General features: G+C 48.3%; 2 protein-coding genes across 4 annotated transcripts; both read left to right on the top strand.

The window, feature by feature from the left end:
- Nucleotides 1–7594: 7594 nt before the first annotated feature.
- On the top strand, nt 7595–39447 carry LOC120849924 (BTB/POZ domain-containing protein 6-like). Of its 2 annotated transcripts, XM_040222222.3 has the most exons (4): nt 7595–7707; nt 28404–28582; nt 32630–32877; nt 37806–39446. In XM_040222222.3, the coding sequence occupies exons 3-4, from the start codon at nt 32630–32632 to the stop codon at nt 38566–38568; spliced, it is 1011 nt and encodes a 336-aa protein (XP_040078156.1). In that variant the 5' UTR covers nt 7595–7707; nt 28404–28582; the 3' UTR covers nt 38569–39446. The 2 variants fall into 2 exon arrangements, with proteins under 2 accessions (XP_040078156.1, XP_040078155.1); XM_040222221.3 differs by lacking the exons at nt 7595–7707; nt 28404–28582 and having other exon boundaries at nt 32618–32877; nt 37806–39447.
- On the top strand, nt 7707–20115 carry LOC115332245 (BTB/POZ domain-containing protein 6-like). Of its 2 annotated transcripts, XM_042286157.1 has the most exons (3): nt 7707–7886; nt 11940–12187; nt 18938–20115. In XM_042286157.1, exons 2-3 carry the CDS (start codon nt 11940–11942, stop codon nt 19698–19700), a joined length of 1011 nt encoding a protein of 336 aa, XP_042142091.1. In that variant the 5' UTR covers nt 7707–7886; the 3' UTR covers nt 19701–20115. The 2 variants fall into 2 exon arrangements, with proteins under 2 accessions (XP_042142091.1, XP_042142090.1); XM_042286156.1 differs by lacking the exon at nt 7707–7886 and having other exon boundaries at nt 11928–12187.
- Nucleotides 39448–60125: the final 20678 nt, after the last annotated feature.

The raw sequence follows: 60125 nt of genomic DNA, 5'->3' as shown, positions 1-60125 counted from the left end.
TGAAGAGGATCTAAGCCGCTTCCACTTAATGCAAGAAGAAATGTTAGGGGGAGGAAAGAGGAACTTGCCTTTAAGAGCATGATCAAAAGAACTGTGTTAAAAAGCTGTACACATTTTTTTTTTAAACACAAGTACTAAAGAGAAGTAAATAGGTTATTTTCTATAGCGCTGTCGTAGAGAGGAGGAGTGCGCTTGGACTAGCTTTTGTAGGTACTAAAAAAAAAAGTACAGGAGGACACTCTAGACTCCTTACGTGCAGGAAGGCGAAAACCTTTCAACAGGTACACGTCCCGCGGGAGAAAGGCTTTCGAGTAAGGTTTCTACACGTATTCAAGTTTCGGACGTCGTCGAGAACGACGTCCTAGAGATACATGCCAAGTACGGCGTCTAGGGCACCAAGGACGACGTCGAGGACGACCTAAAGGGCGATGTCGAGAGCGAAGCCTAGGGAAGGACATTTAAAGAGGCTGCGGCGTATGTGCGTGGGCGGCCACATTTGCCTACGGAAGCCGCCGTAGATGTAGACGCTGCTGCCGACGTCGAGGCCGTAGATATAGGCGCAGTCGCCTCACAGTCCATCGTACGAAGCACACAACGAGCACACATGAATTACGAAATGCACCTTTTGCACACGGCGCTCAGGCAGTGACATCGCGCTAATGACGTATGATGACGTCACACTGATGACGCCTCAGGTGTTTTATGGCCATCTGCCGGGCACAACAACAATGCCGCTTGTTTTCGACGTAATGTGACAAGTGAGGTCGTCCTAGACGCCTAGGAAGACTGCAAGAACGACGCCAAGGTAATGGGACAAAGAGGGCCGCCCACTGAGCGGCGCGTGCCGCTCGATCATACTTTTATCGACTTCTTCCCTCAATGGGACAAGTAAGGATTTCGCCTTAATAATGCACTATAGGGCAAGCATGTGTTCCCAAATCCGTCTTTTGCGTCGAGAAATTCAAGAAGGGGCATGTCAATTAAAGGGCAACGCAGGGAACACAGGGGGTATCTAGACGTTGTAGAGGGAAATGAGGGGGGAGTGGGGAGGAGGCAGTCAAGGGCGCGCCGACATTGGATTAGGTATGAGTAGACAAGAGCTGTGCAACGAACAGACGAACTTGCAAGGCGTAAACGTCCTCACCTAAACCCTCTTGATAAAATGTACGCTTCGCTTACTACCCTCATACGCTTGCGGTCGTCTCGCAAGTGCGCCAGTACCTCGTACGGCCCTTGCAAGCAAATGGCAACTCGGCACTGAAGTGGGCGGCCATTGGACGTGAATGGCTATAGTATGGTAGCTATAGACGCTTTACACACGCGCCAAATTACAGCCGCCATTGCTGACCTTCTCTTGCCTTACCGAGATGCCGAGCAACTGAAACGGTACTTGACGATCCTCTACAAAGGCCGATGCTTTGGAAAAGGACACCGTTGAGTCTAATATGGCAATAACCTGGCCTGCTATGGTAATGATGAATTAAAATAAACGAAATAAGAGGAAACAAAACTGAAGGTCAGTTATGGCGGCGTTTATGCACAGCTGCTGCGAAGCATCTATAGCCTCCTTTATACTAACAAAGCCTGGCAGATCGCTACGAGACGCGGTCGCCGAAAATGAAAAGGTAGAGTGGCACACAAGGGCCTAAAGCCCCTCGATGTGTCTGCGCTTGTCTTGCAAGTAGCGTCAAATGCGCGAGTGCACGAGGCCCATGTCTCGAGCGGCCCTTGGAAGCAAATGGCGGCGCAGCACTGAAATGAGCGGGCCTTGGAAGCAAATGGCGGCGGAGCACCCGCTCATGGCACGTGTCTCGCGCGCTTCCACAACAATGGTTGGCGGTACTTGTAAAAAAACGCTTTTATCAGGGGGCTTTACAAGGGCCTAGAGTGCCTTCATACACACGCGCTTTTGCTTGAGTGGTGACATCTCAGCCATTTTTCCGCTTAATTGTATTTTTCATGCCTTTTGAAGTGCGCGCAATCCGGTGTCACTCAGCTCGAGCGCGTAGCTTTGGCTAATGCATAGACGCCATTTTACCGCCCAAGACATGCACCGAGTGCGCGAGAGCGTCACGGGCTGGCACATTCAGTGCAACAATGGATGTCTTCACCCTGAGACAGACAGACATGCAGGCACCCTACAAGGGCCATGTATCGGGCGCCCCGCTGCGATGAGATGCCGAAACATAATTGTCCCGAGCGATGCAATGTCCGCTCGTGCTTCTCGCATTCCTCGGGCTACCGCTTCATTTCTCGTCGGGTTTGAAAACCATGTTTCGGGTCCTCGCCGCTGCAAAAGTTGTGCGCCGACAACAGGCTCCCCGAAAAATGCTCTGTACTACCAGATCCTCGCGCTCTAAATCTGCGGCCGGGCACTCTATGGCTCTGTCACCAGGCTTGTGGCGTCCCAGCACATGCTCGTGACGCGTGGCTCCCGCGTTTGCACAACAATGGCTGCCGGTAACTGTAAGAAACGTGAATCGTAAGCTTTATCAAGGGCAAATTTATTGAATTCGTCGAACCTTTGTTCTTTAAGATATGTAACACTAAAGTGGCCGAGGAGGAAACTCCTGCTTCTCGGGGATCGCAAATTTTGACTTCGTTTCCGTCCCTCCAAATGGAGTTCGTGCAATCTGATTTTTTTAGACACTCTCTAACTGGAAAGTCGTGTCTAAATCCTGTGCGACGGGCTAATCTTCTAGGGGGAGAATGGCGACGTCCGGGTACACGAACGAGGGTCCGAGCAAGAGGAGAGTTTCTCCCTTCCTTCCTCTTGAACTGTTTGGTAACGTTGCGAAACTTCTGAGTTGAGGAGGAAAGCTAAAAAAAAATGTTGATAAATCGGTTCATAGCCCCTTTAATATTATCCAAACTGCCAAAACACCCCCCCCCCCCCCCCCCCCCTCCGAAATACGACGAAAACCTACACTTGTGCAAGTGGCACTGCTCCTTCGCGGCGTTGGATCCAGAGTGAAGTCAAAGTTCGCTGTTCTCCCGACAGACAGCTGCACGAGACCAACCTTGACTACCACAGACACCCAAAACTTTTTTTCTTGGCGCGGATTTTTCTTTTTTTTTGGAGGGGGGGGGGGGGGGGCAAACATGTTTTAGGTTTATTTTTTGAATGCATATTGACACAGTTATTACTAAATAAGGTAATACTCTACAAGATAACTGTATCGGTGCCCTTTTTGTGTGTTTACTGGCAATTTACAGCGACTTTCTTGCAGAGGTGGTGCGACAACGACGTTGGGTAGTAGTGGCCACCGCCATGATGCGTGAGTTTCGGTTTTGAGACCTCATCAGCGCAAGGCTGCAAGTGTGTACACCCGTGAGCGGTATGAAGGTGAACAGCCCTCTTCTTGTTTTTGACGCTCCTGCAAGTTCTGGAACAAGCTCTGTTCCAGAAGACGGCTAGAACGCAAAGTGTAGACCCCCAAGCCACGTACTGTTTGAGACGTTGAGAGTTAATAGGGGTGTATTTTTCCGAACATATGTCTTGGGACGTTCACGTCGACCACATCACATCAAAACTAAGTCACGTGGTAGGTTTAATGTATCGGCATTCTTATATTCTTCCATTCAGTGTTACCCTACTTCTGTACCAGTCATTATTTTGTTCCCATTTAAACTATTGTCATTTGATTTGGGGGACGACCACAGGGACTGAACCTTCAAAAAATGCATCTCTTGCAAAAAAAAAAGCTGTAAAAATAATTTGCGATGTCGGCTATGACTTTCACACAGAACCCCTTTTTCGCAATCTGAATGTCATGAAAATCTTCACACTCTACAACTTTAAGTTATGCATGAAATATACAATAGAATGCAGTAATGCAGTCACCGTTTCGTGTGCGAAAATGAATGGAACGGCTGCTGGAGCCTCCACCAGAAGAGAGAACAATGTTATTGTAAATATGCATGTTTTCCTATTTGAGTCGCTTCAGCTTTGCATGAAAGTGCCTGTCCCATATTCGCAGTCTTTTTTTTTTTTTTTTTTACTTTTTTAAAATGCCGGGTTTTGACATTAGGACACACGCAGACGTTTAGGAAGATGCGAAGAGTAAAGCACGAAACACGTGTACGACGAAACCGTCCGATCCGACGTCCGACCGCGCAATACGACGGTCGGAGGCGAGGGTTTTCAACGCTCTCCGATGCTACGAAAACCCTCGCCTCCGACCGTCGTATTGCGCGGACGGACGTCGGATCGGACGGTTTCGTCGTACATGTGTTTCGCGCTTTAGGCATGTCGGATGTGGAACATCGAGCATGAACGTTCTGTGTTTGGTTTTGTGCTGATATATAAAAATCGCAAAATAATGCAAATCAAAACGCAATATTATTTTCCTTTGGAACAAACTACTTGTGAGCCGGAAACACGATTGCTATAATAGCGAGCAGTGCTTTAGATACTTGACCCACGTCATCCAAGATATACCGTATCATTTGTCATATGCGCAGTCGACTGCATCAATTCTTGGTCAATCTTCAGTTCTTGAGGCAGAAAATATTAGACAACGACACTCACAAAGGCTGACACACACACACATTTACCATGACGCCTACTCAGCACCTTGCCGTAACCGCTGGTTGTACTACACTGTACAATGGTAACCGCACGACGTCCATTTGCAATCCATGGCCCCGTCGCGTTCTCGCGCGTGCGCAGACGTTTGCCGAATCTTTGCTGAACTTTCCTTTAAAAGTTCAATATGTGTCGGACATTGCCGCATCTAGTTTCCTCGATCCTTCGGTTCCATTGGCTGGCGCGCGTCGACGGGGCTCCCATTGGCCGCCGTGCTCGTCAGTTTCCACGACCGCTCACCCCATGCCGCTACGTGTCCATTAGCGCTAGAGTTCCTGTATGTAGCTCCCTATGGTAGATGCTCCCCCTTCGCGGGAGCATATCGAGGAACTCTAATCAGCGCGCCGTTAACACGGAGCGTTCAACACGCTGTTATCGAGGAACTCTAATCAGCGTGCTGATTCAAGGTCAGCACGCGCGCTGACCGGCGACAAAAAGTACGCGGCAGACGTCAAAGGGAGCGGACGAGCGTCTTACATGCTTTCGCATTCACAACTCATAAGAAGGGCTAAAATGTACCTCGAGTTGTTTTTTTTACTTTTGTATTTTCAGTCAGAGCTTACAGAATAGGAAATGCCTGAATTGGTTTCATCTAGTGAGCATGCATCCTCTGAAAATAAACACCAAGACTGGCAAGCTATATGGTGCAACTTCAACTGCTTACATTATTGATGAACAATCCCACTAAGAAACTTGTTTTCTCGCACATGTCACACAGGTCACTCATTCTTCTTCGACTTCTATCTTTTCTCTGCACCAGTTTTAGTTTTCCCATAAAAAAGAAATGCAATTGCGTGACTCAGTAGAATTTTTTCTTAGAATCGGACCATCCCATTCTCCAAACAGAGAGGCGTTGCTGGGCGTTTAAAGCGAGGAGTGTTTCTCTTTGCATGCACGTTGTATCCGATGCTGCATGCACCCCGGCACAAAACACCACCGCTCTGTCGTTTTCTTCCCAGTATTTGATATCGTTGCGATATCAAACAACAGCTGTGCCTTCGACACACACTGCACTGATATATTGCAACAGCCAAGAGTTCAGCTGGAGGCGGACTTGAGCAGCTGATCGGCACTCGAAAGAAAGATACGGTGGACTAAGGTTGCTGGACATCAAGTACTTGAATGTACTTTTGAGCTGCTTCGTCAAACGAGTAAACGACAAACCTGCCAAAGTCGCTGGGAATTAAAAGAAATGCGAAAGCCAAAAAGGTCACAGAGTGCCAGCAGGTAGTGAATTGCAGCGTGCGCATCTTCGTTACCGGGCAGTGTGAGAGCTGGACTACGTTATTCTTTTCCCTGTTTTCTTTTTAGTTCCTACCAACGCCGCGAAAGCAAACAAACGTACGTGTAACAAGCAGCTAAAAGAAGAAAAAAGTGAAGCTCTTTTCTTTAATGATTAGTTTCGTCGTGTTGCTTCCACTTTGTTTGCAGTGGACTCAACACCGACGGCGATCATTACCTGCTCATTTTCAATGCTCCTATATAGAAATTCCCGAGCTTCAGCTGCTTTCCATTTTTCTTTGCATAAGCACCACAACGACCGTCGTCGTTGAAGGAGTTCTTTGCTGGCTGACTTGTGTCTTTGTGTCGTCTGCTAACTTTGTTTTATTCACCGTTGTTCACGACTGTTCCCCATTTTTTTTATGTTTTATTTTCGCCTGGGATGGGGAATTCATATTTCCTGCAAAGTTCGGAAAGTATTTGCACGGTCATTTTTCTCGTTACTTTTTCATTTTGTTATGCTCCAATGGCTGGTGCGCTTGCTCTCGTATTTTCGCACGTTTTAATGATCACCTATTCAGGTAAAAAATTGTGACAACGCAGTTTGTAACGGATCAACAGTAACCTCTCACAACGTAATTTGAGTAGCTAGACGCTTTTTTTTTTTTTTTTTTTTTTCCCCGCTTCCCATATGCGCTTTAAACGCGTATTATCCTCCGAGTGGCGTTTGAGAGTTCTAAATAAACTGCTTTATCTTTGTTTCTGCGCGCGTTTTTGTTTGATTGTCGTTGCAGTTGCGATCAGGGCATTCTGCTCTGCAAGCGGACTGACCGTAATGAACTGTTTCAGCTGCTGGGGTGACGAAACGGGGCTCGCAAAGCTCATTGCGTCGTCTGCTTCCGTAGACTCCGAGTCCGCTAGAGGCGCCACTGTGACGTTCGACTCAGGTTCGACTTAAAGGAGCTGTGCAACAATTTCAGGGCTTTGCTTAAATAATTGTGGAAGTTGATGCCTGACACTTCTGCAGTGAACTACAGAAAACAGATTTTGCCTGGATACCCTAGTTTTTACTTAAAAAAATGAAAAAGATCCAGGTTTTCGCCGCCTCTCAACTCGTGCATCGTCTTCCGGGTCACGTGCACAGTGACGTCACTAGAGTAGGCGCGGAGTTCCGGAAAAGTTCTCTCTTTAGAGCCATCAGCGAGCAGCGAGAACTCATCCGCTGCCGACCGCGTGACCACCCGTCCTTGCCCGTCCGGCGCTGTCCCCCTCCCCCTCCGGCTTCTGGCGGCTGTTCGCGGTTTTGTGGACCTAGGATAGATGGCGCCACTAAAACTCCGTATAATAAAAGTTTTGTGGATGATACCAGGGTGTTGACGCATTTATATATATGTTGGAACGACAAGATTTGTAAAAAGAGTTACCTTTTATCGAGCAGGTATTCGCACAACTTGCTATCTTTCTTACAACGACCCAAGTGACGTCACGCCGCTTGTTTCTCATGGCCGCCGCTCGTGGCTGCAGGTCGGGAAATATTCCAAGTTTTGCCTCGCTATTACGCGGCGGAATCGCAACATTGCGATGAAAGGAGGTGTGTTTTCTGCCATTTGTGACACAGTGAACAATATCAAAAGCAGAAAATGCCAATTCTTTCAACGTTAAAATCGTTGCACAGCTCCTTTAAAGTCCCTTGATGTTTTTTCACGTTAGTTCGACTTCGCCTTCGCCGCCGCTCCCATCGGTTCTCCGAGAAGTTTCCAGCATTTCCAGTCCTTTCTAGTGTTGGCAAAGCTATATCGCTCTATGGCTATATCGCATTTGGCTGCTCTGTTCAGTGCCGCTGATAGGGCCGTATCCATCTCGCCATCCTTCGGACATCCAAAGTGGCACTAAACCAGGCGCGGGAGGGAAAGCAGGTGAGAGAGGGGTTTTCGCTTATCTGACATTACGCAAGCGGCGACGGGCCCGTCGCGAACACCTGAGAGGGCAGGCTACACATAGTTTCGGATTCCACGGGCGTGCGGCTGCGACATCGTGGCAACTGAATTCATCGGAACCACGGGTTCGCGGATGTCGGGTGAGTGCGGTGCGAAACTGTTCCTTTCATTTGACACGGAATTCAATCTGTTACCTTTGCGAGTGGCGTTTGAGAAGGGGAGGTGCGGTGACCTCGACGATGTATAGTTTCGTCGAACGGCGTTTTAGTCTAGGGCCCTTTCTCGATATATAAGTGCTGAACACCTCTACTGCGGGCACCGACCAAAATAGACAGATGCTCGATTGCTCGCAGGCAACATAGTTCGCGGGGAAGTACCTCAGTGAAACTTTGGTTGGGGCGCAGTTGGTACATATCCATTCAAAAATTAAAAGGTGTGAACTTAAACACGACAAAAAATCATGAGCCATTCCACTAAAGGTGGATGACCAGTGAAGCTGTTTAGCACACTACACAGACGTGACACAGAATTCTAAACAAATTTGGTACGAACATAATTATTGTCTTGATCGGTGGTCATTGTGACGAAAAGTACGCAGACTTCGTAGACGCGCTCCCCATTACGACGAGAGAAGTGAACTTGAAAATGGAGAATGACAACTTGTCTTTCTCTTTTTCATATACATTCGCGTGGACGACTGTCGCCACACCGAGGAACCGGCGGAAAGTAGACACGCGCAACGGGACCGCCACTCCGGGAAAGCGGAAGAAACTAGGCACGCAAGCGTTTTGAATGACAAAGAGAGAACGGTGCGAGTTTTTGTTGACGCACATGAGCAATCCACGGAACCCTAGCCATAAACAGCTTCGCTATAAAAAGACATGTAGGTACGACACGGACAAGCGCCATGTCGTACGTGTGCCTGTTTTCGTCCTGTTTCAGTTCGCGCCTTTTAACCTTTCAATGGAAGCACCTCATCTTTGATGTTACCTCAACTCAATTTTTATTTAACACTCAGACAATCCGCTTACCTCACACTGATTCCGCTTAATCTAATCATTGGAGTCGCCCACTATCATGCCCAAATGTGATTTCTGCGCTGACACATATGGGTATGCCGTTCGCTAAAAAAGTTAATCGACGAAAAGAGGTGGGCGGAACTTCGTTCGACGTACAGTGCTAATCACGCTTGTCTATAACGCGCGTGCGGCTTTCTCCGGGGAGCGCTAGACTGGTGGCATTCGCGGAAACTAAGCTAGTCACGTGGCGCAACGTATTCCCATATCACATTTTTAGCAAATTGAATGGTCCCACCTGAAACACTGTTAGCTTTGGAAGTAAACCAATTCACAATACCACCAGTGGCATACATCGTGCCAAGCATTAGTGCCGCATGTGGCACAAAAATGTCCTAACTAGGGAAGCAAACTTAATCAATCGTGTTGATTAAAGCACTTAAGTACGGGAGAAATTATCAATCAAAGAAAGTCACTCGAAAGGGAACTTTTCTCGCTGAACAAATATGACTTTTTATTGGGCGTTCCGCAATGTAAGGCCGAAGACATTCACTCCGTGATCGGTACAGAAGCATTTGCTTAACAGTCGGTCGTGCGTGCTAAAAACAACAACAAAAACAAAGGCGGATTAGAAACGCAATAGATTCGCCTTTGCACGGGGTACTTACACTCAAAATCGTGTCAACATAAAGCGACTATGGCCCACCTTGCTAGCAGCAATCTTAAAATTTATCCGTGTAGTCGTCACACCCGTGCACCAACCGAAAGCGTTGCTGCAAGCCCCTCCGCCGTCAACTTTGAGTCGCTGTTGAGTCTGAAGAACTGCTCTATGAGGTCCATATTCAGCCACTGAGCACATACACAAGCACAGAAAATAATACTCGGTTCCAAGTACAAACGAAGAACCCAGGGCGGAAAGCCCTGAATGCCAAACGATCATCGTCGGGCGACGGCGATTGACTGCGTAATACACAGGTCACAGGTTGCGCTCCTTCGATGCCTGCATCGCTGCGGCGGGTGGTCGTAGCTAGTCGTAGCAGATCGTGGCACCTCTGTTGCTCATACCGGAACATTAGAGCTACGTAATATTCTTGCTGCCGAAGTTTATAAGCCTACGTTCGCGGCCAACACATTTACACGAAGCCAACGCCCAGCGAACCTATCCCCCTCCTTCTCTTTTGGCCACCGGCCGCCAGGGCGGTGACACCGTCGCTGAAACTAGTGCCATGTCGTACGTGTGTCTGTTTTCATCCCGTTTCAGTTTGCGCCTTTTAACCTTCCAATGGAAGCACCTCATCTTTGATGTTATTATCTCAATTCAATTTCAATTTTTTGTTAACACTCAGACAATCCGCTTACCTCACACTGATTCTGCTTAATCTAATCTTTGGAGCCGCGCCATACTATCGGGTTCGAATGAAATGCGAACAGCGGATCTCGTGACCATCGTAAATTAGGCCGTCAATACATATGCTGCGCCTCCTGGATGCCTTTTGAAACTGATAAAACTGCGTGTTGGAGGAGAGTAGGGTGCTGCGAGGGTGTGCATCCTACTCCGATGTGTTTCACCCCCGCCATGCACAACCCAAGCTCCGACGCTACGCCGGTGGTGCGCTGGAAGTTCTATCACAACCACTTTCATTGGCTCAGCATGAGCTATGCGAGGAAGCTCGCTGCTCGCAGCAGGAGCAAGCTGCTTCTGCGCGCACCTTCGTGGAGCATTCTTGCAGCGTCATGCTCCCTTCTAACCTTTGCAGTTCTTTTGTTGCTTAACGCCCTGCAACAACTTCTCGACTTGTTTTCAATTTGCACCGAACCTGAGCGCACTGAACGTAGTAACTTAATGAAACTTCTCTTTTCTCGAATTTCGCTTTATTTTCAAAGGTATAGGCAAATTAAACTTACAAAAACAAACATAAAATAGCCTCCTTCATGACGTCCTAGGTCTTTGCTTGAGTGGCAGTGAACTAAAGGAGGGGTAGTGAGCTCATTGAGCTCTCACGGCAGCCGCACTCCCTGTCGACGGCTCGAGAGGGCACCACTAAAGCATTGGGTAGGTTGAATGAAGCGGGTGGCCAGGGCGGCTCGCATTGCATTTGCTGCGCAATTAAAGACTAATTCGGCATAACACTTCATTGGCCTCAAATGACCGCAAACACAGGGAAGGATCAGTTCAGAACGGGAGCCCCTTCGCGCTGCCATACCGCCAAATGGCAAAATCGGCAGCCACATCTGCGCCGAAGGCCTTCGGAAGGCTCGGAACCGGTCAGATCCTCGAGCCGGTATACGACCGCAGCGCCACCGCATACATCCGGGGCCTTTCTATGCTTGTTGCTCGTGCGTGCCTCATCCCAGTATCCCTTTCTAGTATGCGCTGTTTTTTCCGCCGCTTGGTGGCGGGTATGTCGACGAGTCGTTTCTCGTTTCCGTACTTTAAAAACTGCATTTGTTTCTTTTCTGATCTAAAATACTGAACAAAAACTACTTTCATAGATAATTGAAACGGTTTGCGACAATTATATTTTGTATTTCGACTAAAAAAAAGCTTTTAGCGGCTCTGACCAGTAGTAACGACAGGACCAAAGGCGTCACATATCGCGCGCTTACGGCACTGCGGGTCGACCCCGTAGGTGGAGGAGGTTTCCGCGTCGTCCGGTTAAAATATGACAAACCGATATTTAGTTGCTCTCTCTCTGTGCCCACTGGCTTGCCGGAACCCCAAGAGACGTGGAAATGGCAAAAAAGTTACACCCTTAGATATGATTGCAGGGACCTTTAACCGCACCTCTCTAGTAAATCTTAGCTCCATAGCTTGAGAAACAGATTTTTGCTAGAGAAGGTTAGAGTTACTTTAGCACCTCTAGCCCGCTGTATCCGTGGCGTGTTACGTGACATGTATACGCCTGTGGAAGAAAAAACGCGGCGCTGCCCAGGACCTGCGAGGGAGGATCACTCGATTGCCTCGCCTGCTCAGATTAAGATGTGCTTTGTCCGCGTTTGGCCTGTCTTGTCCTTGCGGGTGAGCAGTATACGCACCGGTTCCCACTCACGTCAGCGAAACGTGCGCCTCGGTAGCCAATTAATTGCTCATTGCAAAGGAACACTGGCTGGTGGAGGATGTGGAATGGGCTGCAGGCGCATTTGTAACTCGTACGTGGCTGCACAATGTCGTTTCAGATGGCGAAGCCAGTCAATGTCGCAGCACCAAGGAGAGACGACATTTGTTTCTTCACGGAGGGCAGGCACGCCGACGTTGAGTTCCTGGTGGAGCATGGCTCCGACCCACCCAAGAGCTTCAAGGCCCACAAGATGGTTCTTGCCATGCGCAACGAGGTCTTCGAAACCATGTTCTACGGAAGTCTGCCCGAGAAGAACCAAGTTCGCGTCACCGACTTGCATCCGGATGGATTTTCTGCTTTCCTCAAGTAAACGACAATACTCTTAATGCTAACAATCATAATAGCTTAATCCTCACACATATGTATCTACATGCATGTATCATTTCTTCACGTATATACTCGTGTGCCAGGTCATATGGGCTAGCCACAGATCTGTTTACCGTTAGTGCCTCTTCACGTATATACTCGTGTGCCAGGTCATATGGGCTAGCCACAGATCTGTTTACCGTTAGTGCCTCTCTAGCGCCTTTCGCCGCTTTTAGGATAAAATTCCCCGGTCTTTGCTCACTTCTACTTACTGCCCTTGCTGAGCCGTGAGGATTGCATTGGTCATCATGATAAACTGTTTGTCCTGTCAATTTATAGAATCTTTATTTTTACGATATTGGAATGGCCGGTAACTTTTGAGACTTGTCAGCATTTCTATTTATATTGAAGGATGTCTAGTGAGGGAACTGTTGTTTGCAAGTTTCAAAGACACTGGAAGTACAGATATTTTCTGTTTTGTTTGAATGTGGGGAAATTGGGGATGGAGCAAAATGAAGCTCCGAATTTCGGAAAACTTATAATTTAAACGAAAGAAATTCAGATAAACATTAATGTTTCACTGCAGTAAAAACTAAAAAAAAAAAAAAAAAAAAGAAACCCTCCTAGTTTTGGAAGAAATAAACTCCGAAAACAGGAATCCTATGCACCGAGAAACTGAGGGAAGGAGGTGATGAGAGCTTGCAGAGGCATCGAAACGCCGAGCTCTGGTGGGAGTGATTAGTGGGTAGCCCTAAAGCTAGCGCCTTTATCTCCACTGCACCGATTGAACACATTAGAACGCAGGCGTCCGCGGTGTTTGGCTTTCGCGTTCTAACGCGTTCGACGAGTGCAGGGCAGATAAGGGCTTCTGACTTTAGGTCTACGAAAACTCTGCGTTCCGAGGTCCCCGTGCGCTCGTGTCTCCACTCCCTCAGCTTCTCCGCGCATAGGCCGTTGGACAAGCTCTTCCACAACGCCCTCGTCCACTCTTTCCACAACGCTGGAGGGGATGAGAGTTCCTCTTCGTCCCTTCTTTCCAGCGTTTGCTCTGCTAGAGTGCAAAAAGTGGAGAGCTTTGCGGGAGCGCGATGAGCTAGTCCCGATTTCATGACCCACAGCGTGTAAACTAACGCTTTTAAGGCACTTTAAGCAGCCCGCGAAAATCGGTTTCTCAATGTATCGTGCTGCGATTTACTACACAGGTGCAAGCTGCCGGTGGAAGTTTACATTGAAAAAATCGAGGAATGAACTTACTTCGTTCAAAAGAACAATAAACAAACTTGTTCTGGGTAATCTAAGTCTCCACTTCGCAGAAGATGCGCGCGTAGAGAGAAGTGTTGCCGACAGATGGCGTACGCCGCGTCAAGAGAGCGTTGACCGATTTGGGTTCTTTTCCGATGGGAGAAGGTGGAAGATCCTCCCACCCTTTTCCACTTTAGCAGAGCGAACGCTGCGAAGGAGGGAAGGAGGGAGGGAGGAGAGGGGGGGAGGGAGGGAGGAGAGGAAGGGTGCTGTTGCGCGTTACCTTTTCTCCAGAACTGGAGATTGAAGCTAACGAAAGCACGCTGGGATTCCATTTCCCAAGTATTCTGTCAATAAAGGCAACGTGGGCGTTATTGAAGATAAAGTAAGTAGGCAGGCGAGCTGGTTGATGTTACACATTTTCGAAAACCGGACACGACGGACGAAGACGGGGACAACGCACAAGACGTCTCAATCGTTGAGACGTTTTGTGTGTTGTCCCCTTCTTCGTCCGTCGTCTCCGGTTTTCGAAAACGTGGGCATTATTTTGTTTACCTGTCACTACTATACTCTGTTTCACCTTGTGTTGTACCGCAGCAAAGGCTACAAGCGCGAGCTCCTTGCTCTAGGGCACATCTCGGTGGCAAAAGCTCTCGTGCACTAAGGGCATCTGCCAACGCTGTGAGCTCGCGCTTCTAGCCTTCGCTGCGGTACAACATAAGGTGAAACGGAGTATAGAAGATCGTTACATGGCACGTAAACATCGTCTCGGTAAGGATATCGGACCGGGCCGGGGGGGGGGGGGGGGGCACGAGCCCCGATGACCCCCCAAAGTCTACGCCTATACACCAACTCATGTTTACAAACAAACCGGAGCGACCCTAGCGGACGCCACCGGCGCCGCGCATGCGCGGTGGATGGTGGGCAAGAAGCCCGCCGTCGCCCATAAACAAACCATTGAATTGCGTTGTTGTCGGCGTCGGTGGGAGTCCTTGTGCTCTTTTTCGCGTTGGAATTGTTGATTCTACGTCCTCCCAACAATGTCCGACTACTTGAGCGGCTTCAGAAAAACTAACGAGGCAAAACGTTGCGTGAATAATGTGACGTGCGGCGATTCATTTCACGTGGACGCCGCAGAATGGGCGCTAAAGCCCGACTCCCACGATGAGATTCTGCTCGCTATTTTCAGTCGCGACGTCGCTCGGACTGCAAAAGCGTGGACCGTAGCTGCGATGGTGGACGTCGATACTGAAAACAGCAAGTAGAATTGGGCATTACAAGTCGGTGATGGCCACTGGTAACGATCAACACCTTCCTGTATCTGTTTACACTTAGCCTACTCACCCCAACCAACCTTCAAAAGTGTTTTGAGGCCTGCACTTAGTTCTTACCTGGTCAACGTTTGGTTTACGGGCCGCTGTCGTTTAACGAGCTGACGACAAAAAGCAGCCAAGTTTGAAAGAGCTAGCAGACGACAGTTCGAACGGATACGCAATAGAGTGCGGGCAAGAAGCACCGCGTCCCGCGTCAACAAACCATTCGAATGTCACGTTCTCGGCGTCTGTGTAAGTCTGCATACTCTTTTTCGCGTTGGAATTGTTGATTTTACGTCCTCATCGAAACGTCTTACCACTTGAATCGCCTGAGCGAAATTACCAAGGCTCGTTATGCCGCTAAACTTTCCGTAAATAATTTGATGTGCGGCGATTCATTCGCATGAACCCCGCAGAATGGACGCCAAAACCATGAGATTCTTCTAGCTATTTTCGGTCGGGACGTCGCTCGTGCTGCAAAAGTTTAGAAGGTAACGGCGATGATCGACGTCGATACTGAAAATCGGAAGCGGGAACAGACCAAGCCTAACAAGTCGGTGATGGCCACCGGTACCAATGATCAACATCTTGTATCTACTGTTTACATTGAGCCTACTTAAGTCTTTTGAGGCCTGCAATTACTTCTTATTGCAATCACCGGGTCAAAGTTTGGTCGACGGGCCGCTTTTGTTTGAACGAGCAGACGACAAAATGCAGACAAGTTTGAAAGAGCAGACGAAAGTTCGAACGATCAGGCGGCCGTGTGAACTTGAAGACGCACTGAACCCGTGGGTGGTCCGGACAACTTGGCGGTTTTCTCTCGTTTATGTTGGAACAAAGCAAATACATCTGGCGACCACAAAGTGTTGTCCGCACACGCAATCGTAGTTCGACAGCGTCTGGTTTGCCCTTTTCACGGCTACTATCCACATTCTCGGACGAACGGAGGGGGAGAAACACATGAAAACTGATCTTCAAACCTTTCCAGAGTTTCTTGGTACAGCCCCCGTCGCAGCATTTTGACGATAAGGCAGGTTTTTTGTCTCGTATCTTCCAAGGAACACAGGAATGCATGTCTGGCACGGCGACTTCTGCCCACCGCCCCAGACCGGAAGTGCGTCCGGCGCGCCACCACCGCGGCGTGACGTAGGAGAGTTGAGTTGGTGTATAGTCGGGTTAAAATATAACGTACTGATATTTAGTTACCCTCTCCGTGCCCGCTGGCTTGCCCGAACCCCAAGAGACGTGGAAACCGCAAAAAAGGTGGACGCTTAAATATGATTGCAGGGCCCCTTTAAGACTGCTTACGTGTACGAATGCAAAAGCAGTCCTACACGCAGCGCAGTATTCCTACAAGCTGCGCGTCCCACTGTCTTCCGCAAAGGCCGGCCGGGCAGCGCGACATGGCTGAAAAGAGAGAGTAGAACACCTGACACAGTAGTGCACAGAGAAAGGGAGCGGCAATTTCCTGCTCCTCCTCCGGCCTCCAGCAACACCTCCTAGAGAAGAAGGCCGTAGCGCTCTTCTCGTGACGTCGCAAAGGAAGGCCATCAAGGGCGCGCGTCGAAGCGAAGGCAATGCGCGTGGATCGACCGTCGTAACGCACTTTCTGTCACATACGCGTGTCTTGTTAGCTAAAATGAAAGCTGCACATTGCAACGAATCATAGGAACATTTTATTACACGGGCAAAACATTACACCGCTAAATAATCGATACGAAATGGCACGTGGTATGCATAGAAGACGTCTATAGAAATATGTGATTGTTTTAAGTAGAAAATATTGAGTCACGCAATTATTGCTGTAGGAATGCATGCATATTTTATACAGAAATATTCCGACAAAATGGTGAGACACGCAGTGATTGGACACAGCAATACAGATCAGTTAAAAATCAAACAGACGTAGCCAACGCGGACACGGCTCGACAGTGTCACTTACGATCATGTAAGCGATGTTATCGCGTGCAGTCACTGAATCAAAATTAATGTAATTTCGATCGAATGACAATATGGGATCGGCAAATCAGCTTGCGACGCTCGTATAATCAGTCAAAACAGCGAGCTGATTAAATCCCGTATTATTTAATCAAAATATATTAACTTTTTGTGTGGCAGGGGTACTAAACTTATTATTTACGGTCAACTAATTTACTTCTCCCTATGGGCTCGAGCTGCCTAAGAACAAAATATAACCTATTTTGTATACAATAATACTATTACCTTAATACAGTTAAGATTCTAGTATAAACGCAGTAAAGGCAACAAAATAACATTAGTATAAATAAACACACAAGCAGAAACAACGCACTTTCAATAATTACACAAACTTGTTTTTTACCTTCCAGTAAAAACTAAAATATTACCACGCATATTTACAAATGTAGACGCAATTGAAAACGGATAACGACGAAGAACAAGATTCTATTCTATCACGAGATTAAAAAAAACTCGACTGCAGCACTTTACTGGCGTTTTACATGACCAAGAAAGCCCGTAAATAAGTTGTTTCTCACCTTTCGATCGCATCCATACGTCCCACAAGATCCATCACGAAAACATTTGAACACGAACTTCAAGAAGTCTCTCTCGGTCGAGAGAGAGGTCATCGGCCAGTGTCATCGTTGACTAGTTGCCACACACGTCACTCAAACCGTAGCAGGACTTGTTTCACGAATCCACGTAAATGCCGTAATATCAAGCAAACACAAAAAAAAAAAAAAAAAAAAATACCCGAGACTGCGGTGACGATAAAAAAAATGATGGGTAGGAGGATCAAAAGAATCACACACACGCACAAGCACACGAGAGCAGCAGCAGCAGTGTGGGACGAGAGGCTTAACATTGTCGACCGATATCTTGCTCGTGTGCGCTCCCTCCCTGCGGCGATAACTGGATTTTTTTTTTTCGGTTCCTTTCCCTTCTGAAATGTCTCAGCGTTACTTTGCAGACAGTCAGCAGCTCACACACAACGTAAATTTACCAGAATTGGAGCCCGTACGAGGGAAGAAGATTTCGCATCGAAAATTCGGAGCCGGTTCATTCGAAAAGTGTGGGGAGCTGCGGGACTGTGCGTAGTCCCGCGATTACGGGGATAATCATAAATATGAATTTGGTACTTACGTATACTTCGGTGTATATTACGTTTATATTATATATATCATAGATAGTACAAGACTGCGCTTTTAAAACGTGTATTAATGTCGGATAAACGCCCACGAACAATACGGCGCCGCTCGAGAAAAAACTTTTTTTTTTCACGTCGATATGCGCCGATAGCAGAAATTTTCTCGCGTAGTTGCGCCATGGCCTTCCTTCCTTTGACATTGTGACGTAACCACTCGGAGCGATCAGGCCTTATTTGTAGGAGGTGTTGCCTCCAGCCACGCCTGACACATGACCCGAGAAAGACAAGAGAGCGGCGGCCGCTTCCGTGCCACCCTTTCTCTTTTATTGGCGCGCGGGCCGCAGCGCCAGGAGAGGGCCTTCTCTGTAGGGAGGCGTTCCTTGGAAATATAACGCGTCGCAGCCAATAGAACTTTACAGTATGCCATTTCGCTCAGCCAATGGGAAAATGGGAATTTATTTGCCGTTTTTCGCACTTACAGTCGCCGCTGGCTCCGCGCCATGGGACAGTTAATGCTCTCGCATTAAAAATCTTGGCGAGCATAAATACCCTTTAGTGTCCCTTTAAGGGCAGCTGTCAGTGCTACAAGCTCGTGCTTCTAGCACTTCCTGCTGTACCAGGGGAAACGGAGGAAGGACAGATTTAAATCGAGATATTTGGCATGTGGCCTTTTTAGGCACTACTAAAGAGAATTGGATTGTTTTCTTAACATGTAAAATAAACCGCAGTTGCCCTTGTAAAATCGTTAGTTTACACGCTGCACAGCGAACACGGCACCCTGACGTCGCATCACTGCGGTGGCGCTGCAGTCGGCGCATGCACAGACTCTTCCCTTTACACCAATGTGGGTTCTGCGCAAGCGCAACGCCCACACGTTGCGGGCAAACGCGGGCTTGTTTGTAAACGTGATGGTCTATAGGTATGCATCAACATTTCTTATCTCCATCAAGATCTGCGCTTGCCCGCCAGCAGTTCTGGAAACCTCCCAAATGCAATATGGCAAGATCATTATAAAGTTCATCACCTTCGTTTCTTCTTATCACGTCCTTTGATTCGCTTTTGTTCTAGGTACCTCTACAGCAAGGAAGCCACATTTGTCAACGTCAAGCAAGCATTGCACACACGAGCAGCCGCCCAGAAGTACATGGAGTCGGAGCTCGTGGAAGCCTGCCACAAGTTCATCAGAAATTCGATGCAGTCAACCGACGTTTGCGACGTCTTAGAATATGTCGTAAAGAACGGCAACCTCGCAAACTTCGACGACCTTATCAACAAGTTTCTGAATATGAGCGGTTTTCAAGTCCTGGAGTCGAAGGCGTTCATCGCCGCGTCAAAGGAAACTGTCCTCAGGATACTTAAGGACCCGCAGCTGAACGTCAAGGAATACAATGTTATCAAGAGTGTCTACGCATGGGCGATTGCACGTTGTGGAACAGAAACTGGCATAGCTTCCCCCACAGCGATTCAATCAACCATGAGGCCGTTCCTGCCAGAGCTTAGGTTCCTGACGTTGTCTCCTCTGGAGTTCGTCGAAGGTCCAATTACGTGGAACATCCTGACGGAGTCAGAGGCGCTGGCTGTCCTCAGTAACATCGTAAAACACGGCTCGAAGGAGTGGCCAGTGGGGTTTTCCACTAACAGGCAAGCCAGGACAGAGGTAACCTTAGGCAGTGGTCAAACAGCGGGGGGGTACTGGATGCACCCTAGCAATATGGCAGTGCCTGTAGCCAGTGCCACAAAGCAGTCGACCACCAATGTTGCTCGCAGTGTTGGTGTCACCCCGGGTTTTGGGCACTCAAAAGCACCCAGTTCAGTTTATCCTTTTGGTTAGGTTACGTTACCTTAGGTTAGGTTCACCTGAGCCCTACAATTTTTTTCCTTCAATGCGATCCTCAAACTTCGTTGGGAGATGGAACTCGTCATAAACCGACGCCCGCGGGTAAACGAATCTTTGGTCCTATTTTGAAATATTTCATTCACCGATTTTCAGTTTTAGCAATTTATTAATTGTATTAGTTCCAATACCTCAAGCAAAAGGCAAAAATATAAATGAAAAAAAAAAACGTTTGTGCGTGTGTTCTCCCGGCAGTGTTGCCAGATGGAAAACATCAGTCAGTAGATTGACCTCCTACATATCAGTAGGTCACCCAACAGTCAATAAATTCTAAAAAAAAAAAAACTTTTTGCATTCCTGACCGCCCTTAAGAGATAATAAACATAATAAATAATATACTAAGACATGAAAATTTGTTGTTTTTTTGCTTGCTGCATGTTTTTCCTTCTAATTCGAATTTTCCAGCGGCCAAGTGCACATCACATCCTTTGCAGAAAGCAAAATGATTACCTTTAGCACTTTCCCACGCTGTATTATACTTTCGTATATAATTTTTCTTTCTTGAGGGGGCCGGAGGGGTGCGACTGCCGCTATCTGAAGACTCGCCGCTCATAATCGTACGTGGACGAAACCAGGCAAGACCAGTCGGTTTTGTAAGTGCGCGCATACAGGGCTGCGTTGGCTCTTACGGCTTTGGGTGGATAGCTGAATAAATCGAGGAAAACGTATAGATATAGTCTCGTTTTGAATAATTCTACATGCGGTTGCTGGCTAATATTGGAGCGCTATATAGTTCCTTGAAAGCAGAGTAGCGCAGGGCCGTTTATGGCGAGAGTTTGGCCAGTGGGTGTGGCAACAAAGCGACGAAGGCGCCGGAGAGGAGAAAAGTGAAGGTAAGGGAGGGAGAGTGCCGAAGGAGCGAGAGAGAAAGAGAGGAGCAAAAAGGAGACTGTTGTTATTTTGACGCAACGCTGTCGGCGCCGTGCACTGTTGAGGCTACGCGTCGTCCGCTACGGGCTTGTTTCTTTTTCGCCTGAATAAAGGTTTGGGTTCAAACGTGGAGAAACTTAAAAAAATAACTTAAATAACACTATACCATTTTCTGGCCGGAGCCTGCCAAATAAAAGGAAAGAACCGAAATTTGGATGTCGATCCCATGAATTCCGCCGGGCGAATGGATGAAAATGGTGGCCCTCCCCGCTCAGCTGGGAGCAGACGAGAGTTCACGCGCATGCACTCACGCCTCTCACTCTGCGCCGCGGGCTGATTGGCTCACTCGGAAGGGGGGGCGTTACGGCGGCGAGATCATAAACTGGCCAAACTCTGGCTCTGGAGTAGCGCAATCTAGAACGCCATCTCTCCACGAACGCCAGGAGGTTCCAACTCCGGTCACAAATGCATGGAGAACGCGCGAAAATCGTGGTATCTTAAATATTTTTGGGATGTACGGAACCACAACACTTTTTGACGTAATCGAGGAACATTTTACAATAATTTGCGTTAAGCTTTGTGCCACGTAAGAATTGGTTGTACGGCGTATTGCAGCAGACGACACGGCGCAGTGGAGGGCGATTGCTCGGTAGCTAAGCTGGCAAAGTTACGTGCATAGACGGTCTCGCGCTGTTCGGAAAACGCGCGAAAAAAAACGTCCCACCATTCACGTGACCCGCTCCGGCCAACCCCAAAAGATCCATCTCTGCTGCGTGAAAAAGTCGTCTGTTTCAAATGCGATTGCCTTGGAAATCCACGATTTGCAGAAAAAGCTGCTGCGCATGCCCGAGCACAACGTGTTGCTAGCGCCCCCTGTTTGGTTGGAAAACAAATGGGCGTGCCGGTTATTCCTAGGCTGCGACTGAGGAAGGGAAGTAAGGACGAAGAGAGCTCGCGAGCCACTTTGTTTGTCGCCATGCTGGCGTATGGTTGTGCAATTTACCTTTACGATAAAGAGAACGCCAAGTTTTGTTGTTTTTTTAGATTTCCGTCGGCCAGGCATCACCCTGCGATGAGAGAGGCTTGGATAGCTGCCGTGAAGAGAAGGAACACGGATGGCTCACCAGGGCAGCCGAACGAGCACTGCCGGATCTGCAGCGCGCATTTTGTCACGGGTGCGTCGATTTTGTACGCTCCTGGGGAATTTCCCACACTATTCAATCTGGGTGTAGGGGCAACGCTTGGGACAGACCGCATGCACCTGCTTTATGCCCTACATGCATCAGACCAAACCATGCATCGCGGAGCCTAGTTGTATTCCAACCAATTTCCAGCGTCGCACCCAAAATGTCGAAGTTTCCGGCGTTGCGCGATAGGCGGCGCCCACTATTTTACAAATCGTGGATTGACTTCTCAAAATGTTCACACCTATCCAATGTTATGAAATCTTTTATAAAGTGTTTAGTGTTTTACCAACTGCACCACCGACGAGCTTCTAAAAGTGTGAACTGGGCGTTTATTTTTTAACCTGCCGCGTTGCGTCGATCTCTGTGTGTTCTCACATAGGGCTGGCCGCCTCCTGGAACCCTGAGTACTACGTGACTCACGGTGAGCTGCTTTGTCGGCCATGTTATCAGAAAAACAGGCGGATCAAAGGATTGCATTACTCTACTCCGTAGGAGCTATATAGTGCTCTAGCTAGTATGAGAGCCAGCGCTTCAAACTGCGTATTGTTATGCCCTTAAAAAATTTTTTTCTACCTATAAAAATCAGATTTTCTTTTTTTATCAAAGAATCAGCAGACAGCCTGCAAAATCGGTAGAGCTACTGAAAAATCAGTAGACCTGGCAACACTGTCTACCTGTGTCATTTGTTCAAACCAGTGGTTCAAACCGTTCAAACCACTGATCAGTGTTCAAACCACTGATCTCGATGTCATTGAGATCTGTGGTTCAACCTATGGTGCCTGGAAAAGGTTGTGTTTACATTTGTGTTTACCGCGTCCAAAAACGTGGTCCCTCGATTTCAGCCTGATGACATCATAGAAGTGTCGCCGGTCGCAATCCTGGCGGCGTCCCAGCAGCTGTGGTGGATGTGGCAGATGCCTGTTCTGCTGCAGGTCGCTCTCCATTGTGACAGTCCACAAAAGCTGCGACAGCAGGAAGTTGAGACGCCGTGACGACAGCGACACTCGCGTTCCCTCGTGCTTTTTGCTAGCATTTCTACGGCCAACCGCCAGGATCGCGACATCCGACAGCATGACACTCTGGCTTCTGTGACGTCATTTGTTGCCACTTGGGGACCACTTCTGATGTATGGGCAGCATAGGACGCTAAACACACCAGTCGGAGACGCGCTGCAGGCACCGAAATTCAAATGACCAGTTTCTTCAAACAGCCTACAATATTATCTCTGACAAAAAAAAAAAGCCTAGTTATTGCTTTTTTTTTTTTTTTTCTAAGTGTGTTGGTGATTATTGCCCCTGAAGAGGAGGTAAGCCGCTTCCGTTATGAAGCCTCCGACACCCCCCCCCCCCCCCCCCCCCCACCCTCCCCCGGCCAGAAAAAAAAATGTTCATGCTAGGCGTTAAAATGGTGTACTAGGATATCACCAAAGGATGGTTTCACATTAGAGTCGCGTAGCTTCTTTTTTTATAAAAATAGAAATACGAAGCCAATTCAAAGTGCCCGCAAATGCACTGTGACGTAACAATGTACCGGAAGAGGTCGGGACGGTCAGAAGGGAGGCATCACCGGAAGTCATGTGAGTTGTATCTCTCCTCGTGCTTACCGCGATTGCGTGTAATATATTTTTTTTTATATTTTTGTTATTCTCCGCCCTTACGCGAGCAATACAAGCATACAAGGTTTCCTTTATTTGTTTTTCATCGCCTAATGTTGCTGTAACGGTAGAAGAGGAGTCAGTGAACCTAGCAAACAAGTTCTGCCAACGTTGAGTTCTGCTCATGTTGTAGAAAAACACATACTTTATGCTCGACGTTTACTTGTACTTGGTATACTCACCAGTTCGTATTCTTTAGACGGCAAACATCTTGAGCCTGGAAAGTATCCGATGATTCGACGACCTCGGTGTCTGAACCTTTAGCAATGCGATCGGGCGTGTCGTATGCTACACGTCCTAATTTCTGCGAGCGTACTAATTTTTTTTTCTTTTTCAAAACTTGATAGCTTGTTTTCTTACCAGTATGGTTTTGTACTATCGGACTGATGGCATGCACTCGTACATTGTCTCGTACTCTCAGCGCTTTCATCATTGACCTCTATCACGTCGATCCATAGAGTTATTATAATGTACGCTAGAGGTTCAAGAGGCGCTAGTGTCTATGCGACTTTCGTGTCGCAAATTGAAGCAGACAGCAACCAGTCTCCTTCTGCGGTGCCCCTGTGCATTCCTATGGGAAAACGCGCGTGCATTTTGTCTCTTCGCCGGAAAATAACACGGAACACTTTGGTTATTTGGGTCGTACCGAATAGCATGTACCTTGACTAACACTGTAAAAGTGTAATTGCTTTTGTTGGCGCATTTTTCTGCGTCAACTTCGAAACAAATATAGAATGTGTTCAATATGCCAGTCCTGTCACTATATGAAAATGATCCCGTCGTGCATGAGCGGATAAAAACCTTCAGAACGTAGAGAATATAGTTCGTGGGCTATGAAAGGTGTCTCTTCGTATTGTTTTCTCTGCCGGGCAGCTTTTATCGCGCACTTGTTCTCTAAGATATCGATTGCGCGGGTGATATTTTGAACATAGAACAAGCAGCTTCGCTCAGGGCAGAAAGAATAAAGCGGTATTTACTTATTTAAAATCGGAATAGATTACCTGGTCTTCAATTTATTTTGATCGTACATGCACTGCCAGGTGCTGATCCAGTGTTAAAGTTCTTGCCGCCGCTCTTGATTTTGCAGATGTCCTTCGTTCTTTTGGCACGGTTATCCCCCATGCTGGAATGGCCGACGCCGCGTTCGCTCTAAAGCCTAGTTCACCTGCAGCGGTTTTGGCCCTAGAGCGGCGCGATTTCTGCCGTCGCGGCGCTCTAGCCAGCACCAGCAATTCAGCGGCACGAGCGCCGCGACGGCAGAAATCGCGCCGCTTTAGGGCCAAAATCGTTGCATGTGAAACCCGCTTAACAGTGTCCGACAGTGCACATAAATACACGTATGAAGCCGTTTTAGCACCGTTTCAATGCGATGAATTAGAAAGAAAAACGCCGTAACTGACCAATTCTTTCGTCGGCCTGACTGAGAAATGTTCCAAGCTACCTAGTAGTTGCGACAAAGTCCTTTTGCGATTCCTGACCGCGACTGGTCTCTTCGAGAAACTTTAATGTAAAATAAGTTTATGTTGCTTTTCTTTTTTGCTATTTTTGTGTGTGCCATTAACTTTCTTCACATCTTTTTACCTCTCTTCCCCACCCTTACCAGAGTAGCCAGTCAGGAGATACCTCCCGGCGAATTTCTCTGGTTTCTCTTTTACCCCATCAATAAAAAAAAAATAAAAAAACCTTTTTCTTGTGTCCGCTTGGGGGCGCGTCAGTAGAAGGGAGGAAGACGCTCCGTTGTTACCTTTGAGCGCCTGTGTTTTGCCCATCTACTTTTTCCTTTTTTTGTCTTAATGATAGGTTGATCTCTAATGTTAAAAACCTGCGTAGAGAAAAAAAAATGCCGGTCTGTATTTGAATAAACGGTAGTAAAGGATCCCGTGGAGGTGTCAGAACGGCAAACCTTAACTTCACTCTTTTTCTAACGCCGCCAAGGAACAGTGCCACTTGCACAGGTTTATTTTCATAATATTTTGGGGCGCAGTTGTTTTGGCAGATCATAATGTTTAAGGGGCCATGAAACGATTTGTCAACTTCTTTCTTACCTTTCCTCCTCAACTCACAAATCTCACAGCGTTACCAAACAGTTCAAAAGGAGGGAAGACAAAAACTCTCCTCTTGCTCGGATCCTCGTCGCTTAGAATTTAGACAATACTTCCTAGTTCGAGAGTGTCTAAAAAAAATCAGATTGCAGCAGCTTCATTCGGAAGGAACGGAAAGAAGTTACAATTTTCGATCCCCGACAGGCTCACAACTGTATTGGGAAAGGAAGATGAAAGTACATATATATATATGTATACCTGATACACTTATCGTCACCCAGGCTACTCATGCGCGAGATACAAGAGCATAAAGGGCACAAACTACTTGTGAGCCGAAAACAAGATTGCTATAATAGCGAGCAGTGCTTTAAATACTTGACCCACGTTATCCAAAATATACCGTATCATTTGTCATATGCGCAGTTGACTGCATCAATTCTTGGTCAATCTTCAGTTCTTGAGGCAGAAAATATTAGACAACGACACTCGCAAAGGCTGACACACACACATTTACCATGACGCGTACTCAGCACCTTGCCGTAACCGCTGGTTGTACTACACTGTACAATGGTAACCGCACGACGTCCATTTGCAATCCATGGCCCCGCCGCGTTCTCGCGCGTGCGCAGACGTTTGCCGAATCATTGCTGAACTTTCCTTTAAAAGTTCAACATGCGTCGGACATTGCCGCATCTAGTTTCCTCGATCCTTCGGTTCCATTGGCTGGCGCGCGTCGACGGGGCTCCCATTCGCCGCCGTGCTCGTCGGTTTCCACGACCGCTCACCCCATGCCGCTACGTGTCCATCAGCGCTAGAGTTCCTGTATGTAGCTCCCTACGGTAGATGCTCCCCCTTCGCGGGAGCATATCGAGGAACTCTAATCAGCGCGCCGTTAACACGGAGCGTTCAACACGCTGTTATCGAGGAACTCTAATCAGCGTGCTGATTCAAGGTCAGCACGCGCGCTGACCGGCGACAAAAAGTACGCGGCAGACGTCAAAGGGAGCGGACGAGCGTCTTACATGCTTTCGCATTCACAACTCATAAGAAGGGCTAAAATGGACCTCGAGTTTTTTTTTTTTACTTTTGTATTTTCAGTCAGAGCTGATAGAATTGGAAATGCCTGAATTGGTTTCATCTAGTGAGCATGCATCCTCTGAAAATAAACACCAAGACTGGCAAGCTATATGGTGCAACTTCAACTGCTTACATTATTGATGAACAATCCCACTAAGAAACTTGTTTTCTCGCACATGTCACACAGGACACTCATTCTTCTTCGACTTCTATCTTTTCTCTGCACCAGTTTTAGTTTTCCCATAAAAAAGAAATGTAATTGTGTGACTCAGTAGAATTTTTTCTTAGAATCGGACCATCCCATTCTCCAAACAGAGAGGCGTTGCTGGGCGTTTAAAGCAAGGAGTGTTTCTCTTTGCATGCACGTTGTATCCGATGCTGCATGCACCCCGGCACAAAACACCACCGCTCTGTCGTTTTCTTCCCAGTATTTGATATCGTTGCGATATCAAACAACAGCTGTGCCTTCGACACACACTGCACTGATATATTGCAACAGCCAAGAGTTCAGCTGGAGGCGGACTTGAGCAGCTGATCGGCACTCGAAAGAAAGATACGGTGGACTAAGGTTGCTGGACACGTACATCAAGTACTTGAATGTACTTTTGAGCTGCTTCGTCAAACGAGTAAACGACAAACCTGCCAAAGTCGCTGGGAATTAAAAGAAATGCGAAAGCCAAAAAGGTCACACAGTGCCAGCAGGTAGTGAATTGCAGCGTGCGCATCTTCGTTACCGGGCAGTGTGAGAGCTGGACTACGTTATTCTTTTCCCTGTTTTCTTTTTAGTTCCTACCAACGCCGCGAAAGCAAACAAACGTACGTGTAACAAGCAGCTAAAAGAAGAAAAAAAAAGTGAAGCTCTTTTCTTTAATGATTAGTTTCGTCGTGTTGCTTCCACTTTGTTTGCAGTGGACTCAACACCGACGGCGATCATTACCTGCTCATTTTCAATGCTCCTATATAGAGATTCCCGAGCTTCAGCTGCTTTCCATTTTTCTTTGCATAAGCACCACAACGACCGTCGTCGTTGAAGGAGTTCTTTGCTGGTTGACTTGTGTCTTTGTGTCGTCTGCTAACTTTGTTTTATTCACCGTTGTTCACGACTGTTCCCCATTTTTTTATTTTTTTATTTTCGCCTGGGATGGGGAACTTATATTTCCTGCAAAGTTCGGAAAGTATTTGCACGGTCATTTTTCTCGTTACTTTTTTCATTTTGTTATGCTCCAATGGCTGGTGCGCTTGCTCTCGTATTCTTAACGTGTTGTTTGCGCACGTTTTAATGATCACCGATTCAGGTAAAAAATTGTGACAACGCAGTTTGTAACGGATCAACAGTAACCTCTTACAACGTAATTTGAGTAGCTAGACGCCTTTTTTTTTTTTTTTTTTTCTCCGCTTCCCATATGCGCTTTAAACGCGTATTATCCTCCGAGTGGCGTTTGAGAGTGCTAAATAAACTGCTTTATCTTTGTTTCTGCGCGCGTTGTTGTTTGATTGCCGTTGCAGTTGCGATCAGGGCATTCTGCTTTGCAAGCGAACTGACCGTAATGAACTGTTTCAGCTGCTGGGGTGACGAAACGGGGCTCGCAAAGCTCATTGCGTCGTCTGCTTCCGTAGACTCCGAGTCCGCTAGAGGCGCCACTGTCACGTTCGCCTTCGCCGCCGCTCCTATCGGTTCTCCGAGAAGTTTCCAGCCTTTCCAGTGTTGGCAAAGCTATATCGCTCTATGGCTATATCGCATTTGGCTGCTCTGTTCAGTGCCGCTGATAGGGCCGTATCCATCTCGCCATCCTTCGGACATCCAAACCAGGCGCGGGAGGGAAAGGAGGTGAAAGAGGGGTTTTCGCTTATCTGACATTACGCAAGCGGCGACGGGCCCGTCGCGAACACCTGAGACGGCAGACTACGCATAGTTTCGGATTCCACGGGCGTGCGGCTGCGACATCGTGGCAACTGAATTCATCGGAACCACGGGTTCGCGGATGTCGGGTGAGTGCGGTGCGAAACTGTTCCTTTCATTTGACACGGAATTCAATCTGTTACCCTTGCGAGTGGCGTTTGAGAAGGGGAGGTGCGGTGACCTCGACGATGTGTAGTTTCGTCGAACGGCGTTTTAGTTTAGGGCCCTTTCTCGATACATAAGTGCTAGAACACCTCTACTGCGGGCACCGACCAAAATAGACAGATGCTCGATTGCTCGCAGGCAACATAGTTCGCGGGGAAGTACCTCAGTGAAACTTCGGTTGGGGCCAGTTAAGTACATATCAATTAAAAAATTAAAAGGCGTGAACTTAAACACGACAAAAAATCATGAGCCATTCCACTAAAGGTGGATGACCAGTGAAGCTGTTTAGCACACGACACAGACGTGACACAGAATTTTGAACAAATTTGGTACGAACACAATGATTGTCCTGATCGGTGGTCATTGTGACGAAAGGTACGCAGACTTCGTAGACGCGCTCCCCATTACGACGAGAGAAGTGAAATTGAAAATGGAGAATGACAACTTGTCTTTCTCTTTTTCATATACATTCGCGTGGACGACTGTCGCCACACCGAGGAACCGGCGGAAAGTAGACACGCGCAACGGGACCGCCACTCCGGGAAAGCGGAAGAAACTAGGCACGCAAGCATTTTGAATGACAAAGAGAGAACGGTGCGAGTTTTTGTTGACGCACATGAACAATCCACGGAACCCTAGCCATAAACAGCTTCGCTATAAAAAGACATGTAGGTACGACACGGACAAGCGCCATGTCGTACGTGTGCCTGTTTTCGTCCTGTTTCAGTTCGCGCCTTTTAACCTTTCAATGGAAGCACCTCATCTTTGATGTTACCTCAACTCAATTTTTATTTAACACTCAGACAATCCGCTTACCTCACACTGATTCCGCTTAATCTAATCATTGGAGTCGCCCACTATCATGCCCAAATGTGATTTCTGCGCTGACACATATGGGTATGCCGTTCGCTAAAAAAGTTAATCGACGAAAAGAGGTGGGCGGAACTTCGTTCGACGTACAGTGCTAATCACGCTTGTCTATAACGCGCGTGCGGCTTTCTCCGGGGAGCGCTAGACTGGTGGCATTCGCGGAAACTAAGCTAGTCACGTGGCGCAACGTATTCCCATATCACATTTTTAGCAAATTGAATGGTCCCACCTGAAACACTGTTAGCTTTGGAAGTAAACCAATTCACAATACCACCAGTGGCATACATCGTGCCAAGCATTAGTGCCGCATGTGGCACAAAAATGTCCTAACTAGGGAAGCAAACTTAATCAATCGTGTTGATTAAAGCACTTAAGGGAGAAATTATCAATCAAAGAAAGTCACTCGAAAGGGAACTTTTCTCGCTGAACAAATATGACTTTTTATTGGGCGTTCCGCAATGTAAGGCCGAAGACATTCACTCCGTGATCGGTACAGAAGCATTTGCTTAACAGTCGGTCGTGCGTGCTAAAAACAACAAAAACAAAGGCGGATTAGAAACGCGATAGATTCGCCTTTGCACGGAGTACTTACACTCAAAATCGTGTCAACATAAAGCGACTATGGCCCACCTTGCTAGCAGCAATCTTAAAATTTATCCGTGTAGTCGTCACACCCGTGCACCAACCGAAAGCGTTGCTGCAAGCCCCTCCGCCGTCAACTTTGAGTCGCTGTTGAGTCTGAAGAACTGTTCTATGAGGTCCATATTCAGCCACTGAGCACATACACAAGCACAGAAAATAATACTCGGTTCCAAGTACAAACGAAGAACCCAGGGCGGAAAGCCCTGAATGCCAAACGATCATCGTCGGGCGACGGCGATTGACTGCGTAGTACACAGGTCACAGGTTGCGCTCCTTCGATGCCTGCATCGCTGCGGCGGGTGGTCGTAGCTAGTCGTAGCAGATCGTGGCACCTCTGTTGCTCATACCGGAACATTAGCGCTATGTAATATTCTTGCTGCCGAAGTTTATAAGCCTACGTTCGCGGCCAACACATTTACACGAAGCCAACGCCCAGCGAACCTATCCCCCTCGTTCTCTTTTGGCCACCAGCCGCCAGGGCGGTGACACCGTCGCTGAAACTAGTGCCATGTCGTACGTGTGTCTGTTTTCATCCCGTTTCAGTTTGCGCCTTTTAACCTTCCAATGGAAGCACCTCATCTTTGATGTTATTATCTCAATTCAATTTCAATTTTTTGTTAACACTCAGACAATCCGCTTACCTCACACTGATTCTGCTTAATCTAATCTTTGGAGCCGCGCCATACTATCGGGTTCGAATGAAATGCGAACAGCGGATCTCGTGACCATCGTAAATTAGGCCGTCAATACATATGCTGCGCCTCCTGGATGCCTTTTGAAACTGATAAAACTGCGTGTTGGAGGAGAGTAGGGCGCTGCGAGGGTGTGCATCCTACTCCGATGTGTTTGACCCCTGCCATGCACAACCCAAGCTCCGACGCTACGCCGGTGGTGCGCTGGAAGTTCTATCACAACCACTTTCATTGGCTCAGCATGAGCTATGCGAGGAAGCTCGCTGCTCGCAGCAGGAGCAAGCTGCTTCTGCGCGCGTCTTCGTGAAGCATTCTTGCAGCGTCATGCTCCCTTCTAACCTTTGCAGTTTTTTTGTTGCTTAACGCCCTGCAGCAACTTCTCGACTTGTTTTCAATTTGCACCGAACCTGAGCGCACTGAACGTAGTAACTTAATGAAACTTCTCTTTTCTTGAATTTCGCTTTATTTTCAAAGGTATAGGCAAATTAAACTTACAAAAACAAACATAAAATAGCCTCCTTCATGACGTCCTAAGTCTTGGCTTGAGTGGCGGTGAACTAAAGGAGGGGTAGTGAGCTCATCGAGCTCTCACGGCAGCCGCACTCCCTGTCGACGGCTCGAGAGGGCGCCACTAAAGCATTGGGTAGGTTGAATGAAGCGCGTGGCCAGGGCGGCTCGCATTGCATTTGCTGCGCAATTAAAGACTAATTCGGCATAACACTTCATTGGCCTCAAATGACCGCAAACACAGGGAAGGATCAGTTCAGAACGGGAGCCCCTTCGCGCTGCCATACCGCCAAATGGCAAAATCGGCAGCCACATCTGCGCCGAAGGCCTTCGGAAGGCTCGGAACCGGTCAGATCCTCGAGCCGGTATACGACCGCAGCGCCACCGCATACATCCGGGGCCTTTCTATGCTTGCTGCTCGTGCGTGCCTCATCCCACTATCCCTTTCTAGTATGCGCTGTTTTTATCGCCGCTTGGTGGCGGGTATGTCGACGAGTCGTTTCTCGTTTCCGTACTTTAAAAACTGCATTTGTTTCTTTTCTGATCTAAAATACTGAACAAAATCTACTTTCATAGATAATTGAAACGGTTTGCGACAATTATATTTTGTATTTCGACTAAAAAAAAGCTTTTAGCGGCTCTGACCAGTAGTAACGACAGGACCAAAGGCGTCACATATCGCGCGCTTACGGCACTGCGGGTCGACCCCGTAGGTGGAGGAGGTTTCCGCGTCGTCCGGTTAAAATATGGCACACCGATATTTAGTTGCTCTCTCTGTGCCCACTGGCTTGCCGGAACCCCAAGAGACGTGGAAATGGCAAAAAAGTTACACCCTTAAATATGATTGCAGGGACCTTTAACCGCACCTCTCTAGTAAATCTCAGCTCCATAGTTTGAGAAACAGATTTTTGCTTGAGAAGGTTAGAGTTACTTTAGCACCTCTAGCCTGCTGTATCCGTGGCGTGTTACGTGACATGTATACGCCCGTGGAAGAAAAAAAAAACTGCGCTGCCCAGGACCTGCGAGGGGGGATCACTCGATTGCCTGGCCTGCTCAGATTAAGATGTGCTTTGTCCACGTTTGGCCTGTCTTGTCCTTGCGGGTGAGCAGTATACGCACCGGTTCCCACTCACGTCAGCGAAGCGTGCGCCTCGGTAGCCAATTAATTGCTCATTGCAAAGGAACACTGGCTGGTGGAGGATGTGGAACGGGCTACATGCGCATTTGTAACTCGTACGTGGCTGCACAATGTCGTTTCAGATGGCGAAGCCAGTCAATGTCGCAGCACCAAGGAGAGGCGACATTTGTTTCTTCACGGAGGGCAGGCACGCCGACGTTGAGTTCCTGGTGGAGCATGGCTCCGACCCACCCAAGAGCTTCAAGGCCCACAAGATGGTTCTTGCCATGCGCAACGAGGTCTTCGAAACCATGTTCTACGGAAGTCTGCCCGAGAAGAACCAAGTTCGCGTCACCGACTTGCATCCGGATGGATTTTCTGCTTTCCTCAAGTAAACGACAATACTCTTAATGCTAACAATCATAATAGCTTAATCCTCACACATATGTATCTACATGCATGTATCATTTCTTCACGTATATACTCGTGTGCCAGGTCATATGGGCTAGCCACAGATCTCTTTACCGTTAGTGCCTCTTCACGTATATACTCGTGTGCCAGGTCATATGGGCTAGCCACAGATCTGTTTACCGTTAGTGCCTCTCTAGCGCCTTTCGCCGCTTTTAGGATAAAATTCCCCGGTCTTTGCTCACTTTTACTTACTGCCCTTGCTGAGCCGTGAGGATTGCATTGGTCATCATGATAAACTGTTTGTCCTGTCAATTTATAGAATCTTTATTTTTACGATATTGGAATGGCCGGTAACTTTTGAGACTTGTCAGCATTTCTATTTATATTGAAGGATGTCTAGTGAGGGAACTGTTGTTTGCAAGTTTCGAAGACACTGGAAGTACAGATATTTTCTGTTTTGTTTGAATGTGGGGAAATTGGGGATGGAGCAAAATGAAGCTCCGAATTTCGGAAAACTTATAATTTAAACGAAAGAAATTCAGATAAACATCAATGTTTCACTGCAGTAAAAACTAAAAAAAGAAACCCTCCTAGTTTTGGAAGAAATAAACTCCGAAAACAGGAATCCTATGCACCGAGAAACTGAGGGAAGGAGGTGATGAGAGCTTGCAGAGGCATCGAAACGCCGAGCTCTGGTGGGAGTGATTAGTGGGTAGCCCAAAAGCTAGCGCCTTTATCTCCACTGCACTGATTGAACACATTAGAACGCAGGTGTCCGCGGTGTTTGGCTTTCGCATTCTAACGCGTTCGACGAGTGCAGGGCAGATAAGGGCTTCTGACTTTAGGTCTACGAAAACTCTGCGTTCCGAGGTCCCCGTGCGCTCGTGTCTCCACTCCCTCAGCTTCTCCGCGCATAGGCCGTTGGACAAGCTCTTCCACAACGCCCTCGTCCACTCTTTCCACAACGCTGGAGAGGGTGAGAGTTCCTCTTCGTCCCTTCTTTCCAGCGTTTGCTCTGCTAGAGTGCAAAAAGTGGAGAGCTTTGCGGGAGCGCGATGAGCTAGTCCCGATTTCATGACCCACAGCGTGTAAACTAACGCTTTTAAGGCACTTTAAGCAGCCCGCGAAAATCGGTTTCTCAACGTATCGTGCTGCGATTTACTACACAGGTGCAAGCTGCCGGTGGAAGTTTATATTGAAAAAATCGAGGAATGAACTTACCTCGTTCAAAAGAACAATAAACAAACTTGTTCTGGGCAATCTAAGTCTCCACTTCGCAGAAGATGCGCGCGTAGAGAGAAGTGTTGCCGACAGATGGCGTACGCCGCGTCAAGAGAGCGTTGCCCGATTTGGGTTCTTTTCCGATGGGAGAAAAGTGGAAGATCCTCCCACCCCTTTCCACTTTAGCAGAGCGAACGGTGCGAAGGAGGGAAGGAGGGAGGGAGGAGAGGGGGGGAGGGAGGGAGGAGAGGAAGGGTGCTGTTGCGCGTTACCTTTTCTCCAGAACTGGAGATTGAAGCTAACGAAAGCACGCTGGGATTCCATTTCCCATGTATTCTGTCAATAAAGGCAACGTGGGCGTTATTGAAGATAAACTAAGTAGGCAGGCGAGCTGGTTGATGTTACACATTTTCGAAAACCGGAGACGACGGACGAAGAAGGGGACAACGCACAAAACGTCTCAATCGTTGAGACGTTTTGTGTGTTGTCCCCTTCGTCCGTCGTCTCCGGTTTTCGAAAATGTGGGCGTTATTTTGTTTACCTGTCACTACTATACTCTGTTTCACCTTGTGTTGTACCGCAGCAAAGGCTACAAGCGCGAGCTCCTTGCTCTAGGGCACATCTCGGTGGCAAAAGCTCTCGTGCACTAAGGGCAGCTGCCAACGCTGTGAGCTCGCGCTTCTAGCCTTCGCTGCGGTACAACATAAGGTGAAACGGAGTATAGAAGATCGTTACATGGCACGTAAACATCGTCTCGGTAAGGATATCGGACCGGGGGGGGGGGGGGGGGGGGGCGGGGCACGAGCCCCGCTGATTCCCCAAAGTCTACGCCTATAGTCGGGTTAACATATAACGTACTGATATTTAGTTACCCTCTCCGTGCCCGCTGGCTTGCCCGAACCCCAAGAGACGTGGAAACCGCAAAAAAGGTGGACGCTTAAATATGATTGCAGGGCCCCTTTAAGACTGCTTACGTGTACGAATGCAAAAGCAGTCCTACACGCAGCGCAGTATTCCTGCAAGCTGCGCGTCCCACTGTCTTCCGCAAAGGCCGGCCGGGCAGCGCGACATGGCTGAAAAGAGAGAGTAGAACACCTGATACAGTAGTGCACAGAGAAAGGGAGCGGGAATTTCCTGCTCCTCCTCCGGCCTCGAGCAACACCTCCTAGAGAAGAAGGCCGTAGCGCTCTTCTCGTGACGTCGCAAAGGAAGGCCATCAAGGGCGCGTCGAAGCGAAGGCAACGCGCGTGGATCGACCGTCGTAACGCACTTTCTGTCACATACGCGTGTCTTGTTAGCTAAAATGAAAGCTGCACATTGCAACAAATCATAGGAACGTTTTATTACACGGGCAAAACGTTACACCGCTAAATAATCTATACGAAATGGCACGTGGTATGCATAGAAGACGTCTATAGAATTATGTGATTGTTTTAAGTAGAAAATATTGAGTCACGCAATTATTGCTGTAGGAATGCATGCATATTTTATACAAAAATGTTCCGACAAAATGGCGAGACACGCAGTGATTGGACACAGCAATACAGATCAGTTAAAAATCAAACAGACGTAGCCAACGCGGACACGGCTCGACAAGTGTCACTTACGATCATGTAAGCGATGTTATCGCGTGCAGTCACTGAATCAAAATTGATGTGATTTCGATCGAATGACAATATGGGATCGACAAATCAAGCTTGCGACGCTCGTATAATCACTCAAAACAGCGAGCTGATTAAATCCCGTATTATTTAATTAAAATATATTACCTCTTCCGTGTGGCAGGGGTACTAAACTTATTATTTACAGTCAACTAATTTACTTCTCCCTATGGGTTCGAGCTGCCTAAGAACAAAATATAACCTATTTTGTCTAAAATTATACTATTACCTTAATACAGTTAAGATTCTAGCATAAACGCGGTCTATTCTATCACGAGATTAAAAAAAAACTCGACTGCAGCACTTTACTGGCGTTTTACATGACCAAGAAAGCCCGTAAATAAGTTGTTTCTCACCCTTCGATCGCATCCATACGTCCCACAAGATCCATCACGAAAACATTTGAACACGAACTTCAAGAAGTCTCTTCTCGGTCGAGAGAGAGGTCATCGGCCAGTGTCATCGTTGACTAGTTGCCATACAGGTCACTTAAACCGTAGCAGGACTTGTTTCGCGAATCCACGTAAATGCCGTAGTATCAAGCAAACACAAAAAAAAAAAAATACCCGAGACTGCGGTGACGATAAAAAAAACGACGGGTAGGAGGATCAAAAGAATCACACACACGCACAAACACACGAGAGCAGCAGCAGCAGTGTGGGACGAGAGGCTTAACATTGTCGACCCATCTCTTGCTCGTGTGCGCTCCCTCCCTGCGGCGATAACTGGAATTTTTTTTTTCGGTTCCTTTCCCTTCTGAAATGTCTCAGCGTTACTTTGCAGACAGTCAGCAGCTCACACACAACGTAAATTTACCAGAATTGGAGCCCGTACGAGGGAAGAAGATTTCGCATCGAAAATTCGGAGCCGGTTCATTCGAAAAGTGTGGGGAACTGCGGGACTGCGCGTAGTCCCGCGATTACGGGGATAATCATAAATATGAATTTGGTACTTACGTATACTTTGGTGTATATTACGTTTATATTATATATATCATAGATAGTACAAGACTGCGCTTTTAAAACGTGTATTAATGTCGGATAAACGCCCACGAACAATACGGCGCCGCTCGAGAAAAACCTTTTTTTTTTTCACGTCGATATGCGCCGATAGCAGAAATTTTCTCACGTAGTTGCGCCATGGCCTTCCTTCCTCCGACATTGTGACGTAACCACTCGGAGCGATCGGGCCTTATTTGTAGGAGGTGTTGCCTCCAGCCACGCCTGAGTCCTGACACATGACCCGAGAAAGACAAGAGAGCGGCGGCCGCTTCCGTGCCACCCTTTCTCTTTTATTGGCGCGCGGGCCGCAGCGCCAGGAGAGGGCCTTCTCTGTAGGGAGGCGTTCCTTGGAAACATAACGCGTCGCAGCCAATGGAACTTTACAGTATGCCATTTCGCTCAGCCAATAGGAAAATGGGAATTTATTTGCCGTTTTTCGCACTTACAGTCGCCGCCGGCTCCGCGCCATGGGACAGTTAATGCTTTCGCATTAAAAATCTTGGCGAGCATAAATACCGTGTCCCTTTAAGGGCAGCTGTCAATGCTACAAGCTCGTGCTTCTAGCACTTCCTGCTGTACCAGGGTAAATGGAGTATGCACGGAATTAAATCGAGATATTTGGCATGTGGCCTTTTTAGGCACTACTAAAGAGAATTGCATTGTTTTCTTAACATGTAAAATGAACCGCAGTTGCCCTTGTAAAATCGTTAGTTTACACGCTGCACAGCGAACACGCCACCCTGACGTCGCATCACTGCGGTGGCGCTGCAGTCGGCGCATGCACAGACTCTTCACTTTACACCAATGTGGCTTCTGCGCAAGCGCAACGCCCACACGTTGCGGGCAAACGCGGACTTGTTTATAAACGTGATGGCGTGATGCATCAACATTTCTTATCTCAATCAAGATCTGTGCTTGCCCGCCAGCAGTTCTGGAAACCTCCCAAATGAAATATGGCAAGATCATTATGAAGTTCATCACCTTCGTTTCTCCTTATCATGGCCTTTGATTCGCTTTTGTTCTAGGTACCTCTACAGCAAGGAAGTCACATTTGTCAACCTCATGCAAGCATTGCACACACTAGCAGCCGCCAAGAAGTACATGGAGCCGAAGCTCATGGAAGCCTGCGAAGAGTCCATTAGATTTTCGATGCTTTCAACCAACGTTTGCGTCGTCTTAGAATACGCCGTAAAGAAAGGCAACCTCGCAAACTTCGACGGACTTATCAACACGTTCCTGAATTTGAGCGGTGTTCAAGTCCTGGAGTCGACGGCGTTCATCACCGCGTCGAAGGAAACCGTCCTCAGAATACTGAAAAACCCTCGGCTTTGCGTCAAAGAATACTATGTTATCAAGAGTGTCTACGCATGGGCGATTGCACGTTGTGGAACAGGAACTGGCATAGCTTCCCCCGCAGCGATTCAATCAACCATGAGGCCGTTCCTGCCAGAGCTTAGGTTCCTGACGTTGTCTCCTCTGGAGTTCGTCGAAGGTCCAATTAGGTGGAATATCCTGACAGAGTCAGAGGCACTGGCTGTCCTCAGTAACATGGTAAAACACGGCTCGAAAGAGTGGCCAGTGGGGTTTTCCACTAACAGGCAAGCCAGGACAGAGGTAACCTTAGGCAATGGTCCAACAGCGGGGGGGTTCGGGATGTCCTCTAGCCCAATGGCAGTGCCTGTAGCCAGTGCCACACAACAGTCGACCACCAATGTTGCTTTCAATTTTGGTGTCACCCCGGGTTTTCGGCAGTCAAAAGCACCCAGTTTTGATTTTCGTTTAAGTTAGGTTACGTTACGTTAGGTTAGGTCCACCTGAGCCCTACAATTTTTTTCCTTCAATACGATCCTCAAACTTTGTTGGGATATGGAACTCGTCATAGACCGACGCCCACGGGTAAACGAATCTTTGGTTTTATTTTGAAATATTTCATTCATCAGTTTTCAGTTTTAGCAATTTATTAATTGAATTAGTTCCAATACCTCCAACAAAAGGCAAAATATAAATGAAAAAAAAAAGTTTGTGCGTGTGTTCTCCCGGCAGTGTTGCCAGATGGAAAACATCAGTCAGTAGATTGATCTCCTACATATCAGTAGGTCACCCAACAGTCAATAAATTCTAAAAAAAAAAACTTTTTGCATTCCTGACCGCTCTTAAGAGATAATAAACATAATAAATAATATACTCAGACATGAAAATTTGTTGTTTTTTTGCTTGCTGCATGTTTTTCCTTCTAATTCGAATTTTCCAGCGGCCAAGTGCACATCACATCCTTTGCAGAAAGCAAAATGATTACCTTTAGCACTTTCCCACGCTGTATTATACTTTCGTATATAATTTTTCTTTCTTGAGGGGGCCGGAGGGGTGCGACTGCCGCTATCTGAAGACTCGCCGCTCATAATCGTACGTGGACGAAACCAGGCAAGACCAGTCGGTTTTGTAAGTGCGCGCATACAGGGCTGCGTTGGCTCTTACGGCTTTGGGAGGATAGCTGAATAAATCGAGGGAAACGTATAAATATAGTCTCGTTTTGAATAATTCTACATGCGGTTGCTGGCTAATATTGGAGCGCTATATAGTTCCTTGAAAGCAGAGTAGCGCAGGGCCGTTTATGGCGAGAGTTTGGCCAGTGGGTGTGGCAACAAAGCGACGAAGGCGCCGGAGAGGAGAAAAGTGAAGGTAAGGGAGGGAGAGTGCCGAAGGAGCGAGAGAGAAAGAGGGGAGCAAAAAGGAGGCTATTGTTATTTTGACGCAACGCTGTCGGCGCCGTGCACTGTTGAGGCTACGCGTCGTCCGCTACGGGCTTGTTTTTTTTTCGCCTGAATAAATGTTTGGGTTCAAACGTGGAGAAACTTAAAAAAATAACTTAAATAACACTATACCATTTTCTGGCCGGAGCCTGCCAAATAAAAGGAAAGAACCGAAATTTGGATGTCGATCCCATGCATTCCGCCGGGCGAATGAATAAAAATGGTGGCCCTCCCCGCTCAGCTGGGAGCAGACGAGAGTTCATGCGCATGCACTCACGCCTCTCACTCTGCGCCGCGGGCTGATTGGCTCACTCGGAAGGGGGGGCGTTACGGCTGCGAGATCATAAACTGGCCAAACTCTGGCTCTGGAGTAGCGCAATCTAGAACGCCATCTCTCCACGAACGCCAGGAGGTTCCAACTCCGGTCACAAATGCATGGAGAACGCGCGAAAATCGTGGTTTCTTAAATATTTTTGGGATGTACGGAACCACAACACTTTTTGACGTAATCGAGGAACATTTTACAATAATTTGCGTTAAGCTTTGTGCCACGTAAGAATTGGTTGTACGGCGTATTGCAGCAGACGACACGGCGCAGTGGAGGGCGATTGCTCGGTAGCTAAGCTGGCAAAGTTACGTGCATAGACGGTCTCGCGCTGTTCGGAAAACGCGCGAAAAAAAACGTCCCACCATTCACGTGACCCGCTTGGCCAACCCCAAAAGATCCATCTCTGCTGCGTGAAAAAGTCGTCTGTTTCAAATGCGATTGCCTTGGAAATCCACGATTTGCAGAAAAAGCTGCTGCGCATGCCCGAGCACAACGTGTTGCTAGCGCCCCCTGTTTGGTTGGAAAACAAATGGGCGTGCCGGTTATTCCTAGGCTGCGACTGAGGTAGGGAAGTAAGGACGAAGAGAGCTCGCGAGTCACTTTGTCGCCATGCTGGCGTATGGTTGTGCAATTTACCTTTACGATAAAGAGAACGCCAAGTTTTGTTGTTTTTTTAGATTTCCGTCGGCCAGGCATCACCCTGCGATGAGAGAGGCTTGGATAGCTGCCGTCAAGAGAAGGAACACGGATGGCTCACCAGGGCAGCCGAACGAGCACTGCCGGATCTGCAGCGCGCATTTTGTCACGGGTGCGTCGATTTTGTACGCTCCTGGTGAATTTCCCACACTATTCAATCTGGGTGTAGGGGCAACGCTTGGGACAGACCGCATGCACGTGCTTTATGCCCCACATGCATCAGACCAAACCATGCATCGCGAAGCCTAGTTGTATTCCAACCAATTTCCAGCGTCGCACCCAAAATGTCAAAGTTTCCGGCGTTGCGCGATTGGCGGCGCCCACTATTTTACAAATCGTGGATTGACTTCTCAAAATTTTTACACCTATTCAATGTTATGAAATCTTTCATAAAGTGTTTAGTGTTTTACCAACTCCACCACCGACGAGCTTCTAAAAGTGTGAACTGGGCGTTTATTTTTTAACCAGCCGCGTTGCGTCGATCTCTGTGTGTTCTCACATAGGGCTGGCCGCCTCCTGAAACCCTGAGTACTACGTGACTCACGGTGGGCTGCTTTGTCGGCCATGTTATCAGAAAAACAGGCGGATCAAAGGATTGCATTACTCTACTCCGTAGGAGCTATGTAGTGCTCTAGGTAGTATGAGAGCCAGCGCTTCAAACTGCGTATTGTTATGCCCTTAAAAAAAATTTTTCCTACCTATAAAAATCAGATTTTCTTTTTTTATCAAGGAATCAGCAGGCAGCCTGCAAAATCGGTAGAGCTACTGAAAAATCAGTAGACCTGGCAACACTGTCTACCTGTGTCATTTGTTCAAACCACTGATCAGTGTTCAAACCCCTGATCTCGATGTCATTGAGATCTGTGGTTCAAACTATGGTGGCTGGAAAAGGTTGTGTTTACTGTTGCGTTTACCGCGTCCAAAAACGTGGTCCCTCGATTTCAGCCTGATGACATCATAGAAGTGTCCTGGTGTCGCTGGTCGCAATCCTGGCGGCGTCCTAGCAGCTGTGGTGGATGTGGCAGATGCCTGTTCTGCTGCAGGTCGCTCTCCATTGTGACAGTCCACAAAAGCTGCGGCAGCAGGAAGTTGGGATGCCTTGACGACAGCGACACTCGCGTTCCATTTTTGCTAGCATTTCTACGGCCAACCGCCAGGATCGCGACATCCGACAGCATGACACTCTGGCTTCTGTGACGTCATTTGTAGCCACTTGGGGACCACTTCTGATGTATGGGCAGCATAGGACGCTAAACACACCAGTCGGAGACGCGTTCCAGGCACCGAAATTCAAGTGACCAGTTTCTTCAAACAGCCTACAATATTATCTCTGACAAAAAAAGCCTAGTTATTGCTTTTTTTTCTAAGCGTGTTGGTGATTAATGCCCCTGAAGAGGAGGTAAGCCGCTTCCGTTATTAAGCCTCTGACACCCCCCCCCCCCCCCCCCCCCCTTCCCTCCCCCGGCCAGAAAAAAAAATTTTTTTTTTCATGCTAGGCTTTAAAATGGTGTATCATGATATCACCAAAGAATGGTTACAGATTAGAGTTGCGTAGCTTCTTTTTTTTTTTTTATAAAAATAGAAATACGAAGCCAATTCAAAGTGCCCGCCAATGCACTGTGACGTAACAATGTACCGGAAGAGGTTGGGGCGGTCAGAAGGGAGGCATCACCGGAAGTCATGTGAGTTGTATCTCTCCTCGTGCTTACCGCGATTGCGTGTAATATATTTTTTTTTATATATTTTTGTTATTCTCCGCCCTTACGCGAGCAATACAAGCATACAAGGTTTCCTTTATTTGCTTTTCATCGCCTAATGTTGCTGTAACGGTAGAAGAGGAGTCAGTGAACCTAGCAAACAAGTTCTGCCAACGTTGAGTTCTGCTCATGTTGTAGAAAAACACATACTTTATGCTCGACGTTTACTTGTACTTGGTATACTCACCAGTTCGTATTCTTTAGACGGCAAACATCTTGAGCCTGGAAAGTATCCGATGATTCGACGACCTCGGTGTCTGAACCTTTAGCAATGCGATCGGGCGTGTCGTATGCTACACGTCCTAATTTCTGCGAGCGTACTATTTTTTTTTCTTTTCTTTTTCAAAACTTGATAGCTTGTTTTCTTACCAGTGTGGTTTTGTACTATCGGACTGATGGCATGCACTCGTACATTGTCTCGTACCCTCAACGCTTTCATCATTGACCTCCATGACCTCCATCACGTCGATCCATAGAGTTATTATAATGTACGCTAGAGGTTCAAGAGGCGCTAGTGTCTATGCGACTTTCGTGTCGCAAATTGAAGCAGACAGCAACCAGTCTCCTTCTGCGGTGCCCCTGAGCATTCCTATGGGAAAACGCGCATGCATTTTGTCTCTTCGCCAGAAAATAACACGGAACACTTTGGTTATTTGGTTCGTACCGAATAGCATGTACCTTGACTAACACTGTAAAAGTGTAATTGCTTTTGTTGGCGCATTTTTCTGCGTCAACTTCGAAACAAATATAGAATGTGTTCAATATGCCAGTCCTGTCACTATATGAAAATGATCCCGACGTACATGAGCGGGTAAAAACCTTCAGAACGTAGAGAATAAAGTCCGTGGGCTATGAAAGGTGTCTCTTCGTATTGTTTTCTCTGCCGGGCAGCTTTTATCGCGCACTTGTTCTCTAAGATATTGATTGCGCGGGTGATATTTTGAACATAAAACAAGCAGCTTCGCTCAGGGCAGAAAGAATAAAGCGGTATTTACTTATTTAAAATCGGAATAGATTACCTGGTCTTCAATTTATTTTGATCGTACATGCACTGCCAGATGCTGATCCAGTGTTAAAGGGCAACTCCGCTTAATTTCAAAAATTTTGAGATAGGGGCCGATTTTGCTTTTTGAAGCACTCAAAAACAATCCCCAATCCTTTGTTTCGCGAAAAATAAAATATTTGTCGTGTAATTTTACCCTAGCCATGATCACAAACCGAAACCGAAACGCTGGCAAAGCCGGACAACATTGTATATTCGGCATCACTAAGCATGTACACCCACGTGATATACAAAGGGAAGAAGGAGCTCCCGTCTTATCAGGATCCTCCTTTGTGCCTCCTGGATTAGCACAGGCGTCGCTATTTTCCCCCCAGAAGATTATAGAGGATTAACCTGTCACTCAATATTCTTACAAAAGCAGCTTTTCACGGCGCTGGCGCCACCCGTGCTCTCCCCGAAAAAGAAAATAAAATTGAAAAAACAAAACAAAAAAAAGGTGTACATGCTTGATGACGTCACGGACGTGCCGGGAGAAGGAATTTGGAGGAAGCGGAAATGCATTCGGGCAGTGTTGTCTGGTCCGCACGTCTCATCCAAAACCAGCGGATTCGTGCTTGTCAAACTTTGACAGCGATTTTAATGAACTTCTAGGCGGGATTCCGTCGTAATATTTGCCATGGAGGTTTTGTAGATGATAACAAAGAGAACCGTATAGTTTTGCACTACTGGAAAAGAAGCGGAGTTGCCCTTTAAGGTTGTTGCCGCCGCTCTTGATTTTGCAGATGTCCTTCGTTCTTTTGGCACGGTTATCCCCCATGCTGGAATGGTCGACACCGCGTTCGCGCTAACAGCTAGTGTCCGACAGTGCACATAAATACACGTATGAAGCCGTTTGAGCACCGTTTCAATGCGATGAATTCGAAAGAAAAACGCCGTAACTGACCAATTCTTTCGTCGGCCTGACTGAGAAATGTTCCAAGCTACCTAGTAGTTGCGACAAAGTCCTTTTGCGATTCCTGACCGCGACTGGTCTCTTCGAGAAACTTTAATGTAAAATAAGTTTATGTTGCTTTTCTTTTCTTGCTATTTTTGTGTGTGCCATTAACTTTCTTCACATCTTTTTACCTCTCTTCCCCACCCTTACCAGAATAGCCAGTCAGGAGATACCTCCCGGCGAATTTCTCTGGTTTCTCTTTTACCCCATCAATAAAAAAAAATATATATATATATTTTTCTTGTGTCCGCTTGGGGGCGCGTCAGTAGAAGGGAGGAAGACGCGCCGTTGTTACCTTTGAGCGCCTGTGTTTTGCTCAGTACTATTCCACATCTACTTTTTCCTTTTTTTTTTTTTTTTTTGTCTTAATGGTAGGTTGATCCCTAATGTTAAAAATCTGCGTAGAGAAAAAAAATGCCGGTCTGTTATAATTATAATGCAATTAAATGCAAAGGGGCAAGCGAGCTGGACAATAATGATGAAAATAAACCCTGGAGAAGGGGAACAAAAGGGACAAGGGACAAACATAAATCTCCGAACACAGCTAGGTGACTGGTGAGCGACCGAAAAAATCCGCCTGGTCCGGGTATCGAACCCGGGACCTCTCCATTACAAGTGGAGCGCTCTGTATTTGAATAAACGGTAGTAAAGGTTCCCGTGGAGGTGTCAGATCGGCAAACCTTAACTTCACTCTTTTTCTAACGCCGCCAAGGAACAGTGCCACTTGCACAGGTTTATTTTCATAATATTTTGGGGCGCAGTTGTTTTGGCAGATCATAATGTTTAAGGGGCCATGAAACGATTTGTCAACTTCTTTCTTACCTTTCCTCCTCAACTCACAAATCTCACAGCGTTACCAAACAGATCAAAAGGAGGGAAGAGAAAAACTCTCCTCTTGCTCGGATCCTCGTCGCTTAGAATTTAGACAATACTTCCTAGTTCGAGAGTGTCTAAAAAAAATCAGATCGCAGCAGCTTCATTCGGAAGGAAGGGAAAGAAGTTACAATTTTCGATCCCCGACAGGCTCACAACTGTATTGGGAAAGGAAGATGAAAGTACATATATATATATATATATATCTGATACACTTATCGTCACCCAGGCTACTCATGCGCGAGATACAAGAGCATAAAACCTTTTTGAGATGCGTAGACGACTTTTTAATTGTTTTTAGAAAACAAACTTCTTTGATGTACCAACATGCGGTGGACTTAGTTTTAGATGCTTTTAGACGACATGGCAAAGGCCTACATTTTACACATGAACTCCCTAACCAGGATCACCTACAGTTTTTAGACCTGAGCTTGAAGTTGCAGGAGGGACACGTGTGTTGTATGTATTCACCACGATCCCAAAAAGCGCCCCTGCCATATGACTCTGCGCATTCTAAGGTGGTAAAGAGAGGAAATGCAACGCTCTGCCTAGAGTCAGTTATCAAGAAGTCGTGTGCTCACCGCATGCAGGCCAGCTTCCACAACCAATTCACTAGACTATTGTCAGCGGGCTTCTCTCAAATGGTCTTGACGAGTGTGGTAGAAGTCACCCTACAGAAAGTAAAATGTCACACAACCAGAGAAGTGACGCAGTCGGCACTGAGCAATATGAGGCCAGAGGTTGTACCATATGTACACAAAATGGCGCACAACCTCAAGAAGGTTGCGAACAGGTACGGAGTACCTGTCGTGTTTTCAGCGCCAAAGAAACTCGGACAACTTTGCCCTCGAATTACTAAAGAAATCAAGAACGAGCGAGGATGTGGCACGAAGCACGCCAGGCCGTACATCGAATGCGTCACAGGGGTCGTGTATGAAATCCCCCTATACGTGTGGAAAGTCTTACGTTGGACAAACGGGAAGATGCACGAATGACCGTTTGAGAGAGCAAGCGCAAAATTTAAAGACAAATGACTGGGCACATTTGCCCGCGCACTGTAGGGTATGCAAATGCGAGCCACGCTTCGGTGATACCAAGATTCTCGGTAGAAGCAGAATTCAAAGGGCACGCGAACTGCAAGAGGCATATTTTATCAAGAAGAGGGGACCCCAGTGCGTCAGCGACACGTCAATAGCATTGTATAACGCTGAGATTCGTTTTTTCGATAAACACATGGGGGGGGGAGGGGGGTGGGGGGGGGGGGGGTAAACGGTTTTATGCTCTTGTATCTCGCGCATGAGTAGCCTGGGTGACGATAAGTGTATCAGATATATATATATATATATATATATATATATATATATATATATATATATATATATGTACTTTCATCTTCCTTTCCCAATACACTTGTGAGTAGCGCCCGTGTTTGTCTTCTATCTTGTGTACGTCTTTTTTTAGCGCTTTTAACCATGGTTCAATTCACTTCTGTCTTGCTAAGTATTCTATCAGCGACTGCGCACACTATCCCGCGAGCGAAATTTCCACATGCTTTCTGGGAGTCGGAGATGACAGTCGCCCTGGGGTCGCAAACGACCGCCAACGCAATCGCCGCTTCCTCAGCCTGTCCAGCCGACTCTGCTCTGACCGAAGCTAATCTTAACACCCGACCCTGAGCGTTAGCCACTGCGATTGTGGCGACTCCGTTTCCTGGGCCGCCACAGTCAACATATAGCGTTCCTTCTTTGTGATCCCATGTCTTAGACAGGGCCTCAGATCTGGCTTTTCTTGTGCCGTCGTCCTTTCCTGATTGCATATTCTTCGGGATACGACTCACCACTGTTTTCTGCCGTATTTCTGCTGACAGATCATGGTCGGGGACAGTACCCGTATGCGTTCCTCCCGGAACCGCCATCCCGAGTTTGTCCATGAGCCACGCCCCGTTCTTCGTGGACGCCAACCTCTTTAGCTGAGCCACGAGGTGTGCTTCGTAAAGCTCATCTATCGTGTTGTGGACCCCTAACTTTAGTAATTTGTCGGTCGCTGTCCTCTCGGGAAGCCCTAGCGCATTTTTGTATGCTCTTCTTATCAAAACATTAATTTTTTGCCGTTCCGCTTTACTCAAGACCAAGTACGGTGTGGCGTAAGTGATTCTGGAGATAATAAAGGCCTGAACGAGTTGCATTGCTTCTTTCTCTTTAATGCCCCTCCTACGATTTCTTATCCTCCGAAGCATGCCACAGACCTGGGTGGTCGTGGTGTCAAGTTTATCGATAGTTGACTTGTTGCCCCTGCCCTGTCGAATGAGCTGGCCAAGGATACGAATCTCCGTGGGTTTAAAGACCCGTTTCCCGCTCACCCAAACCTCAATTTGTTCCGACACACGTCCATAAGGGTTCCTCAAGACAAGTAGTTCGGACTTCTCCGGTGCACACTTTAGACAGCACTCCTCAGCGTAGTCTTCAACAATTTTGGCAGCCGCCTGTAGTCTTTCTTCAATCTCCGCGTCGTTCCCCTCCCGACACCACAGGGTGATGTCGTCGGCGTGGATGGCGTGTTCCACAGCCGGAATTGCCCCCAGCGCCTCCGGCAAACCCCGCAGTGCCAGATTGAAAAGAAGCGGAGATAGAACAGCCCCTTGAGGCGTCCCCTTTGAGCCGAGCTCGAAGCTATTAGATTTCATGCTCCCTAAGGTTAGAGTAGCCTTCCTGTCCGTTAAAAAACTTCGTACGTATTCGAACGTTCTCTGTCCGCAGTGTATCTCGTTCAGGCCTCTGAGTACGCTGGCATGCGAAACGTTATCAAAAGCCCCCTTTAAGTCAAGAGCGAGAATACACCGCGTTTGTCCCCTGGAAGGGTTCTCCAAAAGATCTTTGTATATCCGCAGGAGGATGTCAAGTGTTGAGGTATGAAGTCTAAACCCAAATTGAGTATGGGGCATGAGATTTTCCTTCTCCAAGTACCTCATGAGCCTTGTGTTTAGTACCCTCTCAAAAGCTTTACCCACGCATGAGGTAAGTGAGATGGGTCTCAGATTTTCTAGATTTAAGTTCTTTTTGGGCTTGGGAATAAAGCGAATGTCGGCGGTTTTCCAGCAAGCTGGCGTCACCCCCCTAGCCCAGTAGTGCTCGTTAAAATGATTAACTAGCTTCCCGAGTTCGCCTTCTTCCAAGTTATAAAGGAGTTTTGCCGTGATGGTGTCGGGCCCCGGCGCGGTGCCCTTTTTCATGACCCCGAGCTTGTACTCGAATTCTGCCACCGATACCGGCCTATCCAGTTCGGAGTTTTCGCGTCCTAGATATTCTAGAGTTTCCTCCGCGCGTTCAAGACACAAATATCTGCGCGCGAGTTGGTCCATGATTTGCTCTGTATCGTTGGGTAACCCGTAGATGAGTTCAGCTATTCGACTGTCCGTAACCGACTTAGTCTTAGTTGGATCTATCAGTGCCCTAAGAAGACGCCACGACCGAGCCGTACCGAGGCTACCGCGTATAGAGTCACAAATCCCATACCAGTTGTTCCTAGCGAGGTCGACCGCATGTTCCTCCGTGACCTTAGTTAGTTCTTGGATCTTAGTACGAATCTTCTTGTTGTGTCGCTGACCTTTCCACCTCTTGGTCAGACCACGCCGGGCCTCCCAAAGGTGGAGGAGTCTTGCATCCACAGCCAGAGTCTTCTCCGAAAGCTCAACCTCCGTGACAAAAGGGCGCAGGCTGGTGGTCACGTCCGCAGCCCACTCCTTAATATCCGCCAGGTGCACTTCCGTCTTTTCTCTTTTCTTCCTTCATTCGTCCCAGTCCGTGATCTTTGCGGTTCCAGTTCTTCTCTTGTATCCTGCCTCCCTTAGCGTCGTTTCAAGGATGCAGTGGTCACTTCCAAGTTGTTCTCCCAGGTTCTTCCAGTCGGCGCTCCCCACATTCTTCACCAGCTAGAGGTCTGGGCACGTATCTCTGCACGTGCTAGTCCCCGTCTTGGTAGGCTGGTCAGGTTCCGTGAGGAGCGGAGGCGTTCCTGGTTGATTCCTTCGAAACGTTTGCGTCCTTTCGGCGTGACGTATTTGTAACCCCATCCCGGGTGCGGGGCATTAAAGTCCCCCGCGATGACGAGAGGTTCCTTGCCGGCCGCCCTCACCGCGTTTCCCAGGAGAGTTCTGTAGTCAACCTTGTGAAGCTTGGGGTTCCCGTACAGGTTCACCATGTGGATACCCCGGTCCCCCTTCTTCACCGGGACGATCACCACGTACCCATACTCCACTCCGCCCCCGTCCAGGTCCCTCTCCGTGGCCTCGAAGGTCTTGTGGACGAGGGTCGTGAAGTATTGGGTTCCGCCGACCGTCCGGTAGTCCTTAATCTTTACGGTCTTCTTTCTAGGTTCCTGCAGAAGTATTACCGCAGTGGGCTCGGTTTCAAGCGACAGCCGAAGGCTGAGACTGGCCTGCTTCCGACCCATCCCTCTGCAGTTCCATTGCCATATTTTCAGATAAGATGGTTTAAAACGATGCATGGTTATTCTTGTCTTCGATTGATTCCACTTCACGTCGTTCATCAGTCGACGATCTTCTCTTCGCCCCTAGATCCTGGAGCAGGGAACTTCTTTTTCGTTCCAAGAATGTCGACTTTTTCCCGCTTGTCCCAAGTTGCTTGAGCATGGACTCCCGGTTTCGCTCCAACACTAGCACTTTGTTGGAAAGCTGCGTGATTTTTTCCATTAAAAGCTGCGTGGCGGACTGCACCGCTTGTTTCACCGCAGCCTCCCCGATTTCTCGAAATTGGTCTGTAGTGACCCCGGGGGTCCCAGAGCAAATGCTCTTCATTTCCACATCTTCCACTCCTTTACTCGGGGTATCCTGCCTGAGGACTTGTGTATGCTGGCTATTCCCGCTTGACCTCGGTGGCGGGTTTTCCTTTCTCGCATTGATATGGTTATCATTTTTCTGCAGCTTGGGCCATTTCTCCTGGTCCCCCAGGTCCAAGTTCTTCCCGTCCCGCGACATAGATCTTTTATTCCAATTTTGCTTCTTCCCGCTTTACGGCTTTTCCTCTTCCTTCTCTTTTCGGCAAGAGGCGCCGGGCGTGTTGAATTTCTCTTGCAGCTTGCTGATCTGCTGCGAGAGCGAGCACGCGGCCTTGAGCCACTCCGCTCCTTTGACAGCCAGCGCACCTGCTGTTCTCCGTTGCGGTGCCTCGAGCGGCTCCGTCCGGTTCTCTCAGTTTGTCTCTTCTCCTTGAAAAACTTCTCAGGACAGTGACTGTCGTATGTTTTGTGCGCCCCTCCGCACTGTGCGCACTTCGGGACACATGGGTGTCACTCCATCGCTTGCGGGGCCCCGCACATCGCACACGCGTAACCCGTCGGTTTGCTGCTCACATCCGTCCGATGGCCAGCCTCTCCGCAGTTAAGGCAGGTTGCCTTTGTCTTTTTGTATAGAAAGCAGGGCGTTTCCAGCTAGTTGAACGTGGCCGTGAACGGAACTTTGGTACCGGCGAAAGTGACGAGCGTCGATTTGGACCTTCCGAGCCTCCTAGCGTCGAGTATTTCGTGTCCTGGGGCCCTGGTTTTCTCTCTGATCTGTGCGTTGGACATGTAGCTCCGGGCGGACCCCATGAATGACGCCGCGGCATGCCTCATCCCTCGGGGAGACGTGGTAGGCCTCAACGTCGAGTTGTCCGGACGGGAATATCAAACTTCTAAGCTTCGCCAACGCTTCGGCTTCGTCCCATATGTCCGTGCAGATTATAATGGTGTTTTGCTCTTCTAGCAACCGGACGATTGAATTCTCCGAAAGACCCCTCGGGAGCGAGTTCTGCACCGCTTCGCCGATCTGGTCCCGGCAGCTTTTCAAGTCGATCGCCGTCTTGCGTGGCTTCACAATGATCTTGTGCTTGGATTCTTTGAGGCTGGGAAGCCGAAACGGTTTCTTTGTCTCTTTCTTTTTGACCTCCGTTGCTCCACCGGTAGGTCCTCGGTCTTCCTTCCGCTGGTCATGGACTTCTTTCTTCTGGTTCTTCTTTCTCTGCAGAAGTTGTACCCAGCTATTGCCGGGTAGCGTGCCGACTTGCTCCTCCGAGGTGGTTTTCTGAATTCCATCCGAATGAAGGGGCCGCGCCGCTGGATTTAAGAAGTCAAAAGCCACCTTGTCCGGGTTGTATCCGGTCCTGGGGCTCAGCACGAGAGCTTCCGTCGATATTACTTCCATCTTGCGTTTTCCACCGCCGCCGCGGCGGTTCCACGTGGTGACGCTTAGCTGGTTAGGGCCAGTAGAGCGGCCGTACCGAGCGAACTCGGCTCATCGCCCTAGATAGCTAGGTTCGACATTGTACATGTACCTTTTTTTAGTACACGGAAGTGACGTCATCACGTCTGATTGGTTGGAAACAAAAGTGACGTAATTTCCCTAGAAAAATGCGGGCGGAGTCGGCAAAACTGGGCGGAGTCGGCTACCGGACGTGACAACAAAATGACGTTTCGTTTTGTACCGAGTACGTTTCAAAAGGTACTTGCTCGGAACTAAGTGTCATTGGCAGCATGTTTTCGGCGGCGAGGTGTCGCCGTCTCGTCACTTCGACTTTTTCTTTAATAGAGCTTTTTTTTTCGCCAGAAAGGCTGTATCGGGAACACCGCGATGCATTCGAGCTCCCGGAGGAGATCTTTCGGAAGCAATACCGCCTGCCCAAGATCGTGGTGCGGTGGTTGTGCGACGAACTTCGCGAGGAACCGGAGGTGAGGAGAGTGCGTACCACGTGTGGAGCTTCACGTGTTGTGTGCACTGCACTTCTACGGCACGGGGAGCTTCCAAGGCATGGTGGCGAGCGACGAACACGTAGCGCGGGACCAAAAGACAGTCAGCGTTGCGGTCCGCGCCGTGTCCGTCGCTATCGTGCGTCGTCTCGGGGTCCAGCGTGGCTGGATCCACTTCCCCGAGACGCCGAGCGAGAGGTTCGACGCGGAGAAGGGCTTCAGGCTGCTCGGCAGGATACCCGGCGTCATCGGTTGCGTGGACGGGACCATGGTCTCCATCGTCGGCCCGTCCAAGAACGACCCCACCGTCACGAAGGCGGCGTACTGGTGCCGCAAGTACTTCTACTCCCTCAGCGTGATGGTGGTAAGTACACTCATGTTACGTTGTCAAAACGCGCCCCAAATCTGTAGAAAAAAAAAAAAAAAAACGTATTGCCGATACCGTTTAAGTATGCCGTTTTATGACTGTGGGCTGTGGGGTCTCACGACTGCGCGAGCGTGTGCTCTACGTAGCATGTGAGCCGTGAGACTCTTCTCCCAAAAATAATATTTGTCTGCTAAAACGTGCAAGCTTCCGTAAAAAAAACAAAAAAAAAAACATTATTTTTGTTTCAAGGTAGTTAGTTGTACCTTGCATCCAGGAAGGTGTGTTGAAATTGCGACTGCTTTGTGAACCATAAGTACAATCTACTACTTGTGGATTCAGGTAATTACATGTCAATATCTCTCTCACTTTCAGGTGTGTGACGCCGACCGCCGGATAATGTGCATCGACCCACGGTATCCCGGGTCGGTGCACGACTCCTTCGTGTGGCAATTTTCTTGGCTCCGAAACCAACTCGAGCAAGGGCAGGTGCCACGCGACGGCCGGTTCCTGCTTGGTGAGCATATTAATTCATTCCTTACGCACACGGTGGCTCCCACTGCTTGAAAGCCACAGTACCACACGTACTGTGCTTGTTGTGAGGCACACAGACACAGTTGCTGGAACTCCTTGAAGTGAGACAACACCCAAAGTTTGGCCATTAATCTCTGTTTATGTCCACATAACTCTCACACTCTGCAGGCTACGAAAGCCACACTACACCAATCTCACGACAGTGATAGACTATGCAAGGAATGCGACCGCAGTGCGAGTCGCTGTCCGGTTCGGCCCACTCACTGTTACTGTCTGCCTGTACCCTCTTGCTGGTTGGTTTTTGCATGAAGTTGGAGCTCTTTCGCTGATCCCTGGGGGCTCGCCTGGTCGCTTTGGCGGTCGTCAGTTTGTACGGAATGGGATCAATTCCTCCTTGGCCACTTGGGGCTCGCCAAATCTGTCGTCGGGTCGTCTCTGTCCCACACACTGGATTCTTTTCCTTGACCCTTCTTCTTCGGTCTGCCTATATAGCTCCTCCTATTAGACCCTCCGTGTCCCAACAGGACCTGACTCCTTTCCAATCTAACCACCCCCTTTTTTTTCCCCATCTCCAACTCCACTGAGGATTAGGAAAGAGGTTCGTCGAACTGGCGCCTTATCCCCTTGCTTGGCAAAGACAAGGCCAGCGTGTTCTGCTCTGCCCGTGTTTAAGATCACGGCCACACTCCCAAAAGCAACAGAGCTTTTATCTGTCGGATGCAAGGGCGTAATAATGCACTTGCATACAGCACAGCACCCCTAAGGAATCGTGCACACATCCCATACAACCCACCAGGAAAACACATATAGTTGCATGAAATAACAGGGAGTTTGCAGGCAAGCTGGTGCTAACTAATCATAATGTAAACTGATACTGTAGTGCAGAAATATTAACACACTTAAGTTACATTATAATTGACATAGTTGCACACAGCTGTTTTCTTGCCTTTTATTTTAAAAAGTAAAGAATGTAATATGTTCCATCCTCTACATGTGCAGGTGACAGCGGCTACCCCTTGGAGCCTTGGCTCATCACCCCTGTCCCCGAGAACCACGCGACCTCCACCGCTTGCGGCCGGTTTAATAAGGCGCATTCCTCGATCAGGTCTGTTGTGGAGCGCTGCATCGGGCTGTTGAAAAACAGATTCCGGGGTCTGCAAAGGCACCGGGCTCTGTATTACCACCCTTCAATAGCCACCGCCATTATTTCGGCATGTGCAGTGCTCCACTACATCTGTCTTGCATCGAGCGAGCCAGAACCGGAGTCAGACTCCGACCCTGAAGAGTCAGAGTTGGAGTCTGAGCCGAGCTCGGACGGTTCTGAGCCGAGCTCGGAGAGGTCAGCGTCGGCTCCCGAGAGGCTGGCTCCTGCCGGCCCTCCGGTCGGCCTTCCGGTCGGCCTCTCGGACAGGGGGAAGGCTCTGAGCCAGCGCCTTGTGGCCCGGTTCGGAACCCGCCGCAGACGTGCCCGTGCGGAGCGCCACACGCAAGGGGTCCGCCGCCACGACGGTAGTCCCGACCACCAGGGACTCCGTCGGGAAGCCCCTCAGCGCCCTCGCTGCGGTGGTGCCCAGCACGGACGCCGCCAGCGACAGGGAACCTTTCGCCACCACGACTGAGGTCCTGACCACCAAGGACCCCGTCACATTCTTGCCCTCAGTGAAGCCCTCCCCGTGGAAGCCGTAAAGTGCACACTTCGCTTCCTGCTCCACAGTCATGACCGTCCACAAGCTACATACTTTCTTCAGCTCCTACACCTTGTGAAGTTCGTCACACAGCCAGCGTGCTGCCTCCGGATACGTGTCGAGTGCATCGCGGTGAAATCGATACAGCCTTTTTTTTATTTTTATGAGCAGAAGGCACGAGACGCAGTCGACAGTGACAGAAAAGGTTCGGAGGTTTAGTTGCCAGACCAACAGGTCATCTGGATTGCCCCTGCAAAGAACTCAGAAGTAATTTAGACTACCTCTAGAAAGAAATGCTTGCTTTTGCAGAGATTGCTTTCTTAGTTGCTGATTGAACCAGGGATATTGTTGTCATGGACATTGTTTCATTTTACAAATGCTTCAAAGCGTCTTGCCTTCTGCTCCATTTTATTATCTCTTTTATGGTACTTCATCAAAGTTAGGTGATTGTGTTATCTCAAGACAGTGCACATGTAGTTTGTTTTGAAAATTGCTTTATTTCTTAAAGAAAAACCTGTGACTTCATGAATAAAAGTGTGATAACATGGAATGTAATATTTCATTCTTGGAAGTAAAACTGAGCATCGACTGGAACCATGTAAGCAATTGGGCAATCTTAAGTATATATCACATATATCTTGTTGAACACTCTGGTCTTATTTGAGCACAATAGTTAAATTTCGAAAGGAAAAAAAAAATATAGATATATTCTCTGACTAGCATACCACCATATAAACACTGGAGCACTTTGAAAGAATTATCACAGATGTTGCGCCAAACATTTTTATTTGAGCACAGCAATAGCAAGTTCTCGAAAGATAAAAAAATTGTTTCTGACTAAAGCAGCCGTCACTCGCGCGCTCCCCGTTGGTTCCGCCGACCCCTCCGCTGCCCCCGGCACACCCGGCTCCTCGTGGTTCGACATTTTGGTTTGAAGAAGGCGCGTAGCGCACATCCCGCATAATATTGGAACAACTTTCTCTCCAATTAATTCTTAAATTTATTGCAAAAGGGTACAAAAAAGCGGTTTGTTTTAACAACGCCCAAAAGGTTTTGATTGTTTTTCAATACTTTTACCTGTACTAGAACAGATGCGACGGCCAGCGACGCACAGGATTGGTTGCCGTTCCTTCGCTAAACGCAGGAACTGCTCCCCGCGTCGTAGTAAATCCTACCCCGTATCCCGCGCGTAGGGACGCCTCAGGGAATGCGTAGCTACTTCCGCTCGTCGGTGGTTGGCTCCGGACGTCGCTGAAACGGGTGACGGGTGTCAAGTTTGCGATGACGTAGCGGCGTCAAAGTGGGCAGAGCCGCCACGTGAGTGTTGCTAGGATACGCTCCTCCTTTGCGTTACGTCACTTCCATGTACCTTTTCTCAAATGTCCAACCTAGCGATCCAGTACGCCGCCTTCGTGACGGAGGGGTCGTTCTTGGACGGGCCGACGATGGAGACCATGGTCCCGTCCACGCAACCGATGACGCCGGGTATCCTGCCGAGCAGCCTGAAGCCCTTCTCCGCGTCGAACCTCTCGCTCGGCGTCTCGGGGAAGTGGATCCAGCCACGCTGGACCCCGAGACGACGCACCATAGCGACGGACACGGCGCGGACCGCAACGCTGACTGTCTTTTGGTCCCGCGCTACGTGTTCGTCGCTCGCCACCATGCCTTGGAAGCTCCCCGTGCCGTAGAAGTGCAGTGCACACAACACTTGAAGCTCCACAGTCATGACCGTTCACGAGGTACGCACTCTCCTCACCTCCGGTTCCTCGCGAAGTTCGTCGCACAACCACCGCACCACGATCTTGGGCAGGCGGTATTGCTTCCAAAAGATCTCCTCCGCGAGCTCGAATGCATCGCGGTGTTCCCGATACAGCCTTTCTGGCGAAAAAAAAAGCTCTATTAAAGAAAAAGACGAATTGACGAGACGGCGACGCCTCGCCGCCGAACACATGCTGCCAATGACACCTAGTTCCGAGCAAGTACCTTTTGAAACGTACTCGGTACAAAACGAAACGTCATTTTGTTGTCACGTCCGGTAGCCGACTCCGCCCAGTTTTGCCGACTCCGCCCACATTTTTCTAGGGAAATTACGTCACTTTTGTTTCCAACCAATCAGACGTGATGACGTCACTTCCGTGTACTAAAAAAAGGTACATGTACAATGTCGAACCTAGCTATCCTAGTCGAACAAGGCCCAACAAGGCTTAGCGAGGTTCCTTGTGGGTTCAAAACAAAATGCCTCTAAAATCACAATATTCCGCTCACCAGCTTGAGGAAGGTATCCACGTGAAATGGATCACTAACGCTGTCTATCCAAGACGTCTTCTCGCACGGAAACCAAGAATTTCAACACGAAACATCGGTTTTTCGCGGAGCCTTAATGAGCATGCGTCCGCTCGCCGCAACCTTCTTCTTTCTCCCTCGAAAGAAAGATACGGTGGACCAGGGCCGTAACCAGTGGGGGGGTTAGGGAGATTCTGACCCCCCCCCCCCCCCGAAATTTTTTTCTGGGTATATATACGGCCCTGGTCGGTGCACTTGCAGCCAGCCGATTTTAATCTCTACCTCTGCGCACGCGCAGTGGCGCCGGTCGGCTACCGGGTACCGAACCGGGACCGGTTCTCCGGTTTGCTGTAATTCTCCATTATATGCCACCGATGCACATGATTCATAGGCGAAAATAAAACAATAGACACTTTCAAAATGGCCGCCGTTGTTCCCGAAAAACCCCACCCCCCCGAAATTTTTTTCTGGGTACGGCCCTGCGGTGGACTAAGGTTGCCTGGACACGTACATCAATAACTTGAATGTACTTTGAACTGCTTCAATCGAGTAAACGAAAAGCCTGCCAAAGTCGCTGGGAATTAAAATAAATGCGAAAGCAAAAAAGGTCACATTGCCAGCAGGTAGTGGATTGCAGCGTGCGCCTCTTCTTTACCGGGCAGTGTGAGAGCTGGGGATCTATGTTGGACAAATGTTTCGTTTCTCCTAAAAGAAACGGAAGTGACGACATCGCGTCTGATTGGTTGAGGCTCGAATGACGAAAGTTCCCTACGAAAATGTGGGCGGAGACGGCGAATTGCCCCCACCGGAAGTGACATCACTTTGACGTATCGTTTCCTCGGTGTTTCGTCTGAAAAGGGAACGAGTCTGTCGATGGTCTCTTCGCGGTAGCGAAATTGGAAACACGGCGTCTCGGAGGCAGAGCGACAGTCTTTCTATTGTTCAACTTTTTTTTTCCGTCCGGAAAGGCTCCACCGGCTGCACAGCGACACCGCGATGCCTTTGAACTACCGGAGGAAGCTTTTCGGAGGTCTCACCAAGAATGTGCATGGTCCGTTGATTGTGCGACGAACTGCGCGAGTAGCCAGAGTTGAGGCTGCGAGGTTCGTGGACGGTGATGTCTGTGGAACAGCAAGTATTGTGCGCACTTCGCTTTTACGCCACGGTGAGCAAACTGTGCGGGGAGCTTTCAGGGCATGGTGGCGAGCGAAGAGCACATAGCGAGGAATCAGGCTACAGTCGGCATCGTTGTGCGGGCTGTGTCCCTCGCTATTGTGCAGCGTCTGGGGATCCGGCGCGGCTAGATCGACTTTCCCCATGACAACCGGCAAGAGGGACGACGTCGAGAGGGGCTTCCAACGGCTCGGCAGGATACCCGGCGTCATCGGTTGCGTCGACGGGACGATGATCGCCATCGTCGGCCCGTCAGAGAACGACCCCACCGTCACGAAGGCGGCGTATTGGTGCCGCAAACAATTCTACGCTCTGAACGTGATAGGGGTATGTACGATCACATATATACTACGTCTCACCTTAGCATGAGTGCAAGCGCGAACGGCTTGACTGGAGCACTCGCTGCACGAGCGCTCGTGCAGCCGTCGGTGCTTTATCCCAGAGCCTTTTATACTGGGAGAGTTCGGCGGTTCTTTGATCCAGCCGCCAGTCTGGCAGCACTGATTAAACAGTCTGGCAACTGTGCGCATCCGCCATGATGTGCCTTGCCGTCTAGCTTGATTGCACCTTTGCATTTAATTGCATTATAATTATAACCTTAAATTGCAAGCTTCACCCTTGTTTGGTGTAAGGCTGGTGGCGGCTGATAAAACCCGTTTGCCCTACTAACTCGAGCCGGCAGTCGGCTCGCTAGAGTCCATGGAGCGAGAGACGACGATGAAAATGATTGTTCTGCGCTTCGCTCTGCCAGACGTTAGATGAAAAAGAAATGGGGGGCTGCAGTGCCGTTGGGTGCTCGAACAACGCGAAAAAGGAATTCAGGATGTACCGGTTCCCGCAAGGAAAAGAAAACCACTCAAGGCACAAGATCTGGGAAACCAAACCAAGAAGGGCTGACTGGAAGCCGAGTTCTCGATTGTGCGAGGTAAGTTTATGATTAACGTATGATTAACGTAACAAAATGCTTGATTTTTCGACTTTCTCCTTACGCCAACAAAAGCGTAAACGGCAAAACCTACACGCGTATACATCGCATGTCAATGGGGGGGGACCCACTCGCCGGGAGGCACATCATGGCGGAAGCGGCGCCCGCTGAGTCCGCTAGACCTAGCGGGCCGTAAGCCCCTCCCACCCGCCGAACTCTCCCAGTATAAAAGGCTCTGCTTTATCCAAAGCAGCTAGCTCGCGCTTTTAGCTATAGATCAATGACCGTTCTGAATGGGTTTGAAAAAGAGCGTAACGCTAATACGGTGTGGATATGCCATTTTATAAATGAGAGTTGTGAATTGTTAGTACTCCTTCATCCTCCGCACAAGCGTTTGTTCGACGAAGGAAGGGAGGGTTTGTTAGCTGAAGAGCTTTCGATCTCTGTTTGTTTTCATGCCGTGTTAAGCTTTTAAGCATTAGTCCCTATCCTGCATGATAAAGTGTAAACTCTCCTTTGAAGAAAAAAAAATTTGCCTAAACTATTACGTGGATCAAAGGTAGTGGCTATTTATCATATAACTTTAATCTTTGTAACGGACAGCGCTCTGTCTGTGTCCTCCTTCATTCACTTCGTCGTTTTTTTTTTGTTTTTTTTTGCGCTGTTTTAATACTTTAAATTTGTAAATTACATAATTTATGGTGTTGTGTTGGTCAGCATGTAAATAGTGTTTGACAGGGCCCCATGACAATGAGTGCAATCAATTGTTTGTGGATTCAGTTGAATTAATGTCGACATATGTCTCACTATTGCAGGTGTGACGCCGACTGCCGGGTGATGAGCATCGATCGACCCACGGTGTCCTGGGTCGTTGCACGACTCCTTTGCGTGGCGCTACTCGTGGCTCCGGAGCAACTTCGAGCAAGGCCGGCTGATAGACGATGGCAGGCTCCTGCTCGGTAAGCATACTTTATTTGTTGGTTCTGTACATGATGGCTCTGCACCACTTATCAGCTACAATATCACATATACTGTTCCAAACATGAATAACTGGCATGCGCTCTGGCCATACCTGTGACACGTCTCCTTGGAAACACTCTGACGCAGCTGTCAACTACGGGGGGGGGGGGGGGGGGGGGGGTAAGGTTAGGTTAGGTTAGGTTGCAAACAGCAGTTTTACCTGCTTAGTTGTCAACAATTTTAAAGGAATAGTACAACGAAATTTCGGTGCTTATTTTTTGG

This window comes from Ixodes scapularis, unplaced genomic scaffold (assembly GCF_016920785.2).
Source record: "Ixodes scapularis isolate PalLabHiFi unplaced genomic scaffold, ASM1692078v2 PGA_scaffold6__148_contigs__length_123643588, whole genome shotgun sequence".
Classification (NCBI taxonomy): Eukaryota; Metazoa; Arthropoda; class Arachnida; order Ixodida; family Ixodidae; genus Ixodes; species Ixodes scapularis.
Note: the sequence above shows the minus strand (reverse complement) of the source record. Positions and strands in the feature narration are given on the sequence as shown.

What these genes read in the sequence shown, in the direction of transcription:
- LOC120849924 (XM_040222221.3), top strand. Translation starts at nt 32,618, where the DNA reads ATGTCGTTTCAGATGGCGAAGCCAGTCAATGTCGCAGCACCAAGGAGA. An exon ending in GGATTTTCTGCTTTCCTCAA is followed by an intron (nt 32,878 to 37,805) that starts GTAAACGACAAT and finishes CTTTTGTTCTAG; the next exon opens with GTACCTCTACAGCAAGGAAG.
- LOC115332245 (XM_042286156.1), top strand. Translation starts at nt 11,928, where the DNA reads ATGTCGTTTCAGATGGCGAAGCCAGTCAATGTCGCAGCACCAAGGAGA. An exon ending in GGATTTTCTGCTTTCCTCAA is followed by an intron (nt 12,188 to 18,937) that starts GTAAACGACAAT and finishes CTTTTGTTCTAG; the next exon opens with GTACCTCTACAGCAAGGAAG.